A 60948-nucleotide genomic window follows, 5' to 3' on the forward strand; every position below is an offset into this window, starting at 1 on the left:
TTTTGGCTTCATCATGTAGTTCACTGGCTGCTGGGAATAATTTGGAACCCCAGTAGGTCTCCGCTTGTACAATTCAAGCAGAAAGTTGTATCTTGTAAACATGTAAGCAAGCTTGTTTATGGCTGTTATCTAATCTTCAATATGTGCACACCTAGCCCATTCAGAAGGCCGCATTGCTTAGTGGGTGGCTACACTCAGTGTGCCAACAAGTCTGTCTTGAGCATCTGCAAGGGCTTTGGTGCCTGCTGTTTGATCTCCCGTAGGGAGGGAGATCACATAATCCATGCTGAATGTATTTCAACTATAATTACCATTGTGCAGGTTTACACTGGGGGGAACTGTCAATATGAAGCATCATATTTCAGTTCCCACTTCCTGCTCCTGTAGTCTCCAATTGGATGTTCTTTATTGAATGTCCTCTGGCCCATTGTTCCTCTGCCAACTCTTGGAGAGAATTCTTCCTCTTTTTTTTCATATTATATTTTGGAGTATTTCTCCAACTCACTGTTAACAGTCCCTATTCAACCTTTCAATCATTCCTGATCATAACTTGCTGTAGAAAAGCTCTTTACTGTTCCCTCACCTGAGGCATTGTCCTCTGCTTGCTTACCCAGTGACAATAGTTCCTCTTTAGTTATGCTAAAAATTTCTCCATTTTGAATAGTCCCTGCTTTGAGGGGAGCAACCCTAGTTTCTCTAGCTGAAGAGCCAGATCTGTAGAGGCTTTCTATCGAGTGTCCTCCACATTCTAAATGTCTAAATTTGGACATCAAATGTCCCAGCCAAGTGTCTAGCTAGTGTGTTGTAAATATCTACCTCATTGTTTATCTTTATTTTGTGTTTAAGCTTATAGTTTTGAATCTTACCTTATCCTACTACTCTTTGATGTCTTGGATTCATTTTGAAATGTGTTTAATCAGATTGCTGCAACTTGAGGGCCAGAGTTATAGGGAAAAGTTGAGTAGTTTAAAACTTTTTCATGGAGCATAGGAGAATGAGGGGAGATTTGATAGGGGTATACAAATTGATAGGGTGATGCAATAAGACTAGAACAAGAGGTCATGGGTGAAGGGTGAAATACTTATGGTGAATCTGAGGGGGAACTTGTTCACTCTCGGGTGGTGCAAGTATGGAATGCGCTGCCAGAGGAAGTGGTCGATGCAGCTTTAATTGCAGCATTTAAGAGAATTTGGATAAATACATGGATAGGAAGGATATGGGACTAGGTGGAATAAATTTGGCACTGACTAGATGGGCTGAAAGTCCCTGTTTCTATGCTGTAGTGCTCTATGACTATGAGAAAACAGATTGACCCATTTTGATGGGAAGTTGTCGTCAACTGTGCATGTAATGTGTAGTGTTGTCTGGTTGATGCGTTGTGAAAAGGGTCTACGTTTGGCCCTCTCGCATATTTCACTTCAGTTGCTTTGACCTCCTTCTCACCTTTCCACTCCTCCAGGAATGATAAATCGCCTCAACAACTCCAACAGCTGTGACCTCAGTGCCATCTCCAGGGTGGCGGCGGAAATGTTCAGCGACGGAGAGGTCAACTGGGGCCGGGTGGTGAGTCTCATCGCTTTCGGGGCAGTGCTGGGAGACCACCTGAAAAAGACTCACCCAGACAATTATGTGGATGAGATAGCCACGCGGATCACACAGTACCTGACCAAGGAGACCAGGGAGTGGCTAGAGACTCACAACAGCTGGGTAAGAATGTCACCAACTACTCTTAATGTACTGTTCATTTCAAGACCTGGGTGACGTGGGATCTCATCATCTCTGGGGGTGGCGGGTGGGGGGGGAGATCTGGTTAGACCACACTTGGAGTATTGTTTCATACTGGTCACCTCATTATAGGGACAATCTGGCAGCTTTAGAGAGGGCATTAAGGAAATTTACCAGAATGATGCCTGGATTAGGGAAGGCATCTTCTGAGGAAAGGTTGAGCAAAGGAGGATAAGAGGTGACTTGATAGAGGTGTACCAGCTGATAAGTATAGCGAGCAACTTTTCCCCAGGGCAGAAATGGCTAATACAAGGGGGCATAATTTAAGGTGTTTGGAGGAAAATATGGGGTAATGTCAAGTAGGTTTGTTTTTTACAGTGGTGGATATGTTGAACATGCTGCCAGGAGTGGTGGTAGAGGCAGCTATATTAGAGACATTTAAGATGCTCATAGATGGCACGTGGATGATGGAAAAATGGAGGGTTATGTAGGAAGGAAGGGTTAGATTGATGTTGGAGTCGGATAAAGGGCTGGCACAACTGAAGGATCTGTGCTGTACTGTTTTATATGAATTAAATGCATTACTGGCTTCTACTTTCAAACCCTACCATGAGCAGTTGCTTCTATTCGAAGGCACACATTACAGCTGAATTCTTCCCTGGGTGTGCCAACCAGGTGGACCTTGGGTCAACTTTCGCCACATTTTGTGAATGATTGTCTTTCAACTTGTTCAGTTATAACGGGCTGGAGATAGTCTTAGTTACCTGTATCAGTGGTCTGAGGAAGCCACTGATTCAGATTAGTTTGTCATACAAGAGTTGTGTGTATTGTCAGGTACAGGTACAGTGGATAAAAAACAGCAACATTGCAGGTTGCTTGGTTCAGGCAGTACAGTGTAAATTGTAGCTAAATTCTACACTTTGTACCTAAACACTGTACTCACTTCGTACCAAGCAGAGAAGAGATTTTTAAAAACTGTAAAACAGGATATTAGGGCAAAAAAATAAGGCAATTTCAAGGTACAAGAGGTCAAAGTTCAAAGTAAATTTCTTATCAAATTGGTATATGTTACCATATACTACCTTTTTCTTGCAGGTAAAGTAAAAAAAAATACAATAGAATCTTTGAAACCCTATACATAAAGACTGATAAACAACCAGTTTGCTGAAGAAAACAAACTGCAGATAAATAATACTGAGCCAGTCTTTGCAAGTGAGTCTGTAGGTTGTAGTGTTGTGGTCAGAGAATTCTCAGTTCATTTCAGGTTGATTCCAGAGCTGATGGTTGAGAGAATAACTCAGAATGCTGGAGTATCAACGGAGGGGAATAAACAATTGATTTTTTGGGCCGAAAAAGAGGGGGCAGGTCTGACTAAGGTGGTGGGGGTGGAAAGGGGAAGGCGTACAAGCTGGCAGGTAATAAGTGAGACTGGGTGGATGGGGGAGGAGAAATGGAAGTGAGAAGGGAAAGTGGTAAGGGAGGAATCTGATGGGAGAGAAGAATGGACTGTGGGAGAAATGGAAAGAGACGGCATTAGAGTCAGATGCATTTCTGCTTGGGTAGTGTCTGAATGACTTTGCATTGACACGTCACCAGTACATTATGTACCTTCACTGTGGGACGTGGCTGACTCATGCCCTGGGGCTGAGTTACACAACTGCTCTCAGCAGCCAGAGGCCAATTTTGTCTAATATCTTCTCACTGAGCATGGGAATTGTTTATCCCTGTCTGACTTTTGTCTCCCCTTTCCCTTTTGCCAATGAAGTGTCTATTCACTTAAGTAATACCAGTTCTTCATTCACCCATGGAGGTGGAGCTGACTAACAGCTCTTAATTTACATATTACTATTTAACTATTTATGGTTTTATTACTATTTATTATTTATGGTGCAACTGTAATGAAAACCAATTTCCCCCGGGATCAATAAAGTATGACTATGACTAAAGGGTGTTGATCCTTTTGGGCTGTTGGGGAAACAAGACCCTGCATTTATAGTGCTCTGTGCCCACCCCTTTGGGCTGTGTTGTGAATACAAAATGTTCTGATTCATGTACTGCAACAAGGCCTACCCTGGCTGCTGCTTATTGAATCAGTGACTACCTCGCCCTTCTGCTGCTGCCTACATGTGATATTTTCACATGTGGATTACTGGAAAAACTGCAGCTTGTTTACTTTTGGTTCTTTTGGGAAGAGGTGGGGCGACATGTTCTTGCCTAATAAGTAGCTAATTACGCCAAGCCTACTTTATCTTTCGGTTCACACTTGGCACATTACTAAAAGAGCAATCAAATTGTAAAACCAGCCACTACTTTAATGGTTAAAAAAAATTCAGGGCAAAATGTGCCTGTTTCTTTAATTAAAGCAGCACTTCCTTGTTAGAAAACACTTGGAATGTTATGTACTTACCCGAGATAAGTCTCAGACATTCTTGAAATAATTGACTTGGGAATTGGCTCCAGTGACTTAAAATTTAATCAAGGGGATTGCTGTCTTGATCTCAGGAGGAATCTTTTTCAAAGTGGAGGGTTTTGGTGTTAGGGGTATCCACTTCATCCCATTGGATACACTGGGTTAGATTTAGCAGGAAAGGCCAAGTGTATTTTAAATTTAGTTGAAGTTTTAGACCGCTATTCATTCTGGTATCTGTATGTCACGTATGGCTATCCACTGGGAATGAAGGGCAGCCACTTAAGAGGGTATCATCATTCATTCAGGCTGGTTAATGCACTAGCAACAGAGATGTTCATGTTTGTGTAGCATCTGGTGTGGGTTGAAAACCTCTGTGCCTCTGAAAGTTGCGTTCTTTCCCCTGCAGGACGGCTTCACAAAGTTCTTCCACGAAAGTAACGGTGAAGAGAGTGCCAAGAAAGCATTGATGTGGATCGCAGGAGTTGGCATTGCAGGGGCGAGTATCATGCATCTCCTAAGGTGAACTCTGATCTCATCCTGTCCTCTCGCATCTGACCTGAAGCACACGGTGTTGCTCTTCGCTCGGCTGTGCTCTCCGCATCATCATACCCCCTCCTCCCCATTTTCCACCCAGGCGTACGCAGTTCAGGAGGCAGGTTATTGTACCCAGAAGATGCGCGTAAATGGGGGTGTGGTGTCTGCCGGAACTGGCCCTGTACTGAGTTTGGGAAGGGGGGCTGTGGTTTTGGTGTACCCATGCCCTCCCTCCCACCACGTGTGTGTGGAACCAGAAGGTTCGAGAGTGTTATCAATTTGCCGACTTTTGCTGAGACTGAGCTTGGGGGAGAGAGCGATCAAGAGCCCTGCCTCGTCCATTTTTCTGCACACTGTGGAACTTTCAAAGCTCAAGACTTTTATCCAGGCAGTGTTTGGATAGTGAAACTCATGAACTATTGTCACAGTAACCAGGCTCACATGAACATCAGTACCTGGTCGGATACTAAACTGAAAAGAACTCCGCTCCAGCATTAAGTGTGAATTGTCTGTCTCTCTCCTCTCTCTCTCTATTTTACTCCCTCTCCCCTGTCCTTTGCCCAAAGTCCTTAAAGGAGAGATGCAGGTGGGGAAGGTGAAATGGTGAGAGAGCAGGATTGCTGTAGTTATGTGATCAGCAGGTGGAAAGGGGGGGGGTGATGGGGGGAAATAATTTTAAAAATGTACATTTTTACAGTACATTGTCCCTGTCCTTGTTTAATCTGGGGTATTGACAGTACTTTAAATAACAACATTATTTGACTTGAATTAATAAATGTTCTGTATATTGTTTAATCAGGCAACGTTATAAATTTTAACATCTGAAGACAGGGTGGTGGGGGGGGGATGTTTTGTGGTGAATAGGGACAACGGGTTTCTTTAGGAAAAAGAATTTGCACCCATGGTCTTGGTTTTGGCTAGTTCCTCGAAGGGTGAGTGTACGCAGCATTAAGGCACAACTGTCAGTTCTACAGTGTCTGGAGCTTCCAGAGGTGTCCTTGGTGCACAGAGACATGATCTTTGTGGACCTGCGGATCTCAGCTTGAAGCACTGGTGCTGTAGTGGCAGGGAAATACTGTGCTCTCTGTTTGTAATAATATAAATCCTCTAATCTATAACGTTGTATCCCCTCTATTTATTTAAAGCTACATTCCCAATTTTTAAAAATTGTTCTTCACCGGTCACTGGAATTTTGAGGGTTTTCCCTGCCACACAAGCTTCACTGCTCCATGTATGTTGTTTAATTTTCAGGCACTTTGATTAGCCCCATCACACCAGGCTCTTCGGCTCCAGAGTCCTGCCTTGTGGGACTTGAGACTTGACAGCGATGGGTAAACTGAAACTGGTGTTCCTGAAGAGAACGTACATTTGCCCCTTGTCCTTTTTCTCCCCTTTATGTTTATCCAGCTTGATTTATTGCTGGGGCTGTTGTCACAGGGGAACTTTGTCCCTGTACAACAGCCTCCACTTGCACAAAATCTGCGTGACCTGGTGTGGGATGATTTCAGTTTCTGGTATTTGATGAAACCCTTGTTTAACATGCACTTTGCCACTGCTTTCCCAGATTGTATTTTAGGCACAAGGTCCAAACGTGAGGGTTTGGTGCACAAAGCAAGAAAGATACTTTCTTTGGGACACTTCTCACCAGGTAGGTGTTGGAAATGAAAATGTAGCTCAGCTCTCCATCAGTGTAGCCTCCCGATTTGAAGGCCACTGCCAAACAAACATCAGTTGTTCATTGACGGCAGCTTATTGTAAATTAAATGTATTTTTTTGAAAAAAAAAGCTTTCTGCTGTTTTATTTCTGCTGACTGTTTGTCAAATCTAGTTATCTGTTTCACCTACGAGTTCAATCTCCATGGAGAAAGCTCACTGGTTTATTATTGTCACAAGTGTTAATGCACACTGAAAATCTTTGCATCACATGCCATTCATGTGGATTATTTCATCAAATTGGGAAAACTGGCACAGAGTGAAGGATAGTGTGCAGTGGAGGAAGAAGAGGTGCAAGGGCCATGTTGTGTTACATTGGGAGGTCAAAAGTCAGTCTCATTATTCAGTAGTCTTGTAGCACTATTGAAGCTGACCTTGAGCTAATTGGTACATGCCTTCATGCTTACCTCCTGCCTGATGGAAGAGGGGTGAAGAGAGTATCTCTGGGATGGATAGAATCTTTGATTATGTTGGCTGTTTTATTGAGGCAGTGAGAAGTGTAGACAGACCAAGGAAGGGGAGGAGGGTTTCTGTGATGTGCGGCAGTGTGTCCACAACTTACTAGAGTTTCTTGCAGTCTAGGGTAGGCCAATTACCATACCAGGCTGTGATGTATCCATACAGATGCTTTCTCAGGTACATCAATAAAAGTCAAAAGTTCAAGGGGAACTTATTATCATAAGATTCATTTTCTTGTGAACATTCACAGTAAATACAAAATATGTTCCTAGGACTGGAGTTAAAGGGAAAGATGGAGTAGATTAGGACTTGATTTGATAGATACAAAATTGAGGGGTATAGATAGGGTAAATGCAAGCAGGTTTCTTCCACTGGGTTGGGTGAGACTACAACTGCAGGTCATGGGTTAAGGGTGAAAGGAGAAATATTTCAGGGAAACATGAAGGGGAACTACATCATTCAGAGGGTGCTGAGAGTGTGGAACAAGCTTCCAGTGGTGGATGCGGGTTTGGATTTCAATGTTTAGGAGAAACATTGGATAGGTACATGGATGGGACCTATGGTCCAGTGCAGGTTAATGGCACTAGGTAGAAAAAAAATGCACAAGACAGACAAACAACCAGTGTGCTAATGACGAACTGTGCTGGTACAAAAATAAAAAAAAAACAATAAATTGAGTCCTAAAAGTGATTTGATAGGTTACGGAATTCGTGAGCAAATTCTGGTTCAAGAGTCTGATGTTTGAGGGCTAATAACTAACTTCCTAAATCTAATCCTCCTGTTCCTCCTTCCTGGTGGCATCAGCTGAAGAGCATGGCCTTGGATGGTGGAGCTCCTTGATGATGGATTCAGCTTTCCTTATAAGTGTGCTCAATGGTGGGGAGGGCTTTACCTGTGATGGACTGGGCTGTATCCACTACTTTTTGCAGGTTTTTCTGTTCAAGGGCATTGTTGTTGCCCTACCAAATGGGATGTGTCAAATTTCTTTAGCCTCCTAAGGAAGTAAAGCTGCTGGTGAGCTTTGACCTCAGCACCATTTGATGTAAATAGGAGCATGTCCTCTAAATAGGCCGGTTTCTGCGAGCTTTCTTCTCATCTTTACTCCCGTTGCTTTTATCCAACATTCCTTAAGCAATTCCTTGCATTTCACAGATGCTGCTTGACCTACTGAGTTCTCTAGCACATTATGTTGCTCCAGGTTCTAGCAGGTGTAGTACTATGTTTCCTTGGAGTTTCTGTTTTGATTTATTTGCATTGGAAGTGTTTGGCCTCCATAGGCAAGTAATGGCCAATGTGTACTAAACACTGGTAACTAGGTTAATGGGTGTCGGCTCAGCAAAAGTTAGGACTGGAGAACCCAGTGGGAAACCTTTGACACAGGGGCCTCATTGAACTAGATTAGAGAAATGCCTCACTGTAGAATGCTACCTATGAGCCTCACTCCTGCCCTGGTCTGTAGTGGGATGGTTCACATCTCACTCCACTTCCAGTAATGAGGTGAGTGCAACAATTCCCACAGTGTTAATGCACCTGGATTGTAAAGCCACCCTCACTTGTGCTTGAGAACAAAAACCTGAACTAGCAGGTTTTAACTACAAGTTTGTTGTCGTTTGATTGTAGATTATATGCAACCAAACAAAACAAAAACAGCATTCCTCTGCACCACAGTGCGTGCACAATACATGTATCACACAGCACATAAAACAAAATATTACCACAAATAAGTTAATAAAATATAATCCAAAATGCATGTGAAGTGTGGTGTTATTAGTCTCTCGGCCTGGGGAAAGAAGCTGTCATTCAGTCTGGCGGTCCTAATGCTGATGCTCCCGTACATCCTTTCTGAAGGTAATGGGTCAAAGGGATTGTGGGATGGGTGGATGAGATCCTCAACAATGCTTTGAGCCCTTCGTCTACAAAATCTGGTAAGGTCTGGGGAGGATGACACCGATGACTCTTCTGTCAGTTTTTACTATGCTCTGTAGAGTCGTGCAGCTTCCATACCACAAAATGATGCAGCCGACCAGGATGTTCGCTGGTGCTCCTGTAGAAAGTTGTTAAAATGGGGGTGGGCATGCTGCAATCTCCTCTGGGAAAATGTAGACGCTGCTGTGCTGCCTTGACTAATTACGTTAGTTTGCGTTACTTTGGGAGTTTGACACTGATTCTCTTGACTCGTGGTGCGATCCCAGTCTTTCCTGTAATTCACATTCCCATCAACTGCCACTAGACCCATCGACACTCAGCATGAAGAAATAGCGGGCAGGATAGATGGAAAATTATTGGATGTTTACCTGGATTTTCAGAAGACCCTTGACAAGGTGCTTCACATGAGACTGCTTAACAAGAGAAGAACCCATGGTATTACAGGAAAAATACTAGTGTGGATAGATTGGCGGGAGAATTGGCAGAACCTATTCTGGTTGGCTTCCAGTGACAAGTGATGTTTCATGGGGGTCTGTATTGGGACTGCTTTTTGCTTGATATGCTAATAATTTGGATGACAGAATTGATTTTTTTTTGTGGTTATGTTTGCAGATGATACAAAGATGGGTGGAGTGGCAGGTAGTTTTAAGAAAGCGGAGTCTGCAGAAGGACTTGGACAGATTGGGGAATGGGCACAGTAGCAGATGAAATACAAGGAAGTGTTTGGTCATGCATTTTGGTAGAAGGAATAAAGACTTCTAAACGGGGAGAAAATTCAAAATTCAGAGGTGCAAAGGGACTTGAATCTTTGTGCAGGATTTCTTAAAGGTTAACTTGCAGGTTGAGTTGGTGTTAAGGAAGGCAAATGCGATGTTAGCATTCATTTTGAGGACCAGAATCTAAGTGCAAAAATGTCATGCTGAGGATTTATGAGGCATTGATCAAACTGCAGAGTATTGTGACAGTTTAGGCCCCCTTATCTTAAAAAAAATGTTGTGCTGGCATGGGAGAGGTCCAGTGGAGGTTCACAAGAATTATTTTGGGAATGAAAGGGTTAACTATGAAGAGTTCTTAAATGTACTTGTTTAGAAAAATGAGGGATCTTGTAGTAACCTATTCAAAGGCCGAAAGATGATGTTTCCTATAGGGGAGGTGGCAAGGACCAGAGAGCACAGTCTCGGAATACAGGAATGTCCATTTTGAATAGAAGAAAAGGAATTTATTTAGTTAGAAGGTGATAAATCTGTGGAAATCATTTCCACGTGTGGCTGTGGAGGCCAAGTAATTGAGTATATTTGAAGCAGGAGTTGACAGGTTCCCTGTTTAGTCAGGGTTATGGGGAGAAGGCAGGAGAATGGATAATAAATCAGCCATAATGGAATGGTGACGCAGACTCGATGGGCCAAACAGCTAATTCTGATCCTATATCTTATGGTCTTAACAGTAGTTTACAGCAACCAGTCCTGCAAGCTGTTAATGTGTGAGAAGATGCCCACAGCAGAAATTAGTGTAGTTGGCAGTCAAAATCTGTAGGTGGGAGGTAGTGGCTGCACTGTCAGGACCCATTCCAAAAAGGGAGCTGATGCCCTCTGTTCAAAGTCTTACCCACAATGGCACACTTGATTCTGGTCACCACACTATCAGGAAGGATAGGATTGCATTGGAGAGGGACATTTTCCCCAGCTTGTTTCAGTCAGGAAGGGAAACTGGATAGGTGGGGATTGTTATCCTTCGAGTAGAGAATGGTGGAGGGAGATTTGATAGAGATGTACAAAATAGAGGAGCATAGATTGAGTAGAAACATCCCCAGCACCCCCCCCCCCAACCCCGGTAGAGATGTTTAATGCCAGAGGACACAAGTTAAGTAGGCGTAAAATCTGAGGAACATTTCAGCCCCATGCAGGGTGGTTGGAATCTGGAACTGATTCTCCTGAGGCCGATGAAGGGAAAGACACAATATTTAACTTGCAAGCCATCACTTAAAAACAGAATCTGTTTTTTATAAATGTCAACAAGTCTATTTTTGTCCACAGTTTGGAAAATACACAAAAATCATTGAGAACCATACATGCATAGTGTGAAAGCATCAAAAACACAAGACTGATTTGAAAGAGGAGATGAATCCTCCCATTTGTACAGCTGGATGTATGTGTGAATGTCAGACTTTTGAATTAATAATGTATTGTGTACAGTATATGCCTGTGTTCTGTGGAGACTGCCTGAATCTAGAACACTGAATCATTAAGGCACTGGATGCTTTAGAGCAAGTAACTTTTTATCACACCTCTGTATGTGTATATAATATAGAACATGATATTCCTTCAGCCATGACATTGTGCCAACCTCTAGAAACCTACTCTATGATCATAGTCCATAAGCCTCCATTACTTGTCACAAGTACATTGAAACAGTGAAATCTGTCATTTGCGTCAGTGACCGGCAGAGTTGAAGAACATGCTGGGGCAGTCTACAAGAGTTACCACACTCCCGTAGCTCTTTGGAATGTGGGAGGAAACCGGGAGCACCCAAAGGAAATTTGCACAGTCATGGGGAGAATGTGCGAACTCCGGTCACTGGAACTGTAAAGTGTTATCTGCTAGCCACCCAATTGACAGGGCTCCTGAATCTTGGGAGCTTAAGTTCCCCAGCCAGCTTTGCATCTGATATAGCTGTGCATCTTCCCCATCTCATTTCAAAGGTGCCCTGCCTCCCTCCATCAAATGACTGACCCTAGAAAATGGAGAGCCATGGCCTCAGGTCAGATCTGATTGCTTTTCTGGGGTGGGCTGTCTTTGTTGCATAGCTCATTTCCCCCCAGAACACACGCAACCTGAAACATTGACCAGCGGTTTCCCTCCATGACATACTGGGTGTGTTGCTCATTCCTACCCTTGTGTGGAACTGAGTGAGGGTTTTAATGGTTTTTCTCCCTGCTGGTGATAAAATTGAACAGCCAGGCTGATAAAATACAGATTTACTCTCACTGACTTGTATGATATGAAATCTGTTGCTTTGTGGCAGCAAGGCAAAGACATAAAGTTAGAAGAAATTACGAAACTAGTGGTGCAAAAAAAAAAGGGAATAATGAAGTATTCACGGGTTCATGGGCCGTTCAGAAATCTGATGGAGAGGGAGCTGTTCCTAAATCATTGAGTGTGGGTCTTCAGGTTCCTGCACCTCCCGGATGGTAGTGATGAGAAGAGGGCATATCCCAGATGGGATGGTCCTTTGTGGTGACAGTCACCTTCTCGCAGCTCCGCCTCTTGATGGTAACGTGGAGGGCTGTGCCTGTGATGAAGCTGTCCGAGTCGACCCTCTTGTGGTCCTAAGCATTGGAGCTCCTGTGCCAGGCTGTAATGCAGCAGATGACGGAAGAGAGCAAGGCAGGTCGCATCTCTATGTTGCCAAATGCATATGCATCTTACCCATGGCGGTTTGCCCCACCTCGTTTCCTCCACTGGGTTTGACGAAGTGGGAATCACACTCAGCCATACATCGCTGCAGGGGCAGTCCCCACGGCGACTTGCAATGCTTGAGTTATGTACCGAGTCAGACATTCCAATGCTGAAAGCTTAGCAGTTGAGTTTCTGTGTCACAGTCAGCTGGAAGCAGTGATGGTGTCAGCGCTGACTCACTTGCCCAGGGGTCAGTGAAGAAGCCGTAGAGAAACGAGTTGCTAGCACTGGGAATACTCAGCTGGTCAGGCAGCTTCTGACAAAAGAGAGGCCATCAACACTTAAGATCCTGACTTGGGTGGAGGTAGAAGGGAAAAGGGTTTCCACGTTTTTATTTGCTTTAGAAGCTTCTGAAGATACAACACAGGAACAGGACCTCGGCCCAAAATGTTAAACGAGTAATCACACTCAGTGACCACTTTTGTAAGGGGTGGGATCCGGTGTGGTCTTGTGCTGCTGTAGCCAAGGTTTGACATGTGCATTCAGAGATGCTCCTCTGCACACCACTGTTGGAATGCATTGTTTGCATTACTGTCACCTTCCTGTGCTTTGACCATTCTCCTCTGTCCTCTCTCGTTAACAGGCCGCTTTCACTGCTGCTCACTGAACGTTTTTTTGTTTTTCACGCCATTCTCTGTAAATTCTAGATGCTGTCATGTGTGAAAATCCCAGGAGATTTCAGAGATTACAGCGGTTTCTGAGACACTCAAACCACCCCATCTGGCACCAACAATCATTCCACAGTCAAAATCTCTTAAATCACATTTCTTCCCCATTCTGATGTTTAGTCTGAACTACAACTGAACCTCTTGACCACGTCTTCACGTTTTTATGCCTTGGAATTGCTACCACATCATTGGCTGGTTAAATATTTGCGTTAATGAGCAGGTGTACCTAATAAAGTGGCCACTGAGTTTAAATGCCTAATTAACCTCTTCTACAGAATGCCCATATCCATCTATTCTCTACACATTCATCTGCCTGTTTAGGAAACACTTAAAATACCTCTAAATGCATCCTCCACTACTCCTGGCAGTCCATTCTAGGCATCCACCACACTCTTGTAAAAAAAATATCTTGACCCATATATCCTCTTCGAACTTCCCCCTCTCACCTTCAATGTACGCCCACCTCCTCCTTCACCACCATTCAGGGTCCCAAACCGCCCTTCCAGGTGAGGGAACGCTACCTGTGAGTATGTTTGGTTCATCCACTGTATCTGGTGCTCCTGGTGTGGTCCCCCCCCACTTTATGTCAGTGACATCCGACCTAGATCGGAGGACCACTTCATCGAGCATCTTCCCTCTGTCTGCCACAAGAGGCAGAATTTCCAGGTGACCACCTACTTCAATTCCACTTCCCATTCCTACTCCAACCTGATGAGGCCTCACTCAAGTTAGAGGAGCAACACCTCATTTTCCATCAGGGTGGCTTCCAGCCTGATGGCATGAACATTGATGTCATCTTCTGGTAATCATTGATAACTTCTGGTAATTTCACCCCCCACTTCTCTTTTTCCATTCCTCTTTCTGGTTTCCCTTTCTCCCCTTCTCACCTGTCCATCGCCTCCCTCTGGTGCCCCTCCTCCTTCCCTTTCTTCCACAGCCCGCTGTCCTCTCCTGTCTGATTCACCCCTTCACCTCTCCTGCCCATCACTTCCCAGCTTCTTAGCTGATCCCCTTTTCCCCCACTCACCCACCTTCCCTCTCACCTGGTCCCACCAGTCTCTTGCCAGTTAATACTCCACCCCCCACCCCCAACCCAATTTCTAATCTGTCTTCTTCCCCTTCTTTTCCAGTCCTGATGCAGAATCTTAGCCTGTTCATTTCTCCCCGTAGATGCTGCCGGACTTGCTGAATTCATCAACACACACAAAATGCTGGAGGAACTCAACAGGCCAGGGAGCATCAAATGGAAAGAAAAGTACAGTCAGCGTTTCAGGCTGTACTCTTTTCCATCGATGCTGCCTGCCCTGCTGAGTTCCTCCAGCATTTTGTGTGTGTCACTCGGATTTCTAGCATCTGCAGATTTTCTCTTGTTTGCCAAATTCATCGGCATTATGTGTGTGTTGCCCTCTAGGAGACGTTTTGACTCTGGGGGAAAAAGATATTGACTGCTTTATATAGTAAAATTGCTCCAGAATTGAAAAGCTTAGGGGCATTTGATGGCTCTGGGGCTGTACTCACTGGAATTCAAAAATCAAGGGAGGGATCTCATTGAAAGGCCTTGATAGAGTGCATTTGGAGAGGATGTTTCCTATAGTAGGTGAGTCTAGGACCAGAATAGAGGCTTGTGCATTTAGAATGGATATGAGGAGGAATCTCTTTAGCCAGAGGAATTCATTGTCACTGGCAGCTATGGAGGCCAAGTCATTGGGTGTATTTAAAATGGAGGTTGATAGGTTCTTGAAAAGTCAGGGCATTACAGGTTACAGGGAGAAGGCAGGAGAACTGGATTGAGAGGTAAATGGATCAGTCATGATCAAATGGCAGATCGACACAAAGGGGTGAACGGCCTAATTCTACTCCATTGTCTTATGGTCTTATTGTTGTCCCTCTCCGTGCATCGGGCGGCCACTTCTTTAGCATTTCTCTCTTTTCTTTAAAGAGGCCGAGCGGCAGAAAGCGTGCAAGGAGCCGGCCAGGTTCGAACCCAGGACCACTCGCCTCGAAGTCAGGTATGGATGCTAGTAACATCAGCTCTCATCAATATTGTGAACTCCTGCCAGGTCTCCCCTCAGCCTCTGCTCCCTCAGTGAAAACGATCCAAGTTTGTCTGACCTCCCCTTATACCACATGCTCTCTAATCCAGGCAACATCTCGGTGAAGCTCTTCTGCACCCTCTGCAAAGCCATTTTGTTAGACGAGGTGGTCTCATATCATACGTCAACAGTGCATTCTTTCCTGGGCAGTAGTAAGGGAGAGCTCCAATGTTGGATGTGCTATCTTACAGTCAGATTTCAACCCTTACTGGACGTTGAGGGTCCTGTGGCCTCATCATTTTCAGAGTCATAGTCATAATCATAGTCATACTTTATTGATCCCGAGGGAAACTGGTTTTTGTTACAGTTGCACCATAAATAATAAATAGTAATAGAACCATAAATAGTTAAATAGTAATATGTAAATTATGCCAGTCAATTATGAAATGTCCAGGACCAGCCTATTGGCTCAGGGTGTCTGACCCTCCAAGGGAGGAGTTGTAAAGTTTGATGGCCACAGGCAGGAATGACTTCCTATGACGCTCTGTGCTGCATCTCAGTGGAATGAGTCTCTGGCTGAATGTACTCCTGTGCCCACCCAGTACATTATGTAGTGGATGGGAGACATTGTCCAAGATGGCATGCAACTTGGACAGCATCCTCTTTTCAGACACCACCGTCAGAGAGTCCAGTTCCATCCCCACAACATCACTGGCCTTACGAATGAGTTTGTTGATGTTGATCCCAGAGAAGGGATGTCTTTGGGTAGTACTGACACTTCAAGCATGTCATTAAACCACATCTCACTGCACCATGAGTACCCTCAGTGAACCTTTGTATAGCTTCTTTAAGATGCTCTTCAGGGCTCCAGAGGCCCCAGTGTTGGAGAACCTGGAACAAGAGGGCATATAGTCAGTGGCCACCTCATGAGGTACACCTGTACGTTAATGCAAATATCTAATCAGCCAAATCACGTGGGCAGCAACGCAGACGTGGTCAAGAAGTGTCCAAACCGAACATCAGAATGGGGGAAGAAATGTGCGCTAAGTGACTTCGCTTCTACCATCGGATAAAAATTCTATCTACCTCTTCCTCTCATAATTTTATAAGTTTTTACTACGTCTCCTGTTAGTTTCCAACACTCCAGAGAAAGCAATCCAATCTTGACCAACCTCTCCTTCTAGCCCATATCCTCTAATCCAGGCAGCCTTGTGATAAACATCCTCCAACCCCTCTCCAAGACCTCCACATCTTTCCTGTAATGGGGTGACATGCATAACAATCTAAGTGCGAATTTACCAAAATCTTATACAGCTGTAGCAGGACTCCCTGACTCTTTTACTGAATACCCTGACCTATATTTAAGGCAGAGGTTCATAGGTTCTTGATTAGCCGGGGCACGAAGGGTTGTGGGGGGGGGGAGGGGGAGGGAGCAGGAAATCGGGACTGAGAGGGAAATAGATCAGCCATGATGAAATGGTGGAGCAGACTCGATGGGCTGAATGGCCTAATTCTGTTCCTATATCTTATTGTTTTGTGCTACACACGGCCATACCCTGCACTGAACTGAAGCTGTGGCCTGCCTTTAACAGGCTTCTGGATCGGCTGCATGGCTGTGGACTCACTTTCGTGAACTTCAGTTCTAAATGTTACTTGTTTACTTTTATTGTTTGCGTGATTTGTTTTTTCCCTGCACGCTGGGTGTTTGACAGCCTTCGTTTTTAATGAGTTCCATTGGATTTCTTTGTCTTGTGGCTGACTGTAAGGAGGCAAATCTCAAGGAGACGGATAGAGTATACATACTTCAATAAAAATGTACTTTGGACTTGTGGTCTTATTATTTGTATACTTCTCTCTTAACAGAGAATTCCATCCGTATTGGAGTGGGCACTAACTTTGTGGGTCGAAGGGTTGTTTCCTTTATGTACTTCTCTACAGCTCTATAACTTGAAAGCTCTGTTTTGTGTTGGACAGGAAATGCTTGAGACCAGAACCCTAAACTTGCAGCGGAAGTTCTGCACACAAATTGCTAAATTTATTACACATGTAGCTATAGATGGCTCTCCTGAAACGGGGGCTGTCTTGTCCTCTTGAGTCCCTGTGTCCTGAGGCACATAAGAGCTTGGTTTAATCATTCACAGGAGTGGAAATTTCCTCAACACAATTACATCAGGGAAAGTTAAAATCAAAACCAAAACAGCAAACAGCAAATATCTGAAATAAAAACAGAAACTGTTGGAAAAACTTGGCAGCTCAGGAGATTGAAAAAGTCAGTGTTTCAGGTCCTTAACTCAAGCTTGTCGGGTAAGTTCCACCAACTTAATATTACATGACATGGACCAGAATGTGTTTTTGCATTCCCAATTAAGCCATTTTGATTCATCCTATCACAGACATTCCCTCTGTTCTACACGTTGTTCCTGCATCTTCTCTCCGACTGAGAACCCACTGATCAGCGAGCCCTGGACGTTGACTGGGTTTGTGTTTCTCCAGATGCTGCCTGACCTGCTTTTTCTGTTTTTGGTACATCGCTTCCATTTTTTAGTGAATTATTTCCATCAGGGACAAGGCCCGACACCTCCCGTTCAACGGTTCAGGAACAGTGGCTTTCACTCTGCAATCAGCCCATGAAAGCAGTAACGCTGCCTCTTTTTTTGTTGTTTGCACCATCTATATTTTGTAACTTGTAGTAATTTAATGTCTTTGCTGCAGAACAACAAATTTCAAAGTCAAAATCAAAGTAAATTTATTATCAAAGTATGTATATGTCACCATATGCTATCGTCATCTAGGTGATAATAAATCTGATTCTAATTTTGACTTCGAATCGGTCCCAGCCTACCCGACCTCTCCCTATAACTCAGGCCCTCAATTCCTGGCAACCTTCTCCGCAGTCTTTCCTATAACAAGGCAATCAAAGTGATACTTGGTACTCCAGGTTCAGCCTCACCAACATCTTGTACGTCTGCAGAATCAGAACTGGGTTTGTTATCACTGGATTATATGATGTGAATTTTGTTGTTTTTCCAACAGCAGTACTGTGCAAAGATATGTAATTATTGTAAACTATAAAATAAATAAAGAGCGCAAAAAAATGGAAACATTGAGATGCTATTCATGTATTCGTGAGCCGTTTGGAAATCTGACAGTGGAAGGAAAATGCTATTCCTGAAACAATAGTGTGAGTCGTCAGTCTCCTGTGCCTCCTCCCTGATGATAGTGACGAGCAGAGGGGGGAGGGAGGGAACATCGACTCAGACCATGAGGGGCCTGCGTCGGGCATTTTCACGCCTTACAAGGCGCAGATTGGAAGTCTGTGTGGGTCGCCACTCCTCACACAGACACTAGAGCAATGTGTGGTTAAGTGCCTTGCTCAAGGTCACAAACACGCTGCCACAGCTGAGGCTCGAACTGGCGACCTTCAGGTCACTAGAGGAGCAGAGGGAATGTCCTCGAGGGTGAAGGTACTTAATGATAAATGCCGAGCTCTTGACGCACAACCCCTGGTGATGTCCTCGACGGTGGGGACTGTTGTGACCGTGATGGAGCTGGCTGACTCCACAGCTCTCTGTGTCCACTTGCGATCCTGCGCACGGGAGGCTCCATACCAGTGAGGCCACCAGAATCCAATTCAGAAAGCTCTCCCCGGTAAACCTGTAGAAACTTGCAAGGGTTTTTGGTGACGTATCGAATCTCCTCAAACACCTGACGTCCCAACACAACCTTGCAGCCTCAGAGATTGTGCTCCCCCAATTCAGATACAAGTCCGTAGTAATAAATCTAAATCAAAAACACGTTAGCAGAGAAGTTGAGGAGGATTTTGAGTGAAACAAGGGGTGTTTTCCCTGATAGAGCGATTTAGTGTGCAACCAAGATCAAAAGAATCACCTCTGTGCATGTAATGTGATATCATCTCTGCAACATTGTAGAGACCGCTCTTTAGATCATATTTGGCAGGTTAGACTAAACAAACGAAACTAAAAGGCAAAACCATCCAGTTCTTATATAAGTAGAACAAAAGAGTGAGGTACCTAAAGAAAGTTTATTACCAAAGTATGCACGGTGTGTGTCAGCTTGAGATTCATTTTCTTACAGGAAAATAAAGAAATACAATAGAATTTATGAAAAGCTGTACTTAGCAAAAGACTAACAAATGTTCAAAAGAGTTAAAAAATTGTGCAAATAATATATTTTTAACAAAGTGAATAAATAATTCTGAGTTGTAGAGTCCCTGAAAGTGAGTCTATATTGTGGAGTCAGTTTGGCATTAAAGTGAGTGAAGTTATCCTGGTTCAGAAGCCTGATTGTCCTGGGGTAATAACTGTTTCTGAAACCGGTGGTGTGGGACCTGAGGCTCCTGCACCTCCTGCCCAATGGTAGCAGTGAGAAGAGAGCGTGGCCTGGGTGTGGGGGTCCTTGATTGAACATAGAACATAGAACATAGAATAGTACAGCACAGTACAGGCCCTTCGGCCCACAATGTTGTGCCGACCCTCAAACCCTGCCTCCCATATAAGCCCCCAACTTAAATTCCTTCATATACCTGTCCAGTAGTCTCTTAAACTTCACTAGTGTATCTGCCTCCACCACTGACTCAGGCAGTGCATTCCACGCACCAACCACTCTCTGAGTAAAAAACCTTCCTCTAATATCCCTCTTGAACTTCCCACCCCTTAAAGCCATGTCCTCTTGTATTGAGCAGTGGTGCCCTGGGGAAGAGGTGCTGGCTATCCACTCTATCTATTCCTCTTATCTTGTATACCTCTATCATGTCTCTTCTCATCCTCCTTCTCTCCAAAGAGTAAAGCCCTAGCTCCCTTAATCTCTGATCATAATACATACTCTCTAAACCAGGCAGCATCCTGGTAAATCTCCTCTGTACCCTTTCCAATGCTTCCACATCCTTCCTATAGTGAGGCAATCAGAACTGGACACAGTACTCCAAGTGTGGCCTAACCAGAGTTTTATAGAGCTGCATCATTACATCGCGACTCTTAAACTCTATCCCTCGACTTATGAAAGCTAACACCCCATAAGCTTTCTTAACTACCATATCCACCTGTGAGGCAACTTTCAGGGATCTGTGGACATGTACCCCGAGATCCCTCTGCTCCTCCACATTACCAAGTATCCTGCCATTTACTTTGTACTCTGCCTTGGAGTTTGTCCTTCCGAAGTGTACCACCTCACACTTCTCCGGGTTGAACTCCATCTGCCACTGATGGAGTTGATGATGGATACTGTTTTCTTGTGGCAGTGCTCTTGTAAGTGGGCTCATCGGTCTTTTCCTGTGATGGATGAACAGGCTTGTATCCACCACATTTTCTCGGTTTATCTGTTCCTGTTGCTTCCATACCACACTGAGATGCTACCAAACTGCATCTACAGAAGTTTGTCGAAGTTTTACATGACATGCCAAATCGATGCAAACTTCTAAGGAAGTGGAGGTGCTGGCGTATCTTTGTGATGGCACTCACAGGCTGGCCCCAGGGCAGACCCACTAATATGATAACGCCAAGCAATTTAAAAATACCAAACCTGACACTGGAAAAGAAATATTGAGAGAAAAGAGTCTGTCCTCTGAGAGAGACTCAGCTTGACTGATCCTCTATGCCAAATTCCAAGGAGAAGCAATTCGTCCCTCTTCCCTCCGGGAAAAGGCTCAGGAGCTTGAAGACTCGTACGGCCAGATTTGGGAACAGCTTCTTTCCAACTGTGATAAGACTGCTGAACGGATCCTGACCCGGATCTGGGCCGTACCCTCCAAATATCCAGACCTGCCTGTCAGTTTTTTTTTGCACTACCTTACTTCCCATTTTTCTATTTTCTATTTATGATTTATAATTTAAATTTTTTATATTTACTAATTTTTTACTATTTTTAATATTTAATATTGGTAATCCAGGGAGTGGGAAGCGCAGACTCAAATATCGCTGTGATGATTGTACGTTGTAGTATCAATTGTTTGGCGACAATGAAGTATAAAGTATAAAGTATCATTCCTGGCGGCAGTCCTTCAGGATCCTGCGTGCTTCAGCGGAATCCCTCACTGTACACCCGCTTCACTCAATCGAGCACCCCCAAAGCGGGAATCGAAAAGTCATGGAATTAAACACGACTTCAGCCCGACTTACCCGTGCCGACCAAGGTTTTCAAAGACAAAGGTCAGCAGTATTTGCCACGTGTGCATCAAAGCATGCAGTGAGGTGGTGTCAATGGACAATGCAGTCCGAGGTGGTGCCGGGGGCAGCCCGCAAGCGTCACCATGCTTCCAGTGTCAACGTAGCGTGTTCACGGCTCACCAGCCCGTACACCCTCGGAAAATGGGGGGGGGAGGGAGCTGGAGCACTGGGAGAAACCCGGACAAGGAAAATGTACAACTTCCTTTCAGACAGTGGTGGGAATTGAACTCTGATCATTGGCACTAACCACCACGCTACCATACCATCAAGGTACCTGTCCAAACTGGTTCTATTGGCCTGTGTTTGGCCAGTATCCCTCTAAACCTTCTCCTTATTACTGAGGCTTTATTAGATTATTGGATTAGATTAGATTATGAAGACACGCAGTCCTCTTTTATTGTCATTTAGTAATGCATGCATTAAGAAATGATACAATATTTCCTCCAGTGTGATATCACAGAAACACAGGACAGACCAAGACTGAAAAACTGACAAAAACCACATAATTATAACATATAGTTACAGCAGTGCAAGCAATACCGTAACTTGATGAAGAACCGGCCATGGGCACGGTAAATAAAGCAAAGTCTCTCGAAAGTCCCACATCTCACGCAGACGGGAGAAGAAAGAAAACTCTCCCTGCCATGCCCGATCGCAGTCTGACTCTGAGTCGTCCGAAAACTTCGAGCCTCCGATCAGCCCTCTGACACCGAGTACCGAGCACCATCTCTGCCGAGCGCTTCGACCCCAGCCTCGGTCACCAGCAGCAGGCAAAGCCGGGGATTTTGGGGCCTACCCTTCGGAGATTCTCGATCGCACAGTAGCAGCGGCAGTGAACCGGGCATTTCAGAAATTTCTCCAGGTGTTCCTCTGTGCCTTCTCACGTCTGTCTCCATCAAATCAGAATTGTGCACGGCACCCTACTTACAAATACGATATCATTTCACCGGAGAGCTGCACGCGCTGTATCGCGCCGCCGTCTTCTCCTCCCGCCTCAGCATTGCCCAGACCACATCAGGAGTCTTGTGAGCAATTTTATCTAAAAGTGTTCTGGCTCAGGAGAGAGTCCAGACGAGAATAACCCCAGGAAATGTATGGGGAGTGCTTGATGGCTCTAGGCCTAGGATGAGGGGAAAATCATTGAATCCTACTGGATACTGAAAGCCCTGGATAGATTGAGCATGGAGAAGCCGTTTCTGTCAGTAGGAGGGTCTGGAATTTGCAGGCACAGCCACAGAATAATGGAAAAGGCTGTTGAAAACTTAGATGAGGAATCTCTTCAAACAGTCGGTGGTGAATCTGTGGAATTCATCCCCACAGGGGGCTGTGGAGACCAAGTCGCTGAGCGTATCTAAGGCATAGGTTGACAGGTTCTCGATTGGTAAAGAGGTTCAGGGTTCTGGGGAGAAGGTGGGAGAAAGAGATGGAGGAGACTCAATGGGACAAATGGCCTACCTTTGCTTCTACATCTACTTAATGTTAGCGCACCTTATCTGAGGCAGATGCAGCTTTCCCTGAGTTGTGCGACTAAAGTGAGGGATGTGCAATTGCCTGGGTGCTCTTGATTCTGCACACAAGCTCCCCGTGAGAGGCCTGAAGACTGTCACGCTGGTCTCTGGGAGGATGACTTTGACATTTCTGCTCTGCATTTCTTGGAAACTAGATTGGGTGTCAGGGCAAGTGTGAGCTCTCTTTCTTATCGGTGAGCCACAAGCTGACCACAGTGCTGACGTCTGCCTTTGAGATGCGTCAAACTGCAGTCTGATCAACGGGCTGCTCCAGATAGGCACACACACACAGACGGACGTCACGTGCTGCTGGAAGATCCATTAACGACACCTTTTTCTCCCTCTGTCCCTCTGACTATACCCCTTGCCCATCCTCTGGGTTCCCCCCCCCCGCCGTTTTCCTTCTCCCTGGGCCTCCTGTCCCATGATCCTCTCATATCCCTTTTGCCAATCACCTGTCCAGCTCTTGGCTCCATCCCTCCCCCTCCTGTCTTCTCCTATCCTTTCGGATCTCCCCCTCCCCCTCCCACTTTCAAATCTCTTACTAGCTCTTCCTTCAGTTAGTCCCGACGAAGGGTCTCGGCCCGAAACGTCGACTGTACCTCTTCCTAGAGATGCTGCCTGGCCTGCTGTGTTCACCAGCAACTTTGACGTGTGTTGCCATTAAAGACACCGTTTGGTCTGTCCGGACTTGATCTGCCAGCCGGGGGAATGCTGCCGCTCTCCGGGCTGCAGGCGCACGTGCTGAGGGACGCACTGAAACTCGGTGCAGCCACTGCAAGGGCTCAGCGGGGGGAGAACTGGTACTGGACCGGGAGGGGCTGGGCTAGGTGAGGAAGCCCCTCAGTCATTGTAGGAACGTAGCACCCCAGGAGCCACAGTGCAATAGATTTTAAGAAATGTAGCTGAACACTGTGTAATACAATGTCATAGTCATAGTCATAGTCATACTTTATTGATCCCGGGGAGAATTGGATTTTCGTTACAGTTGCTCCGTAAGTAATAAATAGCAATAAAACCATAAATAGTTAAATAGTAATATGTAAATTATGCCAGGAAATAAGTCCAGAACCAGCCTATTGGCTCAGGGTGTCTGACCCTCCAAGGGAGGAGTTGTAAAGTTTGATGGCCACAGGCAGGAATGACTTCCTATGACGCTCTGTGCTGCATCTCGGTGGAATGAGACTCTGGCTGAATGTACTCCTGTGCCCAACCAGTACATTATGTAGTGGATGGGAGACATTGTCCAAGATGGCATGCAACTTAGACAGCATCCTCTTTTTAGACACCACCGTCAGAGACTCCAGTTCCATCCCCACCAACATCACATCACATCAAAGAGTATAAAAATGAAAAGGCATTGCATAGTTTGTTTATTCATTTATCTACGTATCTATTTATTTATTTATTTACTTAGTTAGTTAGTTATCCAAATACAGCAAGGAATAACCCTTCTGGCCCAGTGATATCATTGAGAAAGTCTTTGACTACAAGTACCTCGGGTCAGGAATGATGAGTTCGGAGAAGGACATAAAGATACGGAAGGCGCTGGCGTGGAGGGCTATGAACGACATGAAGGAAATCTGGAAGTCGAACCTGACCAGAGGACTTAAAAAGAGGATTTTCATAGCAGTCATAGAGTCCATTCTCACGTACGGATGCGAGACGTGGACACTCACCAAGACTATGCGAAAGTCTCTAGATGGTTGCTATACACAAATGCTCCGGATGGCTCTTGATGTGAGTTGGCAACAGCACATGATGAACGTCGAGTTCCATGACGACCTACCGATGCTCACCACTAAAATCGAGGTGAGAAGACTGCAACTAGCGGGGCACTGACTACGCCACCCCGAGCTACCTGCCAACCTAGTCATCATATGGGAGCCCAAGCACAGGAGGATGAACCCTGGGCGCCCTCCCAAGACTATGGTCAACACGCTCCTAGAAGACAGCGGCGCGGCTGATGTAGATGAACTGAACACACTGATGGGGGAGAGGGAGAAGTGGAGAGTCCGTCATCGTGCCCGACACCGGCCCCCTAGGCCTGAGTGGACGTCGTAGTAGTAGGCCCCCAGCAACCTGAGCCTAATCGCAGGACAATTTACAAAATCCAATCAACCGATCAACCAGTACGTCCTTTGACTGTGAGTGGAAACAGGAGGAAACCCATGTAGTCACGGGGAGAACGTACAAACTCCTTACAGACAGCGGTGAAAACTCAACCCAGGTTGTTGCTACTGTAGAGCGTTGTGCTAACCACTACACTACCATGCCATCCATTCTTGTAAATAATTTTAAAAATTATAAATAAATTTTATTATAGATAAAACAATACCTGCTCTGTCCAGTAATACTGCCACTGATGTGTGTGTGTGTGATTGCATGTGTGTGGGTGTGAGAGAGAGAAAGAGAGATCTAAGTCCCTAGAGATTAGACCACAAGACATTTGAGCCAGTCGTCTCAGAATAGCACTGCCCAGTCAGAATTGTTCATCTTTCGGTGAAGACGTCATGAAAGCATTTTTAGAAACATAGAAAACCGAAAATGTACTTACCTTGGAAATTACCTAGGGTTACCCTAAGCCCTCTATTTTTTGAAGCTCCATGTACCTATCCAGGAGTCTCTTAAAGACTCTATTTTTATCCGCCTCCACCACCGTCGCCGGCAGCCCATTCCACGCACTCACCACTCTCTGCGTAAAAAAACTTACCCCTGACAAAGAAGGCAAAGAGTGGTTGTAGATGGGTCATATCCTGCATGGAGGCCGGTGATCAGTGGTGTGCCTCAGGGATCTGTTCTGGGACCCCTACTCTTCGTGACTTTTATAAATGACCTGGATGAGGAAGTGGAGGGATGGGTTAGTAAATTTGCTGATAACACAAAGGTTGGGGGTGTTGTGGATAGTGTGGAGGGCTGTCAAAGGTTACAGCGGGACATTGATAGGATGCAAAACTGGGCTGAGAAGTGGCAGATGGAGTTCAACAGAGATAAGTGTGAGGTGGTTCATTTTGGTAGGTCAAATATGATGGTAGAATGTAGTATTAATGGTAAGACTCTTGGCAGTGTGGAGGATCAGAGGGATCTTGGGGTCCGAGTCCATAGGACACTCAAAGCTGCTACGCAGGTTGACTCTGTGGTTAAGAAGGCATACGGTGCATTGGCCTTCGTCAACTGTGGGATTGAGTTTAAGAGTCGAGAGGTAATGTTGCAGCTATATAGGACCCTGGTCAGACCCCACTTGGAGTACTGTGCTCAGTTCTGGTCACCTCACTACAGGAAGGACGTAGAAACTATAGAAAGGGTGCAGAGGAGATTTACGAGGATGTTGCCTGGATTGGGGAGCATGCCTTATGAGAATAGGTTGAGTGAGCTCGGCCTTTTTTCCTTGGAGCGACGGAGGATGAGAGGTGACCTGATAGAGGTGTACAAGATGATAAGAGGCATTGATCGTGTAGATAGTCAGAGGCTTTTTCCCAGGGCTGAAATGGCTAACGTGAGAGGGCAGAATTTTAAGGTGCTTGGAAGTAGGTACAGAGGAGATGTCAGGGATAAGTTTTTTACGCAGAGAGTGGTAAGTGCGTGGAATGGGCTGCCGGCGACGGTGGTGGAGGTGGTTATGATAGGGTCTTTTAAGAGACTCCTGGATAGGTACGTGGAGCTTAGAAAAATAGAGGGCTATGGATAAGCCTAGGTAATTTCTCAATAAGTACATGTTCAGCATAGATTTGTGGGCCGAAGGGCCTGTATTGTGCTGGAGGTTTTCTATGTTTCTGTGTTTCTATGACATCCCCTCTGTACATACTTCCAAGCACCTTAAAACTGTGCCCTCTCGTGTTAGCCATTTCAGCCCTGGGAAAAAGCCTCTGGCTATCCACACGATGTTTTTACACTCCCCCAGGGGAATTCTTCAGCAACCTTGAAACAGCATTCCTAAATGCTGGGAAGTTTTGAGCAATTCAGGGCCCTAGTATTTCACAGCATGTAAGTCAGTGATAATAAGCCTAATTCTAATTCTAGTTATCATAGAAACTTACAGCACATTACAGGCCCTTCGGCCCACAATGTTGTGCTGACCATGTAACCTACTCTAGAAACTGCCTAGAGTTACCCTACCGCATAGCCCTCTATTTTTCTAAGCTCCGTGTACCTATCTAAGGGTCTCCTATAAGACGCAATTGTATCCACGCAATGTTATATTGCAGTTGTACAAGACGTTGGTGAGGCTGCACCCAGAGAACTGTGTTTAATTTTGGCTACCCTGTTACAGGAAAGACGCTGGAGGAAGTTCAGAGAAGATTTACGAGAATATTGCTACAACTCCTGGGCCTGAGGTTGGATGAGCTAGGACTTGATCCCTTGTATCATAGGAGAGTGAGGGGGTGATGTTACTGAGGTCAGGGTCAGAATCAGGCTTATCACTCTCTTACGTGACGCGAGGTCTGTTGTTTAGTGCAGTCCAGTACAAAGACTTTAACTTGCCATAACCCACAGAACAAATGAATAGTGCAACCGAGTGACGAGGGGTGTTCAGGGGTTTATGGACCATTCAGAAATCTGATGGCGCAGGTGAAGAAGCTGATTCTGAATTGTTGACTGTGGGTCTTCAGCCAATGGTCGTAATGAGAGACTGGAACTGGAGGTCCATGAGCTGCCAGTGAAAGTGGTTGCTTCAGGTTCGATTGCAACATTCACGAGAGGTTTGGATAGCTACATGGATGGGAGGGGTATGGAGGGCTGTGGGACTAGGCAGATTAATAGTTTGGCATGGACTAGATGGGCCAAAGGGCCTGTTTCTATTCTGTAGTGCTCTGTGACTCTAATGAGGGTCTTTATTCACCAAAAACACTCACAAATTTCTACAGATGTACCGTGGAGAGCATTCTGACTGGTTGCATCACCGTCTGGTGTGGAGGGGCTGCATAGGATCAGAAAAAGCTGCAGAGAGTTGTAAACTCAGCCAACTCCATCATGGGCACCAGCCTCCCCAGCATCCAATACACCTTCAAAAGGCGATGCTTTAAAAAGGCAGCATCCATCGCTAAGGACCCCACAACCCAGGACATGCCCTCTTCCCATTGCTACCATCAAGACACGCACTCAACATTTCAGGAACCCCTCCATCAAGTTTCTGAATGGACACTTCACTCATGAACACAACCTCCATTACTTTTCCCTCCTTTTGCATTACTTATTTAAATTCCTTCTTCGTTATCATTGTAATTTATATTTTTATTACTGCGTATTGCAACACTAGCGCAAAACAACAAACGTGATATTAAAGCTGATTCTGATACTGATGTTGCCTCCTCGAGGAACTGCCTTTTGCAGGTGTCCTTGATGCTGGGAAGCCTTGCGCTGGTTGAGTTTACAACCTTCTTGTCACCCTGTGTTTTGGACCCTCCACACCAGGCCATGTTGTGACCAGTAAGAATGCTGGGAATACCGCTGGCACAGACCGGGATCTTCTTCTCCCATGTGTCCTTGCTGAGCATCCAGCTGTCCCCCACCAGTAGAGTTCTCAGTAGGTCTTTGGTCAGATGGCATTTGGAATATAGTGAGCGATTCTTTGGGTCCCGTACGGAAGGAAAAACCTGTTGGCCCTGTAGAGGATCAGGAAAGAATGATCCCATGGATGAAAGTGTTTTGCTCCCAGCAGGAAGAGCAGGAGGGGTTGGAATTCTCTGTGGGAGCTTGGTGTACAGTGATGGATTGCCACGGTACCCATTTACCCCTCCAATCCTAACATAGGAGATGTGTTTGATGTCCCTGGGCCCATACTTGATGGAGTTCAGAATGATGAAGGGGAATCTCATTGAAACCTTCAGATACTGAAAGGGCTGAATAGAGCACACGTGGAGAGAGCGTTTCCATCTTTAGGAGAAGTCTGGGATCCAAGGGAAGAAGCCAGAGAGTGGTGGTAGAGAATTGCTTCTCCGAGTGGAGGCCTGTGACTAGTGGTGTGCCACAGGGATCAGTGCTGGGTCCATTGTTATTTGTCATCTATATCAATGATCTGGATGATAATGTGGTAAATTGGATCACAAGTTTGCTGATGATACAAAGATTGGAGGTGTAGTAGACAGTGAGGAAGGTTTTCAGAGCCTGCAGAGGGGCTTGGACCAGCTGGAAAAATGGGCTGAAAAATGGCAGATGGAGTTTAATACTGACAAGTGTGAGGTATTGCACGTTGGAAGGACAAACCAACGTAGAACATACAGGGTTAATGGTAAGGCAGTGGAACAGAGGGATCTGGGAATACAGATACAAAATTCCCTAAAAGTGTCGTCACAGGTAGATAGGGTCGTAAAGAGAGCTTTTGGTACGTTGGCCTTTATTAATCGTAGTATTGAGTATAAGAGCTGGAATGTTATGATGAGGTTGTATAAGGCATTGGTGAGGCCGAATCTGGAGTATTGTGTTCAGTTTTGGTCACCAAATTACAGGAAGGATATAAATAAGGTTGAAAGAGTGAAGAGAAGGTTTACAAGGATGTTGCCGGGACTTGAGAAACTCAGTTACAGAGAAAGGTTGAATAGGCTGGGACTTTATTCCCTGGAGCGTAGAAGAATGAGGGGGGATTTGATAGAGGTATATAAAATTATGATGGGTATAGATAGAGTGAATGCAAGCAGGCTTTTTCCACTGAGGCAAGGGGAGAAAAAAACCAGAGGACATGGGTTAAGGGTGAGGGGGGAAAAGTTTAAAGGGAACATTGGGGGGGGCTTCTTCACACAGAGAGTGGTGGGAGTATGGAATGAGCTGCCAGATGAGGTGGTAAATGCGGGTTCTTTTTTAACATTTAAGAATAAATTGGACAGATACATGGATGGGAGGTGTATGGAGGGATATGGTCCGTGTGCAGGTCAGTGGGACTAGGCAGAAAATGGTTCGGCACAGCCAAGAAGGGCCAAAGGGCCTGTTTCTGTGCTGTAGTTTCTATGGTTCTATGGTTTCTATGGCACATTCTCAGAACAGAGGCAAGTCTCTGTAGAACAGAGATGAGGAGGGATCGGGTGGTGAATATATGGTATTCGTTGTCAGAGACAGAGATCAAGCCATTGGGTGTACTTAAGGCGAATGTTGATTGGTTTTGGATTGGTAAAGAGATTAAAGGTTACAGGGAAATAGCATGTGGAAGCAAATTGGCACAACAAGGGGAAACCCATGGCGTCATAGGGAGGACGTGTGAACTTCACACACACACACACACACACACACACACACACACACACACACACACGCACGCAGAAAGTCAGGATCGGACCCGTGCCAGAAAGCCCCACACTGGTCCCAAACTCTGACCTGAAGCACTTCTTGGACCAAGAGGTTGCAGGGCGGGGAGGAAGTCTCCATGCTGAGTGATGGCTGGTTGCCATGGTATCACATTTCCCCCCGCCTCCAACCCTGCGAGGGTTTTTGGAGGGTGCTGGGACATTCTTTGAAGGCTTGCAGGGGGGTACTGGTGAAGGAGACGGGGGTTCTTTCCGTGGATCAGTGCTACCTCACGGTTTCGAGAAAGCTTTTCCTGCGCACAGTGTTACTAACTGCAGGCCGAGATGTCCCGGCCCCTCATTATCTTCCCATCTCCTTCCCCTCCTCTCCTTCTCTGCCTTCCCCTCCTCATTCTCCTTAACCCCTTCCCTCACCTCCTGTCTCCGTTTCCTTTCCGACCTCCCCCTCCTCTCCTACCCTCCTACCTCTTCCTTACTCGCTCCTCCCTTCCTGCTCCTCCCCACCTTCATTGCAGTCCCCTTCGCACTGCCCCCTTCCTCCCATTGCTTGGACAGCAAGGAGGAGAAGTTCCTTACCTGGCAGCGGAGGAAGAGCCTGATCCTCAGGGAGACACGGCAGGGGCCGAGACGGGGCAGCAGGCGCTCGGGAATGTGTTCTCAGCTCTCCGTCGATGGGCTGCGTGGCCTCTTCCTGTGCCTTAAGATCAGCCAGCCCATCGGGAGGCCACTGATGGTTTCCACAACTCATGTTCTCATGAACTACCCATCTGTTTATTATTTACATATTAATTATATTATTATGCTTTTATTTGCGTAGTTTGTCTTCTTTTTCACACTGCTTGTTGGTCAGTCTCTGTGAGCCACACTGAGGGAGGGGTATGAAGGGGGAGAGCCACACCGTGGGAGGGGTATGAGGGGGGAGAGCCACAATGTCAGAGGGGTACGAGGGGGGGAGAGCCACACTGTGGGAGGGGTATGAGGGGGGGAGAGCCACACTGAGGGAGGGATATGAAGGGGGAGAGCCACACTGTGGGAGGGGTATGAGGGGGGAGAGCCACAATGTCAGAGGGGTACGAGGGGGGGAGAGCCACACTGTGGGAGGGGTATGAGGGGGGGAGAGCCACATTGAGGGAGGGGTACGAGGAGGGAGAGCCACACTGAGGGAGGGGTATGAGGGGGGCCACACTGAGGGAGGGGTATGAGGGGGGAGAGCCACACCGTGGGAGGGGTATGAGGGGGGGAGAGCCACAATGTCGGAGGGGTACGAGGCGGGGAGAGCCACACTGTGGGAGGGGTATGAGGGGGGGAGAGCCACACTGAGGGAAGGGTATGAGGGAGGGCCACACTGAGGGAGGAGTATGAGGAGGGAGAGCCACACTGAGGGAGGGGTATGAGGGAGGGCCACACTGAGGGAGGGGTACGAGGGGGGAGAGCCACACTGCGGGAAGGGTATGAAGGGAGAGAGCCAGACTGAGGGAGGGGTATGAGGGGGGAGAGCCAGACTGAGGGAGGGGTACAAGGGGGGGGGGGAGAGCCAGACTGTGGGAGGTGCAGTGAGGAGAAAACATCACTTAGGTGGTCAATTTACATTCTACAATGCCCTCCGTCCTCGCCACCCCTCAGCACCTCCCTCCTCACTGCCCCTCCACGCCGCACCTCCCCCAGCATGGTGCTCCCTCACTCTAACGCTGGGGGTGGGGGAAGCAAGCCTGGGTAGTACTCTCAGTCTCAGTACTCAGGGGCCAGGAGCCCACTCACCCATCCTGCTCCCCCCCTCCCCACAACCCCCGAGGCAGAGACGAGGGACACAACGCCACTCTCGATAACCTGCCACACAGGAACTCGGAGTCGGGTTTCCGCCTGAAATTCTTAGAACCTTTGCATTTCAAAACGGTGCTGAGATAAACTGCAAACACCCACATCCCTTTACTGAATTTGATCTAGATTGCTGCAGAGAAGTGAGACAACAAGCAGAAGGGTGCAAATAGGAAGTTCTCTCTCTCTCTAAAACTGGCTCTGCTCCCTCTCTGCGTTGTTGATGTAAATTTCCAGACACTCCCTCAGTGGAATGAACAACAGCTCGCTCCCTGTTCCGCCTGAGTCCCTTGCCTGTCTCTGAAACACTCAATGCACGTACAACACGACAGCCGGCCAAACCGTTCACCGCATCTCTTAGTTCACCAAATTTCGCCAAGATCCTCCAAAGCATCCAGTTAAAAAAAATCCATATCGGCTTTGCTTCCACGAAGTGAAGTTTGCTGTTTTGCGACAGCGAGGTACTGTAAGTTACAAAATGAATAATGTGCCCCCCCTCCATTGAGCATGATCTGTGTTATTCCTTTTCTCTGCACTATCTATTGATTTTCAAAGTAAATTTCTTATTAAATTAACACACATCGAGGCCTGGTGAACGCAGCAGGCCAGGCAGCATCTCTAGGAAGAGGTACAGTCGACGTTTCAGGCCGAGACCCTTCGTCAGGACTAACTGAAAAGAGATTTAAGATCTCTTACTAGCTCTTCTTTCAGTTAGTCCTGACGAAGGGTCTCGGCCCGAAACGTCGACTGTACCTCTTCCTAGAGATGCTGCCTGGCCTGCTGCGTTCACCAGCAACTTTGATGTGTGTTGCTCGAATTTCCAGCATCTGCAGATTTCCTCGTGTTTGCGTTCTTATTAAATTAATATGTCACCATATTCATTTTCTTGCAGGCATTCACATTAGGACACAGAAATAAAATAGAATCAGTGAAAAACTACGCACAAAGACTGACAAAACCCCCGTGCAAAGACGAACCGTGCAAATACGAAAAACAGGAAGTAAATAATAGGTATATAAATAAACAAACAAACAAATACATATTGAGAACGGGGGTTGTAAAGAGTCCTTCAATGTGGGTCTTTTGGTGGTGGAGTCAGTTCAGAGTTGAGGTGAGTGAAGTTATCCACACTGGTTTGGGAGTCTGATGGCTGAGGGGTGATGACTGTTCCTGATCCTGGTGGTGAGGGACCTGAGGCTCCGGTACCTCCTTCCCAATGGCAGCAGTGAGAAGAGAGCACGGCCCGGGTGGTGGGCGTCCTTGATAGCGGACGCTGCTTTCTGCTGGCAACGCTCCGCGTGGCTGAGATGAGGCAGCCCTCCACACGTGAACGCATCGGCGTCATTTATTGGGTCTGGGGTTCCCGGTGAGGCCTCCTCCACATCGGTGAGGCCTGGTGCAGACTGGGGGGGGGGGCTGGGATCGCTTTGCTGAGCGCCTTCGCTTCACCCGCTGTACCAGCCATCAACTCCCGGTGGCCGGCCTTTTAAATTCCATTCCGCCTTTTCCCACACCCGCATCCTCCACTCCCAAGGTGATGCCAGGCGATGGCTGGAGGAGCCATCTTGGTGGTCTCCAACTTGGCAGCATCAACATTGACCTCTCCACTTGATTCCCCCTTATCCCACCGACATCCATCGCCCCATCTCATTCCTCTCCGTCTGACCATCCCCGCACACCCCCTCCTCATCTCCTTCTCTTTATTCCATGGTCCACTCTTCCCCCCCTATATGATTCCCTCTTTGTCACTTCCTCCTGTCACCTGCCAGCTTCTTACATCAATCCCCCTCACTGCCCTCCATCAACAGCATCACCCTTCCCACCTGGATCTACCTGCCACCTGCCTGCTCTCGGCTATGTGCCCCCTTCCTTTCCAGCCCTGACGAAGGGTCTCAACTCGAAGTGCCCGCTGTCCATTTCCTTCCGCAGATGCTGCCTGACCGCCGAGTTCTTCCAGCGTGGTGTGTGAGTTGCTCCGGATTGCCAGCATCTGCAGAACCCCTTGAGTCTCCATGCATACACAGGGTAGTGAAAAAGGACAAGGAGAGTGAAGAGTTAGGGTTAGTGTTATAGCGAGAGCATGCAGTGCTGCAGGACGCCATGAGGTGGATTAGGAGATCAAGATTTCATCTTGTAACATGTGAGATTTCAAGCATCTGATAACAGTGGGGTAGAAGCTGTCCTGATCCTGGTGTGCAAACTTTCAGAATTTTCTATTTTATTTATTTATTGAGATGGAGCAGGTCCTTCTGGCCTTGGAATCGTGCCACCCAGAAACCCTGGATTTATGGGACTATTTCTGGTGACCAATGACTAACTGGAATATCTTTGGAATGTGGGAGAAAACCCTCGCGGTCACTGGGAGAACACACTCCTTACAGGCGGAGGCGGGAAGCGAACCTATGTCACCGCCACTGTGAAGTGTCGTGCCAGTCGCAACGCCACCAGTCTTCTGCCCGATGGGAGGCGGGCGGGGTCTTTGATGATGCTGGCCTCTTTACTGAGGCAACAAGAAGGAAGTCCGTGGAAGGGAGGCTGGTTTCCGTGATCTGCTGAACTCTGCCCAGTTTCTCAAGGTCAAGGGCAGAGTCCGTGCTGAACTGAGTCATGAAGCGTCCGCATAGAGTGCTCGGCCACTCAGGAACAGCTTCTCCCCTCTGCCACCCCGGTTTCTGAATGGACATTGAACCCATGAGCACTGCCTCGCTACTTTTTAATTTTTATTCTATTAATTATTTAATTTAACTACTTTATATATATATATACTGACTGTAATTCACATTGTTTTTCTATTATTATGTATTGCATTGTACTGCTGCCACAAAGACGACAGATTTCATCAGATATGCTGGTGATATTAAACCTGATTCTGATTCTAAGGTGTATCTGTGAAAATTGGACAGGGTCAAAGGGGACTTGCTGAATTGCCTTAATCTTCTCAGCAGGCTGAGGTGGTGGTGTGTTTGTGTCTCTCCTGTGCTCCTGTGAGTTCACTGGAATATTTATTAAACTGTCGTGGACACACAAAGTCAAAGTCGGGTTTACTGTCATCTGCACAAGTCCGTGTGTCCGCAGGTGCGATGAAAAACTTACTTGCAGCAGCATCGCAGGCTCACAGCATCAGGTGCACAACATTCGCACGAAAAACATTAACTAAGCATAAACTATACACAGCAACACACATCAAAGTTGCTGGTGAGCGCAGCAGGCCAGGCAGCATCTCTAGGAAGAGGTACAGTCGACATTTCGGGCCCAGACCCTTCCTCAGGAACACAATTAGATCGAAAACAAGGCTATTGTGGTGCAAAGTGGTCTCAATGTTTCCGTACGGAGGAAGTGATTGGGGTCGTGTCGGTCAGTTGAAGAACCGAATGGTTGAAGGGAGGTCGCTGTTCCTGAACCTGGTGGGGTGGGACTTCAGGCTTCTGTAACTCCTGCCCGATGGGAGCTGTGAGAAGATGGCCTGGCCCGGATGGTGGGGATCTGTGATGATGGACGTGGCCTTCTTGAGCCACCGTCTCCTGTAGACACGAGTGATGGTGGGGAGGGATGTGCCCGTGATGTATTGGGCCTAGTCCGTGACTCTCGGCAGCTTATGTTCCTGGGCATTCGAATTCCCGGACCAGACCGTGACACGACCAGTCAGGATATTTTCAACAAGACATCTGTAGAAGGTTGTCAGAGCGTTCGGTGACAAGTTGGCATCCTGATTTATTTACTCCTCGGAGGCAGAGTCCCAGACGCTGAACCATACGGAGCGACCCGCAGAGAGCTCCTCTCCCTGGGTTCCCAGCACATGCCTCTCCCCAGGCCGGTGAACTGCCAGCGGGGCTCGTCTCTGAGTGTGCCCCTGGGCAGCAAAGCACAAGAGTCCCACATGACACCACTCAGGCAGACAGCTTGATCATTCCACCGTGGATGGTCCCAAGCCCGGCTGTGCTAGGAGGAGGATTGGACATGGGCCTAGCAACCCCATCCTGTAAAAATCAGGAGCTACCGAAACGCCAGCAGGAGCTCCAAACACCTCATTCCTGGGAGAGGAAGGATGCCCCAACAAGATGGGCTAGTCCTGGGGACAACCTGAAGACCGGCCCAGGACAGAGGGCTCTGTCGAACTGCTGTCGGCAGCCCGGGTCCCAGTAAGCAAAGTAGGTGGTGCCATGGGAGCAAACGTGATGTGGATAGAGATCTTTGGGAGGGGTGGTGAGGAGGGAGCACTGCGATGAGGGAGGGAGCGCGATGTGGATAGAGATCTTTGGGAGGGGTGGTGAGGAGGGAGCACTGCGATGAGGGAGGGAGCGCGATGTGGATAGAGATCTTTGGGAGGGGTGGTGAGGAGGGAACACTGTGATGTAGGAGGGGCAGTGAGGAGGGAACGCGATGTGGGAATGATGAGGATAGAGATCTTTGGGAGGGGTGGTGAGGAGGGAGCACCGTGATGTGGGAGGGGCAGTGAGGAGGGAGAACTGTGATACGGGAGGGGCGATGAGGAGGGAGCACTGCGATGTAGGAGGGGCGGTGAGAAGGGAGAACTGCGATACGGGAGGGGCGGTGAGGAGGGAGCACTGCGATGTAGGAGGGGCGGTGAGGAGGGAGAACTGCAATACGGGAGGGGCGGTGAGGAGGGAGAACTGCGATGAGGGAGGGGCGGTGCAGAGGGAGAACTGCGATGAGGGAGGGGCGGTGCGGAGGGAGAACTGCGATGAGGGAGGGGAGATGAGCAGGGAGCGCTGCACTGTGGAATGGGCCTTGCCAAGCTAAAGCCTCACTCCCTCAGTTTCACTCCTCCACTCCGACAGGACCAGGAGTCAAGAGGCAGCTGCATCGCAGCTCAGTCTCCTGGTTTCCGCTGTACTGGAAGGCCCAGTTCGGAGCCCCAGGACAGACTCCAGCCTGGGAAGAGGCGGTTCCTGGCAACGGCTTGCAATGCTGATTAAAGTTCTCACATTCCGATGGACTGTTGTTTGTCCTGGAATAAAAGGACATCCTGTTCTCACAGAAAGACAATTGGGGATTGGGGGGGTGGGGTGGGGAGAAGGAGGTCTCTGTTCCAAGATTTAACCCCTTCATGCCCTCAGCAGCTTCAACAAGCTACACCCCAAAGGCAGTTTGAAAGAAGGTTAGAGAGTGGATCCCAAAGCAAAGGTTTATGCAAGAGGGGAAAGTATAAACAGGAGACTTACAGGCAATGGTCCCTCTAATCTATTTTCACAGCTGCACAGCCCAGCCATTGCTCTGGGCTGGAAGTGTTTACGCTGCCTGAAAACTGTGCGGCACGGCCTGGGTGGTGAGGATCTCTGACGACGGACACTGCTTTCCTACGGCAACGTTCCAAGCAGATGCGCTCAATAGTTGGGACGTCGTTACACGTGATGTACCGGGCCGAATACACTACCTTTTGTAGGGTGTTCCATTCAAAGGCATTGGCGGTTCCATACCAAGCCGTCGTGCAGCCAGTTGATACGCTCTCCACTACGCATCTGTAGAAGTTTGTCAAAGTTTGAGATGCCATGCCAGATCTCCGCAGACTCCTGAGGAAGTCGAGGCCCTGCAGTACTTTCTTCACAATTGTACATGCATGCTGGGCCCAGAACAGGTCCTCTGAGATAGTAACACCCAGGAATTTAAAGTTGCTGACCCCTCTCCACCTCTGATCCTCCGACTGACTTAAGGCCTCTGGTTTCCCTCTCCTGAAGTCTGTAATCCTACTATAATCATACTTAGATAATATTTTCAACTTTCAATGCTAGCCTCTTGATTTCCCCTCCAGTTCCCCTCCGTCCATCACTGATGGATGTTCCAAGTCCCTTACTCCTACCCTGACCCTCCCCTCCTTCATCTCCCGTTCTCCAGCCCCTTGCTCTCCAACTGAGCATCAAAGTTTGAACTTTGAACTTTAATCACAGGACAATTTGCAATGGCCAATTAACGTACTAACCAGCAGTTATTACCTATTTGGATGTAGGGGCCAGAGGGGATCATGAAGACAGGGAGGGTGAAGGGGCCAGAGGGAATCATGGAGACAGGGAGGGTGATGGGGCCAGAGGGGATCATGGAGACAGGGAGGGTGACGGGGCCAGAGGGAATCATGGAGACAGGGAGAGTGACGGGGCCAGAGGGGATCATGGAGACAGGGAGAGTGGAGGGGCCAGAGGGGATCATGGAGACAGGGAGAGTGGAGGGCCAGAGGGGATCATGGAGACAGGGAGGATGAAGGGGCCAGAGGGGATCATGGAGACAGGGAGGATGCAGGGGCCAGAGGGGTTACAGATATAGGGAGGGATGTAGCTGTATCTACTAACCAGTATGTCTTTGACCCGTGGGAGGAAACCGGACTCACAGGGAGAATGTACAAACTCCATACAGATTGGGCTGGAATTGAAGTCTGGACTCTGGAATGCCTCGAGATCCAATGGTGTCTTGCTAACCGTTACACCACCGTGGTGCCTGATATTCCCACCAACTTCCTTTGGGAATTTTACCATGTCAAAACAACTTACCTGCTTAAAGTTGTTTGATACCAAGGGCTCTTCAAAAAATCGTTTCCCTTTCTCTCTAATTGTAGATAAAGGTCAGAAACTTCCTTGAATGGACTGGCCCAATGTTGCAGTGTGTAGCGGTGATAAAATTGACCAGCATCTCTGCTTCCTCAGGAGGCTAAAGATTTTTACAGGTGTACCACAGAAAGCATCTTGTCTGGGTGCGACTACTGCTCTGCCTGAGACAGCAAGAGTGCAGAGAGTTGTAGACACAGGTCAGCGCATCACGGAAACCAGCCTCCCCTCCATGGACTCTGTCTACACTGCCCCAGTAAAGCAGCCAGCAGAATCAAAGGCCCCCACACACCCCCAGACATTCTCTCTTCTCCCCTCCTCCCTCAGGCAGAAGGTAAGAAGGCAGATGTAATGAACTGCTCTCTATGGCCAGTACATTCATGTGACAATAATTAATCAATTACCAATTGCATAGAGATTAGTTATCAAGGTTGTTGGAACCACTGTCTCATAGTTCCAGAGGACCCAGCATTGATCCTGAACTTGGCTGGTGATTATCACTGAGAGATGCAGTGGACAAACAGGCCTTTCGACCCGTTGAGTCCATGGTGACCATCAACCACCCATTCATTTTTATCCCTCTTTGATTCTCCCTACGTTTTCCCCCATCATCCACACATGGGAAGAGACTATTAATACACACACACACACACACACACACACACACACACACACACACTCTCACACACACACTCTCTCTCACACACATTCACACACATCACACACACACTCTCACACTCACACACACACATCACACACACTCTCACTCACACACACATCACACACTCACTCTCTCACTCACACACTCTCTCACACACACACACTCTCTCACACACATTCACACACATCACACACACACTCTCACACTCACACACACACACCACACACTCACTCTCACTCACACACACACACATATTACACACTCACTCTCTCACTCACACACTCTCTTACACACATCACACACACACTCTCACACTCACACACACACATCACACACTCACTCTCACTCACACACACACACATATTACACACTCACTCTCTCACTCACACACTCTGTCTCACACACACACACTCTCTCTCACACACACATCACACACACACACACACTCACACACACACTCTCTCTCACACACATTCACACACAGACATACACACACTCTCAGACTCACACACACACACATCACACACTCACTCTCACACACACACTCTCTCTCACACACACACACTCTCTCACACACACATACACACTCTCTCTCACACACACTCACACACACATCACACACACACTCAGACACACACACATATCACACACACTGTCTCACTCACACACTCTCTTTCTCACACACACATCACACACACACACACACATCACACACACACACTTACACTCACACACACATACTCACACTCACACACACACACTCACACACTCTCTCTGGCGCTGACTATTTAGGTAAACGATATTTCACACCTGATCTCTGGCCATAACCAAACGCCCACTCATTACCTCTGCCAGTAAATAAAATAGCAATCTGAAATTATTCTGAAGGTCACTTGCTTCCTCCTCACAGTTTATCACCGGCCTGTCTCTTCCTCTGCAGGTAAACTGTGAATACACTAACCTTCTTGTGTGTGTGTGTGTGTGTGTGTGTGTGTGTGTGTGAGAGAGTGTATTTGCAGTTGTGCAGTTGTGTGTGTATCTGTGTTTGTGTTCACGGTTGTATGTATTTTCATGTTTGTGTGTGTTTGTGTTTGTGTGTGTGTGTGTTTGCAGTTGTGTGTGTATCTGTGTTTGTGTGTGTGTGTGTGTGTTCACGGTTGTGTGTACGTTCGTGTTTGTGTGTGAGTGTGTGTGTTCATGTTTGTGTGTGTGTGTATCTGTGTGTGTGTGTGTGTGTCTGTGTGTGTGTGTGTGTTTGCAGTTGTGTGTATCTGTGTTTGTGTGTGAGAGTGTGTGAGTGTGTGTGTGTGTGTGTGTGTGTGTGTGTGTGTGTGTGTGTGCACACACTCTCACAGTGCCCAGTGCTTTCCCCTCACCACCCCTGGCACAGAGTGGAATATACAGACAGAGGTATTTACCAGCAGGGTTTGGATGGCAGCCAGTGTGGGGACGGTCACGTGATTTCCAAGAACCGTACAGTGCAACACAAATATACGATCGCACTTCCCACTGCCTGTTGCTGGGCTGTTCCCCATTTGCATCACCAATCATCGCTCACACAGATTCAACTGGGGGAACACAGTGAGGGGGGATGGGACGGGGTGAGGAGGGAACACTGTGGGGGGGTGACAAGGGAATGCTGTGGGAGGGGTTGAGGTGGGAACGCTGTGGGAGGGGGTGAGGGGGGAATGTTGTGAGAGGGGTGAGGAGGGAACACTGTGGGGGGGGTGAGGAAGGAACACAGTGGGAGGGGGTGAGGAGGGAGTGAGGAGGGAACACTGTGGGGGGGTGACAAGGGAATGCTGTGGGAGGGGGTGAGGAGGGGAATGCTGTGGGAGGGTTGAGGAGGGAACACTGGGTGAGGGAGGTGAGGAGGGAACACTGTGGGGGGGTGACAAGGGAATGCTGTGGGAGGGGTGAGGGGTGAATGCTGTGGGAGGGGGTGAGGAGTGAACACTGTGGGGGGGGTGAGGGAACGCTGTGGGAGGGGGTGAGGGGGGAACGCTGTGGGAGGGGGTAAGGAGGGAATGCTGTGGGAGGGGGTGAGGGGGGAACACTGTGGGAGGGGGTAAGGAGGGAACGCTGTGGGAGGGGGTAAGGAGGGAATGCTGTGGGAGGGGGTGAGGAGGGAACACTGGGAGGGGGTGGAGGGAATGCTGTGGGAGGGTGAGGGGGAAACGATGTGGGAGGGGTATGAGGCGTGAGGGTCACTCTGTGGGAACAGCAGTGAGGTGGACGCCTCAGCGTGGGAGGGGCAACGAAGTGGGAGAACCAGAAAGGAACACGTTCTTCCCCCCAGCCCCACCCCACTGCCAAGCTCACGCCGGCCCATATTTCTCAGGACCTACTGTGTGTGTGTGTGTGTGTGTGTGTGTGGGAGGGGTCAGGCAGGGGAACTGTGGGGGCGCCAGTAGGGATTGAGAGGCCAGGACATTCCGAAAGGATTAGATCACTGCCTGTGGGAAGCAGGGCTTGGAGGCAGGCCAACATTCCCAGATCCCAGTTCAGCCATCAACTCTCCTTTCCTTTGCACAGTCTCTTGCAGTCATTTCATTATGGAGCCCTACAGCAGAGAAACAGGCCCTTCGGCCCATCTAGTACATGCTGAGATGGTTCTGTACCTAGTCCCATCGACCTGCACCCAGACTGTACCCCTCCCATCCATGTACCTATCCAAGCTTCTACTTTAATAGACGTTGCAATCGGACCCACATCGACCAGTTCCGCTGGCAGCTCGTTCCACACTCTCACCACCCTTTGAGTGAAGAAGCTCCCCCTCATGCTCGTCTTAGATATTTCACCCTTCACCCGTAACCCATGACCTCTGGTACTAGTCTCGCCCAAGCTGAGGGGAAAAAGTCTGTTTCCATCTGTACCCTTCACCTCTAATTCTCCAACACACCATTGAATAAAGTGCTCACACTCCGGGGAGTAATATCTGATGCTAAAGTCATTATGCTCCAGGGAATAATGTCCAGCACTCCAGGGAATAAAGGAGAGGAATTCCGCGCTGCGGGAGGGGCGTTGAGGTGAGGAGAGAGGGGGGCGAGGAGGGAAGTCTGTACGGTGGGAGGGGCGGTGAGGAGGGGGGTCTGTACTGTGGGAGGGGAGGTGAGGAGGGAGGTCTGTGCTGTGGGAGGGGAGGTGAGGAGGGAGGTCTGTGCTGTGGGAGGGGAGGTGAGGAGGGGATTCTGTACTGTGGGAGGGGAGGTGAGGAGGGAGGTCTGTACGGTGGGAGGGGCGGTGACGAGGGGTCACTGTACTGTGGGATAGGAGGTGAGGAGGGGTCACTGTACTGTGGGAGGGGAGGGGAGGAGGGGGTCCGTACTGTGGGGGGGGGGAGGTGAGGAGGGAGGTCTGTGCTGTGGGAGGGGAGGTGAGGAGGGGATTCTGTACGGTGGGAGGGGAGGTGAGGAGGGAGGTCTGTACGGTGGGAGGGGCGGTGACGAGGGGATTCTGTACTGTGGGAGGGGAGGTGAGGAGGGGGGTCTGTACGGTGGGAGGGGCGGTGACGAGGGGATTCTGTACTGTGGGAGGGGAGGTGAGGAGGGGTCACTGTACTGTGGGAGAGGAGGTGAGGAGGGGTCACTGTACTGTGGGAGGGGAGGGGAGGACGGGGTCCGTACTGTAGGGGGGGGAGGTGAGGAGGGAGGTCTGTGCTGTGGGAGGGGAGGTGAGGAGGGGATTCTGTACTGTGGGAGGGGAGGTGAGGAGGGAGGTCTGTACGGTGGGAGGGGCGGTGACGAGGGGTCACTGTACTGTGGGATAGGAGGTGAGGAGGGGTCACTGTACTGTGGGAGGGGAGGGGAGGAGGGGGTCCGTACTGTGGGGGGGGGGAGGTGAGGAGGGAGGTCTGTGCTGTGGGAGGGGAGGTGAGGAGGGGATTCTGTACGGTGGGAGGGGAGGTGAGGAGGGAGGTCTGTACGGTGGGAGGGGCGGTGACGAGGGGATTCTGTACTGTGGGAGGGGAGGTGAGGAGGGGGGTCTGTACGGTGGGAGGGGCGGTGACGAGGGGATTCTGTACTGTGGGAGGGGAGGTGAGCAGGGATCACTGTACTGTGGGAGGGGCGGTGAGGAGGGAGGTCTGTGCTGTGGGAGGGGAGGTGAGGAGGGATCACTGTACTGTGGGAGGGGAGGTGAGGAGGGAGGTCTGTACTGTGGGAGGGGAGGTGAGGAGGGATCACTGTACTGTGGGAGGGGCGGTGAGGAGGGATCACTGTACTGTGGGAGGGGAGGTGAGGAGGGGGGTCTGTGCTGTGGGAGGGGAGGTGAGCAGGGCTCACTGTACTGTGGGAGGGGAGGTGAGGAGGGAGGTCTGTACTGTGGGAGGGGAGGTGAGGAGGGATCACTGTACTGTGGGAGGGGCGGTGAGGAGGGATCACGGTCCTGGGGGAGGGGAGGTGAGGAGGGGGGTCTGTGCTGTGGGAGGGGAGGTGAGCAGGGCTCACTGTACTGTGGGAGGGGAGGTGAGGAGGGGGGTCTGTACAGTGGGAGGGGAGGTGAGGAGGGAGGTCTGTACGGTGGGAGGGGAGGTGAGGAGGGGGGTCTGTACAGTGGGAGGGGAGGTGAGGAGAGATCACTGTACAGTGGGAGGGGAGGTGAGGAGGGGGTCTGTACGGTGGGAGGGGAGGTGAGGAGGGAGGTCTGTACTGTGGGAGGGGAGGTGAGGAGGGGGGTCTGTACTGTGGGAGGGGAGGTGAGGAGGGGGGTCTGTACTGTGGGAGGGGAGGTGAGGAGGGGGGTCTGTACGGTGGGAGGGGAGGTGAGGAGGGGGGTCTGTACTGTGGGAGGGGAGGTGAGGAGGGGGGTCTGTACTGTGGGGGGGAGGTGAGGAGGGGGGTCTGTACGGTGGGAGGGGAGGTGAGGAGGGGGGTCTGTACGGTGGGAGGGGTGGTGAGGAGGGGGTCTGTACGGTGGGAGGGGAGGTGAGGAGGGGGGTCTGTACGGTGGGAGGGGAGGTGAGGAGGGGGTCTGTACGGTGGGAGGGGAGGTGAGGAGGGGTCTGTACGGTGGGAGGGGAGGTGAGGAGGGGGGTCTGTACTGTGGGAGGGGAGGTGAGGAGGTGGGTCTGTACGGTGGGAGGGGAGGTGAGGAGGGAGGTCTGTACGGTGGGAGGGGAGGTGAGGAGGGGGTCTGTACGGTGGGAGGGGAGGTGAGGAGGGGGGTCTGTACGGTGGGAGGGGAGGTGAGGAGGGGGGTCTGTACTGTGTGAGGGTAGGTGAGGAGGGGGGTCTGTACTGTGGGAGGGGAGGTGAGGAGGGGGGGTCTGTGCGGTGGGAGGGGAGGTGAGGAGGGGGGTCTGTACGGTGGGAGGGGAGGTGAGGAGGGGGGTCTGTGCTGTGGGAGGGGAGGTGAGGAGGGGGTCTGTACTGTGGGGGGGAGGTGAGGAGGGAGGTCTGTGCGGTGGGAGGGGAGGTGAGGAGGGAGGTCTGTACTGTGAGAGGGGAGGTGAGGAGGGAGGTCTGTACTGTGGGAGGGGAGGTGAGGAGGGGGGTCTGTACGGTGGGAGGGGCGGTGAGGAGAGGGGTCTGTACTGTGGGAGAGGAGGTGAGGAGGGGGGTCAGTACGGTGGGAGGGGAGGTGAGGAGGGGGTCTGTACTGTGGGAGGGGAGGTGAGGAGGGGGGTCTGTACGGTGGGAGGGGAGGTGAGGAGGGAGTTCTGTACGGTGGGAGGGGAGGTGAGGAGTGGGGTCTGTACGGTGGGAGGGGAGGTGAGGAGGGAGGTCTGTGCTGTGGGAGGGGAGGTGAGGAGGGGTGTCTGTACGGTGGGAGGGGCGGTGAGGAGGGGATTTGTACTGTGAGAGGGCAGGTGAGGAGGGGGGTCTGTACTGTGGGAGGGGAGGTGAGGAGGGGTGTCTGTACGGTGGGAGGGGAGGTGAGGAGGGGGGTCTGTGCGGTGGGAGGGGAGGTGAGGAGGGGGGTCTGTACTGTGGGAGGGGAGGTGAGGAGGGGGGTCTGTACGGTGGGAGGGGAGGTGAGGAGGGGGTCTGTGTTGTGGGAGGGGAGGAGAGGAGGGGGTCTGTGCTGTGGGAGGGGAGGTGAGGAGGGGGGTCTGTACGGTGGGAGGGGAGGTGAGGAGGGGGGTCTGTACGGTGGGAGGGGAGGTGAGGAGGGAGGTCTGTACAGTGGGAGGGGAGGTGAGGAGGGGGGTCTGTACAGTGGGAGGGGAGGTGAGGAGAGATCACTGTACAGTGGGAGGGGAGGTGAGGAGGGGGTCTGTACGGTGGGAGGGGAGGTGAGGAGGGAGGTCTGTACTGTGGGAGGGGAGGTGAGGAGGGGGGTCTGTACTGTGGGAGGGGAGGTGAGGAGGGGGGTCTGTACTGTGGGAGGGGAGGTGAGGAGGGGGGTCTGTACGGTGGGAGGGGAGGTGAGGAGGGGGTTCTGTACTGTGGGAGGGGAGGTGAGGAGGGGGTTCTGTACTGTGGGAGGGGAGGTGAGGAGGGGGTCTGTACTGTGGGAGGGGAGGTGAGAAGGGGGGTCTGTACGGTGGGAGGGGAGGTGAGGAGGGGGGTCTGTACTGTGGGGGGCAGGTGAGGAGGGGGGTCTGTACAGTGGGAGGGGAGGTGAGGAGAGATCACTGTACAGTGGGAGGGGAGGTAAGGAGGGGGTCTGTACGGTGGGAGGGGAGGTGAGGAGGGAGGTCTGTACTGTGAGAGGGGAGGTGAGGAGGGGGGTCTGTACTGTGGGAGGGGAGGTGAGGAGGGGGGTCTGTACTGTGGGAGGGGAGTTGAGGAGGGGGGTCTGTACGGTGGGAGGGGCGGTGAGGAGGGGGGTCTGTACGGTGGGAGGGGAGGTGAGGAGGGGGGGTCTGTACGGTGGGAGGGGAGGTGAGGAGGGTGGTCTGTACTGTGGGAGGGGAGGTGAGGAGGGGGGTCTGTCTTGTGGGAGGGGAGGTGAGGAGGGAGGTCGGTACGGTGGGAGGGGAGGTGAGGAGGGGGGTCTGTACTGTGGGAGGGGAGGTGAGGAAGGGGGTCTGTACTGTGGGGGGGAGGTGAGGAGGGGGGTCTGTACGGTGGGAGGGGAGGTGAGGAGGGGGGTCTGTACGGTGGGAGGGGCGGTGAGGAGGGGGTAATTACCGTGGGACGGGCGGTGAGGAGGGGGGTCTGTACGGTGGGAGGGGAGGTGAGGAGGGGGTCTGTACGGTGGGAGTGGAGGTGAGGAGGGGGTCTGTACGGTGGGAGGGGAGGTGAGGAGGGGGGTCTGTACGGTGGGAGGGGAGGTGAGGAGGGGGTCTGTACGGTGGGAGGGGAGGTGAGGAGGGGGTCTGTATGGTGGGAGGGGAGGTGAGGAGGGGGTTCTGTACTGTGGGAGGGGAGGTGAGGAGGGGGTTCTGTACTGTGGGAGGGGAGGTGAGGAGGGGATTCTGTACTGTGGGAGGGGAGGTGAGGAGGGGGGTCTGTACGGTGGGAGGGGAGGTGAGGAGGGGGGTCTGTACTGTGGGGGGCAGGTGAGGAGGGATCACTGTACAGTGGGAGGGGAGGTGAGGAGGGGGTCTGTACTGTGCGAGGGGAGGTGAGGAGGGGGGTCTGTACTGTGGGAGGGGAGGTGAGGAGGGGGGTCTGTACTGTGGGAGGGGAGGTGAGGAGGGAGGGTCTATACGGTGGGAGGGGAGGTGAGGAGGGGGGTCTGTACGGTGGGAGGGGAGTTGAGGAGGGGGGTCTGTACGGTGGGAGGGGAGGTGAGGAGGGGGGTCTGTACGGTGGGAGGGGAGGTGAGGAGGGTGGTCTGTACTGTGGGAGGGGAGGTGAGGAGGGGGGTCTGTCTTGTGGGAGGGGAGGTGAGGAGGGAGGTCAGTACGGTGGGAGGGGAGGTGAGGAGGGGGGTCTGTACTGTGGGAGGGGAGGTGAGGAGGGGGGTCTGTACTGTGGGGGGGAGGTGAGGAGGGGGGTCTGTACGGTGGGAGGGGAGGTGAGGAGGGGGGTCTGTACGGTGGGAGGGGCGGTGAGGAGGGGGTCTGTACGGTGGGAGGGGAGGTGAGGAGGGGGGTCTGTACGGTGGGAGGGGAGGTGAGGAGGGGGGTCTGTACGGTGGGAGGGGAGGTGAGGAGGGGTCTGTACGGTGGGAGGGGAGGTGAGGAGGGGGGTCTGTACTGTGGGAGGGGAGGTGAGGAGGGGGGTCTGTACGGTGGGAGGGGAGGTGAGGAGGGGGTTCTGTGCTGTGGGAGGGGAGGTGAGGAGGGGGTCTGTACGGTGGGAGGGGAGGTGAGGAGGGGGGTCTGTGTTGTGGGAGGGGAGGTGAGGAGGGAGGTCTGTAGGGTGGGAGGGGAGGTGAGGAGGGGGGTCTGTACTGTGGGAGGGGAGGTGAGGAGGTGGGTCTGTACGGTGGGAGGGGAGGTGAGGAGGGGGTCTGTACGGTGGGAGGGGTGGTGAGGAGGGGGGTCTGTACGGTGGGAGGGGAGGTGAGGAGGGAGGTCTGTACTGTGTGAGGGTAGGTGAGGAGGGGGGTCTGTACTGTGGGAGGGGAGGTGAGGAGGGGGGGTCTGTGCGGTGGGAGGGGAGGTGAGGAGGGGGGTCTGTACGGTGGGAGGGGAGGTGAGGAGGGGGGTCTGTGCTGTGGGGGGGAGGTGAGGAGGGAGGTCTGTGCGGTCGGAGGGGAGGTGAGGAGGGAGGTCTGTACTGTGAGAGGGGAGGTGAGGAGGGAGGTCTGTACTGTGGGAGGGGAGGTGAGGAGGGGGTCTGTACGGTGGGAGGGGCGGTGAGGAGAGGGGTCTGTACTGTGGGAGAGGAGGTGAGGAGGGGGGTCTGTACGGTGGGAGGGGAGGTGAGGAGGGGGTCTGTACGGTGGGAGGGGAGGTGAGGAGGGGGGTCTGTACGGTGGGAGGGGAGGTGAGGAGGGAGTTCTGTACGGTGGGAGGGGAGGTGAGGAGGCGGGTCTGTACGGTGGGAGGGGAGGTGAGGAGGGAGTTCTGTACGGTGGGAGGGGAGGTGAGGAGTGGGGTCTGTACGGTGGGAGGGGAGGTGAGGAGGGAGGTCTGTGCTGTGGGAGGGGAGGTGAGGAGGGGTGTCTGTACGGTGGGAGGGGCGGTGAGGAGGGGATTTGTACTGTGAGAGGGCAGGTGAGGAGGGGGGTCTGTACTGTGGGAGGGGAGGTGAGGAGGGGGGTCTGTACGGTGGGAGGGGAGGTGAGGAGGGGGGTCTGTGCGGTGGGAGGGGAGGTGAGGAGGGGGGTCTGTACTGTGGGAGGGGAGGTGAGGAGGGGGGTCTGTACGGTGGGAGGGGAGGTGAGGAGGGGGTCTGTGCTGTAGGAGGGGAGGTGAGGAGGGGGGTCTGTACTGTGGGAGGGGAGGTGAGGAGGGGGTCTGTGCTGTGGGAGGGGAGGTGAGGAGCGGGGTCTGTACGGTGGGAGGGGAGGTGAGGAGAGGGGTCTGTACTGTGGGAGAGGAGGTGAGGAGGGGGGTCTGTACGGTGGGAGGGGAGGTGAGGAGGGGGTCAGTACTGTGGGAGGGGAGGTGAGGAGGGGGGTCTGTACGGTGGGAGGGGAGGTGAGGAGGGAGTTCTGTACGGTGGGAGGGGAGGTGAGGAGGCGGGTCTGTACGGTGGGAGGGGAGGTGAGGAGGGGTGTCTGTACGGTGGGAGGGGCGGTGAGGAGGGGATTTGTACTGTGAGAGGGCAGGTGAGGAGGGGGGTCTGTACTGTGGGAGGGGAGGTGAGGAGGGGTGTCTGTACGGTGGGAGGGGAGGTGAGGAGGGGGGTCTGTGCGGTGGGAGGGGATGTGAGGAGGGGGGTCTGTACTGTGGGAGGGGAGGTGAGGAGGGGTGTCTGTACGGTGGGAGGGGAGGTGAGGAGGGGGTCTGTGCTGTAGGAGGGGAGGTGAGGAGGGGGGTCTGTACTGTGGGAGGGGAGGTGAGGAGGGGGTCTGTGCTGTGGGGGGGGAGGTGAGGAGCGGGGTCTGTACGGTGGGAGGGGAGGTGAGGAGGGAGGTCTGTACGGTGGGAGGGGAGGTGAGGAGGGGTCTGTACGGTGGGAGGGGAGGTGAGGAGGGAGGTCTGTACGGTGGGAGGGGAGGTGAGGAGGGAGGTCTGTACGGTGGGAGGGGAGGTGAGGAGGGGGGTCAGTACGGTGGGAGGGGAGGTGAGGAGGGGGGTCTGTACGGTGGGAGGGGAGGTGAGGAAGGAGGTCTGTACGGTGGGAGGGGGAATTCACCAAGAGCCACAGCTTCCTTCCTAAAACTCTCAGTCCATCTCCCTCCCTCTAACTTCAAGTGTAACACATACTCTGTTTTAAGTCCCAAATAACAAAGATCCATTCATTAACATAAATGGTAATTATGCAAGTCGCCTGCTAATTACTATTTAAAAAAAATTCTGTCTGTTGTTTCCATCCCTAAATGGAATTTGTTTTTTTTCAGACGCCACTTTAATGATGCTCAAAATGCTTTTTATTTCGCAGTATTTGTAGATACTGGCTCTGCAATTATCCCTTCCCACCAATCCAGAGATTTTAAATTACAAGTTCCCTTTAAAGGGCAGAACATAGGCCACAGCGGTTCCTCGATAGACAGGCCACACACATCAAAGTTGCTGGTGAACGCAGCAGGCCAGGCAGCATCTCTATGAAGAGGTACAGTCGACGTTTCGGGCCGAGACCCTTTGTCAGGATCCTTGATAGAATTCATTTGTGACTCTGCACAGCGTGCTAACTGGCCCTTCAGCCCGTCCCACCCCTGCTGACCAGAGTCACTAAGCACAAAGGCACAAGAGATCTCTGTATACCACCTCGCTGTTTCTCTTTCTTACACTCCTCGTTTTCTTTTATACTAATTTGTAGTTTTTTTAATTACGTATTGCACGGTACTGCTGCCACGAAACAACAAACGTTCAAAATATGCCGTTGACACAAAGATATTGCAGCATTCAGCTCATTAATCCTGTTCCACCATTTCATCATGAACGATCCAATTTCCCTCTCAGCCCCCTCCTGCCCTCTTCCCCAAATCCCTTCGTGCCCTGACTGATCAACCTCTGCCTTATCTATACCTGATGACTTGGCCTCCACAGCCACCTGTGGCAATGAATTCCACAGATTTACCGCTCTCTGGCTCAAGAAATTCCTCCTCATTTCCGTTCTAAATGGATGTCCCTCAATTCTGAAGCTGTCCTGCCTCTGGTCCTAGACTCCCCCACCATCCTCTCCACATCCACTCTATCAAGGCCCTTCACCATTCAATGAGGTCACCCCTCATTCTCCTGAATTCCAGAGAGTACAGGGAGATCCATAAAGTGTACTTTAATCCTGGAACCATTTTGTGAACCTCCTTTGAACCCTTTTCAATATCAGCTCATCCTTCCTTTGATAAGGAGCCCAAAACTGCTCACAATACTCCAGGTGAGGCCTCACCAGTGCTTTACAAAGTCTCAGCATAACATCCTTACTTCATACTGTAGCACTCTCGAAATGAATGCTAACGTTGCATTTGCCTTCCTCATCACAGACTCAACCTGCAGATTAACCTTTAGGAAATCCAGCTCAAGGTCTCCCAAATCCCCTTGTACCTCACATTTTTGAATTTTCTCTCCATTTAGAAAATGGTCTATGCTTTTACTTTTTCTACCAAAGTACATAACCATACTCTTCCCCACACTGTTTTCCATCTGCACCTTTGCCCATTCACCTAATCTAAATTCTTCTATAGACTCTCCACTTCCTCAAAACTACCTGCCCCTCCGTTAATCTTCATGTCGTCTGCAAACTTGGCCACAAAGCCATCGATTTCATCATCCAGGTCATTGAAATATAATGTAAAAAGAAGTAGCCCCAACGCAAACCTCTGTGAAACACCACTAGTCACCACCAGCCAACTAGAAGAGGTTCCCTTTATTCCCACTCTTTGCTTCCTGCCAATCAGTCACTGCTTTATCCATGCTAGAATCTTTCCTGTAATACCACGGGCTCGTAGCTTGTTAAGCAGCCTCATGTGTGGCACCTTGTCAAAAAGCTTCTGCAAATCCAAATACACAACATCCACCAATTTTCCTTTGTCTATCCTACTCATTATTTCTGCAAAGAATTCCAACAGATTTGTCAGGCAAGATTTTCCCTTAAGGAAACCATGTTGACTACGGCCTATTTTATCATGTGCCTCCAAGTACCTACCATAGCCCTGTACTCAGCCTCATCTCCCTTGCTGATGCATCCAACTATGGCAGAGTCATCAGAAAACTTCTGGAGATGACAAGACTCTGTGCAGTAGTTGAAGTCCAAGGTGTAAATGGTGAAGAGAAAGGGAGACAAGACAGTCCCCTGTGGAGCCCCAGTGCTGCTGATCACTCTGTTGCCTGCAATGTTGCCCGATCATCGGCCCCTCCTTGCCAGGAGTCTCAGTACACATTGCTTCTGTTTGTGAATGAGCCAATTCATCCCCAGTCTATCATTCCAGTTCCCATCCTCTGCCAATTTCGTTTAAACCCTCCCCAACAGCTCTAGCAAACCTGCCTGCAAGGATATTGGACCCCCTCGGGTTCAGGTGTAACCTGTCCCCTTTGTACAAGGTCGTACCTCCCCCAGAAGCGATCCCAATGATTCATAACTCTGAAACCCCCCCCCGCACCAGTCCCTCACACACGCATTTATGTACCAGATCGTCCTATCCTTACCCTCACTGGCACGTGGCATGGACAGTAATCCAGAGATTACGACCCCGAAGTCCTGATTTTCAGCTCCCTAAAATCTCTTTTCAGGATCTGCTGACCTTTTCCACCTATGTAATTGGCACGAATATGTACCAGGATTTCTGACTGCTCACCCTGCCCCTTTAGAATGAAACAGGAAACATAGAAAACCTACAGCACAATACAGGCCCTTCGGCCCACAAAGCTGTGCTTTCTCAGGTAAGAACGTGTCCTTACCTGAGAAATTAGCTAGGGTTACCCATAGCCCTCTATTTTTCGGAGCTCCATGTACCTGTCCAGGAGTCTCTTAAAAGACCCTATCATATCCACCACCACCACCGTTGCCACATTCACCACTCTCTTACCCCTGACATCTCCTTTGTACCTACTTCCAAGCAACTTAAAACTGTGCCCTCTCATGTTAGCCATTTCAGCCCTGGGAAAAAGCCTCCGACTATCCACACGGTCAATGCCTCTCATCATCTTGTACACCTCTATCAGGTCACCTCTCATCCTCCGTCGCTCCAAGGAGAAAAGGCCGAGTTCACTCAACCTATTCTCATAAGGCATGCTCCCCAATCCAGGCAACGTAAATCTCCTGCCATGGACCTGATCTGAGACATCCCTGACCCTGGCACCAGGGAGGCAACATACCGTCCGGATGTCCTGTTGTGCCCGCAGAGTCTCGTCTCCGTCCCTCTGACTGCAGAATCTCCCATCAACACTTCGCTTCTCTTCTCTTCTGAGCCACAGCACCAGATGCAGTGCCAGAAACCTGGTCACTGCGACTCTCCCCAGGTAGGTCAAATTCCTCAACAATATCTAACGTGTTATACTTGTTGCTGAGGGGAACGGCCACAGCGGTACTCTGTACTGGCTGTCTATATCGCTTCCTTCTCCTGACGGTCACCCAGTTACCTGCCTCCTGCAGCCTAGGGCTGAGCTAGCTCCTGTCCACCACAATCTGATTCTGAGCTGTGGAAGATCTTGAACACACAAAGCCCTGGAGGAATCTAACAGGCAGGGAAATGAATGTTTCAGGCCGAAGGCTCCCAATAAAAATCTATAAGTTACCAAAACTAATGTGCAAAGAAAGGTGTTTTTTAAAACGCTGGGTGTGTATTTTCACACACTCCTGTACCTCCTCCCCGGTGGTAGTAATGAGGAGAGGACATGTCCCTGGTCTTGAGAGTTCTTCGTGATGGATGCCACCTCCCTGAGACACAGCCGCTCGAAGGTGAGGAGGGTTGTGCCCTTGATGGGGCTGAATCCTCTGCAGCCTCTTGTGTTCCTGTATATAGAACCCTTTGTCTCGTCTCCCTTTCTCTTCACCATTTACATCTCGGACTTCAACTACTGCACAGAGTCTTGTCATCTTCAGAAGTTTTCTGATGACTCTGCCATAGTTGGATGCATCAGCAAGGGAGATGAGGCTGAGTACAGGGCTACGGTAGGAAACTTTGTCACATGGTGTGAGCAGAATTATCTGCACCTTAATGAGCTGGTGGTAGACCTGAGGAGAGCTAAGGTACCGGTGACCCCTGTTTCCATCCAGGGGGTCAGTGTGGACATGGTGGAGGGTTACAATACCTTGACAATAAACTGGACTGGTCAAAGAACACTGAGGCTGTCTACAAGAAGGGTCAGAGCCGTCTCTATTTCCTGAGGAGACTGAGGTCCTTTAACATCTGCCGGACGATGCTGAGGATGTTCTACGAGTCTGTGGTGGCCAGTGCGATCATGTTTGCTGTTGTGTGCTGGGGCAGCAGGCTGAGGGTAGCAGACACCAACAGAATCAACAAACTCATTCTAAGGCCAGTGATGTTGAGGGAATGGAACTGGACTCTCTGACGGTGGTGTCTGAAAAGAGGATGCTGTCCAAGTTGCATGCCATCTTGGACAATGTCTCCCATCCACTACATAATGTACTGGTTGGGCACAGGAGTACATTCAGCCAGAGACTCATTCCACCGAGATGCAACACAGAGCGTCATAGGAAGTCATTCCTGCCTGTGGCCATCAAACTTTACAACTCCTCCCTTGGAGGGTCAGACACCCTGAGCCAATAGGCTGGTCCTGGACTTATTTCCTGGCATAATCTACATATTACTATTTAACTATTTATGGTTTTATTACTATTTATTATTTATGGTGCAACTGTAATGAAATCCAATTTCCCCCGGGATCAATAAAGTATGACTGGGCTTTCCAGCTCCTGTACCTTCTCCCAGAAGGCAGTAGAGAGTTAAGGAGTGGTCAGGTATCGCTGGCGATACAGGTGGCCTTCCTGAAGCAAGGTACTGTGAAGGCGGACCAGTGGAAGGAGGTGACAAGCCTGTGATACATAGGGCGGTGTTTCAGACTTTCTGCAGGTTCTGTCAGTCCACTACAGATTGGTTGCCTACCAGACTGAGATACAAATCATCAGGAGAATTTTGCAGCAGGTCTGTAGAGGTTTGAGAGAATCCAGTCTTCTGAGATGCCCAGATTCTGGGGGAAGGCCGACGTTTGTACAAATATCTGACTGTGTTGCGTGTAGCAAGGCCGGAGGTGTGTCAAGAATGAAGTTTTGTATCTCATTCCTAACATAGTTGTGTTATTGTGGTAGTTAAAAATAGTTAAAAATGCCTTGAGAAGAATTTCATTCTTTTAAAAAGAAGAATGTAGCTGGAGAGATAAGACAGGTATGAACATAGAACATAGAAAACCCACAGCACAATACAGGCCCTTCGGCCCACAAAGCCGTGCTGAACATGTCCTTACCTTATAAATGACCTAGGGTTACCCATAGCCCTCTATTTTTCTGAGCTCCATGTACCTGTCCAGGAGTCTCTTAAAAGACCTCATTGCATTCACCTCCACCACCATCGCCCGCAGCCCATTCCACGCACTCACCACTCTCTGCGTAAACAACTTACCCCTGACATCTCCTCTGTACCTGCTTCCAAGCACGTTAAAACTGTGCCCTCTCATGTTAGCCATTTCAGCCCTGGGAAAAAGCCTCTGACTATCCATATGATCAATGCCTCTCATCTTCTTATACACCTCTATCAGGTCACCTCTCATCCTCCATCGCTCCAAGGAAAAAAGGCCAAGTTCACTCTCATAAGGCATGTTCCCCAATCCAGGGTACATCCTTGTAAATCTCCTCTGCGCCCTTTCTATAGTTTCCACATCCTTCCTATAGTGAGGCAACCAGAACTGAGCACAGTACTCCAAGTGGGGTCTGACCAGGGTCCTATATAGCTGCAACATTACCTCTTGGCTCTTGAACTCAATCCCATGATTGATGAAGGCCAATGCACTGTATGCCTTCTTAACCACAGAGTTAACCTGCACAGCAGCTTTGAGTGTCCTATGGACTCGGACCCCAAGATTCCTCTGATCCTCCACACTGCCAAGAGTCTTACCATTAATACTATGTTCTGTCATCATATTTGACCTACTAAAATGAACCACCTCACACTTATCTAGGTTAAACTCCATCTGCCACTTCTCAGCCCAGTTTGGCATCCTATCAATGTCCCGCTGTAACCTCTGACAGCCGTCCACACTATCCACAACACTCCCAACCTTTGTGTCATCAGCAAACTTAGTAACCCATCCCTCCACTTCCTCATCCAGGTCATTCATAAAAATCATGAAAGATTGCAGAAAGCAGTGCATAGTTGTGCATTGACAATACCCTGACTGGTTGCATCACGGTCTGGCACGGCATTTCGAATGTCAGAACATGGATGACAGAAATATGGAGGGTTATGTAGGAGGGAGTTCAACTGATCTTAGAGTGGGTTCAAAGGTTGGCACAACATTGTGGGTCGAATAGCCTGTACTGTACTGTTCTGTGTTCTAAGAAGCTGCAGAGAGCTGTAGACTCGGATTAATACGTCACGGGCACATCCCTCCCCACCATCGGTCGTGTCTACAGGAGACGCTGCCTCAACAAGGCAACGTCCATCATCACAGATCCCCACCATCCGGGCCAGGCCATCTTCTCACAGCTCCCATCGGGCAGGAGGTACAGAAGCCTGAAGCCCCACACCAGCAGGTTCAGGAACAGCCACTTCCCTTCAACCGTTCGGTTCTTGAACCAACCGACACAACCCCAATCACCACCTCAGTACAGGAACCCTTCAGACCACCTCTTACACCAGCATGGACTTGTCTCTGTGTTTTTGCACTAAATGTGTTGCTCTGCACGTTTTTCTGTCTTGTTTACTGCCTATATATTCTTGTCTAATTTGTGTACATCCTTTTACGCATGTTGTCTGTAGCTACGTGCCTGCATGCTAATTTTTCATTTCACAGTACAGCTACTGGTTCACATAGCAATGAACTTGACTGGACTTGTTAGCACCAATACCAGATAAACTTGTCTCTATGGAATTACAATGGAATGTGCTTTTTGTGCAACCTGAATAGATTCAACAAGCTATGCTTGCACAAGCCATCTCCTCACCAGAATTAGGCTTCGCTTTGTATTGTAACCTCCTGACTCATTCCACTGACTGGACAGCTTATCCCCGAGGAATTGCTGTCCTCGCCCGGCCCCCTTTTAAAGATTAGGGCAAATATTAGCTTCTATTCATCACATGCACATCAAAACTTACAGTGAAGTGGGTCAATGCCTCACACAGTCCCAAGGATATGTAGGGGGCAGCCTGCAAAGTGTCTCCACACTGCTGTCATCAACATGGTATTCAATCCCTGTCCAACCCTTCCCTTGCAGCCTGAACCTAATGAATTCCCATTATCTTGTGTTCGGGAAGTGTATGGTCATGCATGTAAGGGGGTTTCGTCTTTATGCTACTGCATAGGCTATTTAAAATGGCTTCTTTGTTATGTTATACTTGGGAATGCTTCTTTGTTATGTTAAACGCTGAGAAAGCTTTGCGCTAGCAGCTTGTTTTGGGTTAGGCGGTGATATGAAGATGTTACGAACCAATTGGGATAGTTGTTATGATTTTGGTGTATTTGAAGATACTGTATGCGCGGGGTTTTGGGGGAGAAGGCAGGAGAGAAAGACAGAGGATGGAGCAGATGCTTGTGAGTCCGCTAACGGGGTCAGACCCCGAGCCGGGCGCTCGGCGAGGAGAGGAGACGGAGACGGACTCGTGTGGCTCGTCTGGTTGACCACCGTTGTTGGTCCCAGGCGGCCGGTCAAAGTGGTCCGAGGGGTCTCAGGGTGAAGAAGAAGGGTCCTGAGCTCCAACTGTTTGTGCACGAAGAGATTGAACTTTGATAAGTATGGCACCTTTTATTTTCCTTTTATATTTTATTCTCTAGTAATTATATAGTTCCAGTAATATCTATAAACTGTAAATCATTTAATCGTATCTGGTGTGTTGTCTGTTATTTGGGCGGGGTGGGGTATATCACATAGCATCCACACAAACTAATTACCCAGTTTGGCGGGGCCGAGGGCTGTTTCCCTAGACGACAGCGAGCCGAGCGACCCTGAGGGTGGCCAGGGGGCTACGTGCACTTTAGAAGAAAGTTGGAAGTAAATTTATTTGCAAAACACATATCTGACCCTGAGATTCATTTTCTTGCAGGCGTACACAGTAAGTCCAAGGTCCAAGAAACTCAATGGAACCAATGAAAGACTGCACCCAACAGGAATAAAGGCACAGACTATTTTCTAAATGGGGAGAAAAATTCAGAAATCAGAGGTGCATAGGGACTTGGGTGCCCTCATGCAGGATTGCCCAAAGGTTGAGTCAGTGGCAAAGGAAGGCAAATGCAATGTTAACATTCATTTCAAGAGAACTAGAGTACAAAAGTAAGGCTGTAATGCAAGCATTGCCCTTGGAATACTGTGAGTCGCTTTGGGCCCCTTTTCTAAGAATGGATGTGCTAGCATTGGTCCAGAGAAGGTGCACGAGAACGATCCTGGGAATGAAAGGGTTAATGTATGAGGGGGCACTCGATGGCTCTGGGCCTGTACTTGCTGGAGTTTAGAAGAATGAGGGAAGATCTCATTGGAACTTATCGAATACTGAAAGGCCCAGCTAGAGTGGATATGGAAAGGATGTCTCTTGTAGTGGGGGAGTCTCAGACCAGAAGGCACAGCCTCAGAATAGAGGGACGTCCCTTTAGAACAGGGATGAGGAGGGATCTCTTTACTAGAGAGCGGTGAATTTGCAGAATTCATTGCCACAAATGGGTGTTGAGGCCAAGATATTGAGTACATTTTGAAACAGAGTTTGATAAATTCTTGATTAGTAAGGGCATCAAAGGTTACGGGGAGAAGGCAGGGGGAATGGGGTTGAGAGGGATAATAAATCAACCATGATGGGATGCCGGAGCAGATTTGATGGGCTGAATGGCCTCATTCTGTTCCTATGTCTTATGGTATTGTGGACTACCAGTTCTGACGTTTGGGCAAATAGAATGACGTTCAAAGGTTATGGGGATAAGGCAGGAACTGGATACAGATTGTGGATGATCAGCCATGATCACAGTGATTGGCAGTGCTGGATCGAAGGGCCGAATGGCCTACTCCTGCACCTATTGTCTCCCTTACTCACTCTTCCTTCAGTTAGTCCTGACGAAGGGTCTCGGCCTGAAACGTCGACTGCGCCTCTTCCTATAGATGCTGCCTGGCCTGCTGCGTTCACCAGCAACTTTGATGTATGTTGCTTGAATTTCCAGCATCTGCAGAATTCCTGTTGTTTGCGTCTATTGTCTATTGTTTGGTTCTATTACCGCCCCTTGACTGACCCCATGGTGATGACTTACTTTTGCTGCACCCCTGTCCTTACCCCTCCTTACGACTTAAACTGAACATTTCCGCCCATTCCCACCACAGATGCTGACTGACTTGCCGGGTGTTCCTAACACCTTCGGTTTTCCTTTCGCCTGGGTGACCAGGTGACTTGTACCTGCTCTGAATTCACCCTCACTCAGCAGATGACGAGCGCCTCGTCGATGATTGGACGATGAAGCTCGGCCTTCCCTCTTCCCGGCCAGTTGCCATCGAACCTGGCTCAGCCTTTAGCAACAGCAGCCACTTTGGAGCCAGTTCTGTGTCCCACGACTGAAAAGGAAATAGGCTACTCAGCCGCCTCGAGCCTCCCTCCCCACCCTCCAACTCGACCATAACAAAGCCATAAATCACAGAATTAAGCTATTCAATCATGGCTATTATTGTATCTGCCCTGCCTTCTCTCTGTGACAATAATCCCCTATCAATGAAGAACCTATTAATCTCTGCCTTACAAACACCCAACGTCTTGGCCCTCTGCAGCAATGAATTCCACAGGTTTATCACCCTCTGGGATGAACTCACTCTTTCTCATCTCAGTTCTAAGGGGCTGTGCCCGAGCATCCTGTACTCTACGACCGAGAGGAACCTCCTCTTCATCCAGCCCATTCGGTATCTGAGAGGCTTCAGATCTGCTTTGTCCATCACCCACACTTCCAACAATGTATCTCCCTCCTCTTCAACGACCCACCTCCAGTGACCCATTTCCCACAGCCCTCCAGGGTGAAGAATTCCAGAGATTCCCCACCCTACGTGAGGAGGAGACCCCACACACCTCAGTGTTAAATGACCACCCGCTGATCTTGTAACTACATACTCTTGATAAGAGTGTTTATACCCACCTCTGGTCCTGCACCCCTCCCCATCTCTGTTACACCCCCTCCCCATCTGTCTGTTACACCTCCTCCCCGTCTCTGTCTGTTACACCCCTCCCCATCTCTGTCTGTTACACCCCCTCCCCCTCACTGTTTGTTACACAGCATCCACGTCTCTGTTACACCCCTCCCCATCTCTGTCTGTTACACCCCCTTCCCCGTCTCTGTCTGCTACACCTCCTCCACGTCTCTGTTACACCCCCTCCCCGTCTCTGTCTGTTACACCCACTCCTTGTCTCTGTCTGTTACATCCCCTCCCCGTCTCTGTCTGCTACACCTCCTCCCCATCTCTGTTACACCCCTCCCCATCTCTGTCTGTTACACCCCCTCCCCCTCACTGTTTGTTACACAGCATCCCCGTCTCTGTTACACCCCTCCCCGTCTCTGTCTGTTACACCCACTCCCTGTCTCTGTCTGTTACACCCCCTCCCCGTCTCTGTCTGCTACACCTCCTCCCCATCTCTGTTACACCCCCTTCCCCGTCTCTGTCTGCTACACCTCCTCCCCGTCTCTGTTACACCCCTCCCCATCTCTGTCTGTTACACCCCCTCCCCCTCACTGTTTGTTACACAGCATCCCCGTCTCTGTTACACCCCCTTCCCCGTCTCTGTCTGTTACACCCACTCCCTGTCTCTGTCTGTTACACCCCCTCCACGTCTCTGTCTGTTACACCCCCTCCCCGTCTCTGTCTGTTACACCCCCTCCCCGTCTCTGTTACACCCCCTCCCCGTCTCTGTCTGTTACACCCCCTCCCCGTCTCTGTTACACCCCCTCCCCGTCTCTGTCTGTTACACCCCCTCCCCGTCTCTGTTACACCCCCTCCCCGTCTCTGTCTGTTACACCCCCTCCCCGTCTCTGTTACACCCCCTCCCCGTCTCTGTCTGTTACACCCCCTCCCTGTCTCTGTATGTTACATCCCCTCCCCATCTCTGTCTGCTACACCTCCTCCCCATCTCTGTTACACCCCTCCCCGTCTCTGTCTGTTACATCCCCTCCTCATCTTTGTTTGTTACACCTCCCTTGTAGGCCCAGCCAGCCCCCACTGCTGAGGACACCTTCAATAGGTAACACCTCAAGAAGTTTGTATCCATCATTAAAGACCCTCATCATCCAGAACAAGCTCTCTTCTTGTTGCTACGGAGGTACAGGAGCCTGAAGACACACACTCAACATTTTCAGGAACAGCTTCTTCCCCTCTGCCAGCAGATTTCTGAATGGACAATGAACCCATGAACACGGTCTCAAGATTTTTCTCTCTTATTTTCACACTGTTTATTTATTTGTATATTTCTTATTATGACTTATAATACTTTTTGTATTACGCTGTACTGTTGCCACAGGACAACAAATTTCACCACATTCCTCAGTGCTAATAAACCCGATTCTGACTCTGTTAATAACTCATCTGGTGGGTTTAAAGAGAACTGGTAACTGCTTTGTTATTGCCACATTCACCAAGTTATAGAGAAAACGTTGTCTTGCCTGCTGTTCATAAAGCTTTCATTGCAACAGTGCAGAATAGAGTGTCACAGTTACAGAGAGAGTGCAGAGCAGGCAGACAAATATAGTGCAAGGGTCACAACAAGATAGATAGGGAGATCAGGAGTTCATAGAAACATAGAAAACATACAGCACAATAGAGGCCCTTCAGCCCACAAAGCTGTGCCGAACATGTCCTTACCTTAGAAATTACCTAGGGTTACCTATAGCCCTCTATTTTTTTGAGCTCCATGTACCTGTCCAGGAGTCTCTTAAAAGATCCTATTGTATCTGCCTCCACCACCGTCACTGGCAGCCCATTCCACACACTCACCACTCTCTG

The 60948-nt window shown here is 49.8% G+C and overlaps 1 protein-coding gene and 3 long non-coding RNA genes across 6 annotated transcripts in view; 3 read left to right on the forward strand and 1 right to left on the reverse strand.

Annotated features, from left to right (window-relative positions):
- Positions 1-6454, forward strand: part of LOC134343049 (induced myeloid leukemia cell differentiation protein Mcl-1 homolog) — a 10617-nt gene extending 4163 nt beyond the window's left edge. Inside the window, exons 2-3 of the mRNA XM_063041884.1 lie at positions 1460-1707; positions 4542-6454. Of these exons, the coding sequence (XP_062897954.1) occupies positions 1460-1707; positions 4542-4658 (365 nt within the window). The 3' untranslated portion in view covers positions 4659-6454. The remainder of the gene's footprint in view (positions 1-1459; positions 1708-4541) is intronic.
- A 7704-nt stretch (positions 6455-14158) lies between these two features.
- LOC134337445 (uncharacterized) lies at positions 14159-30732 on the reverse strand. The gene is made up of 3 exons (XR_010016000.1): positions 30425-30732; positions 25327-25449; positions 14159-15814 (listed from the first exon to the last, which is right to left on the reverse strand). It is a non-coding gene; the product is annotated as an uncharacterized LOC134337445 (long non-coding RNA).
- A 306-nt stretch (positions 30733-31038) lies between these two features.
- LOC134337438 (uncharacterized) lies at positions 31039-36669 on the forward strand. 2 transcript variants are annotated; one of them, XR_010015999.1, is made up of 3 exons: positions 31039-32129; positions 32556-32674; positions 33898-36669. It is a non-coding gene; the product is annotated as an uncharacterized LOC134337438 (long non-coding RNA). The 2 variants fall into 2 exon arrangements; XR_010015998.1 differs by having other exon boundaries at positions 31046-32124.
- A 2585-nt stretch (positions 36670-39254) lies between these two features.
- On the forward strand, positions 39255-60501 carry LOC134337447 (uncharacterized). 2 transcript variants are annotated; one of them, XR_010016001.1, is made up of 3 exons: positions 39255-39818; positions 51987-52283; positions 60153-60501. It is a non-coding gene; the product is annotated as an uncharacterized LOC134337447 (long non-coding RNA). The 2 variants fall into 2 exon arrangements; XR_010016003.1 differs by lacking the exon at positions 60153-60501 and adding an exon at positions 57041-57117.
- Positions 60502-60948: the final 447 nt, after the last annotated feature.

This window comes from Mobula hypostoma, chromosome 2, assembly GCF_963921235.1.
Source record: "Mobula hypostoma chromosome 2, sMobHyp1.1, whole genome shotgun sequence".
NCBI classification, from domain to species: Eukaryota; Metazoa; Chordata; class Chondrichthyes; order Myliobatiformes; family Myliobatidae; genus Mobula; species Mobula hypostoma.